The sequence below is a fragment of the Falco cherrug genome, chromosome 19 (genome assembly GCF_023634085.1).
Source record: "Falco cherrug isolate bFalChe1 chromosome 19, bFalChe1.pri, whole genome shotgun sequence".
Classification (NCBI taxonomy): Eukaryota; Metazoa; Chordata; class Aves; order Falconiformes; family Falconidae; genus Falco; species Falco cherrug.
In genome coordinates this window covers 603,154-675,003 of record NC_073715.1, presented here as the reverse complement: position 1 = coordinate 675,003, position 71,850 = coordinate 603,154, and the positions used below count along the sequence as shown (strand labels likewise).

General features: G+C 49.7%; 1 protein-coding gene and 1 pseudogene across 1 annotated transcript; one reads left to right on the top strand and one right to left on the bottom strand.

Annotated features, from left to right (window-relative positions):
• Positions 1 to 23,489: 23,489 nt before the first annotated feature.
• LOC129734346 (olfactory receptor 14C36-like) lies at positions 23,490 to 24,224 on the bottom strand (the record flags this gene model as incomplete). Its single annotated transcript, XM_055697273.1, has 1 exon — positions 23,490 to 24,224. A coding segment is annotated over exon 1 (735 nt), but the record flags the coding sequence as incomplete, so codon positions are not given.
• A 39,709-nt stretch (positions 24,225 to 63,933) lies between these two features.
• On the top strand, positions 63,934 to 64,867 carry LOC129734304 (olfactory receptor 14C36-like; annotated as a pseudogene).
• Positions 64,868 to 71,850: the final 6,983 nt, after the last annotated feature.

The window sequence follows — 71,850 nt, the reverse complement described above, 5'->3', positions numbered from 1 at the left end:
CTCCTGGAGGAAGTTTAAAACCCCCTGTGGTGCTTACATGTAACCTTCCGGCTCTCAAGTCACTCCAAAGAGAATGCCCTGTGACATTTAGATAACGTACATACCGGCCCTGCTCCCCTTGCCTTGTAAACCAACTATGCCGCGGTTTATCAAACCAGATCACTCCTGTACCATTCACTGGTTGGAGCTGTGGTGACATGCTTTTACAACCTGGCATTGCGGTTGCAGTAACATTATCATATTGGACAGGCACAATGCTAGCCAATAAGTCTAACTCCTGTAAAGGTAACTGATGTAATTGATTTAAATTTTCAATGACCGCTTTCTGCCAAGCTGCGCCACGCATAGAGGGCCAAACATATCTGCTGTTGGGGCTTAAACAAGAACCGCTTTCTCTGTTAGCCAGGTTTACGCTCCGTGGATTCCAATACCCATCAAAGTCGGTTTCATTCTCCTGCAAAGGCATACCAATCACACAGGTTCAAAAAGGGTTATCTGCTTGTTGCAAGCTCAGACAAAAATCTGTTACCCCAGCTGAATTTGCCCATGTTACCCAAACATTCGTTCTGGGTAAAATGTCAAAAATCCCCTCACTACCTGGTGGAAAACAAATCAACATAGCTGTGCTCTACGTCTGGGGTGTTGCCATCATTTTACCTCCTTTTCCCAGCTGCTCCAATGCACCTGCAAGCTTCGAGGAACGTTTATTCTAATTCTACAAATCCTGTCAACTATCTTATTATTCTGATTAATACACTGCAAAGCTAAGCGTCTTAAAAGCCTGAAACTAATTTCTGCTAAAAACCCTTCACCCAAGGTCCTTAATGTAGCTTAAAACCTCAAGAAAACTACTGTTATTCTCAAAGTATTCACGCTTGTCTTTCCATATTAACAGCACATTACCAATATGCTAACACACCTAGAAAGTCAGACAACTTGCTCGCTTCAGAACAAAACACAACCCGATCATTACATGAGTGACATTTAAACAGACTATCTCGATCACATGCACGTGCGACTCTCCAAGTCTTCTTGTCACACCACGTGCAATGTATGAAAACCCAAGGCTGACAGTTCAGACCACGCTCTCTACAAGCTGTGTCGATTTTCTTGATCTGTTCTGAGCTGGGCAGCTGCGTTCACATGGGGTCAAGACCAAGTTCAGTCGATGCTGGTGTCGTTGAAGTGCCTCAGGACATAAGGCTACCAGTGATATTGACCCATGCCCTGTAAAACATAAGAAATCAAACCTGATCCTCTACTTTAACCTGATCCTCTACTTCAACCGGATCCTGTACTTCTTTATTCTTAAGATCCCCTTGCCAGGGCCTCACCCAGCGACTCGGAATCCATCTAACACGGGTATCTGTAAAAACGCAAGCATGTCCTTGCCCCGTCATTTTTAGTTCCGCAGGTCCCTTCCATTCTCCTGTAGCGACATCTCTGTATTGACCAAAAACACTATTTCCACACTGGTTTACCCCAGATCTCAAACACAAACTATGCATTATTACTGGCGGTTCATTTCTATCACCTGTAAACCATAAATAGTTCAATACGTATATCGCTTTTACAAGATGCTCTGCCGGACCCAGTACCTCTCCCCTTTTTGTTTTTGCAATAGCGCTTTCAGTGTTTGATGTACTCATTCCACAATGGCCTGTCCCGTGGGAAAGTGTGGTATGCCTGCGATAGGACATATACCCCAAAGCTGACAAAAAAGAGTAAAGTTCCAAGAAGTGTAGGCCGGGCCATTATCAGGTTTGATTTGTGCAGGCACTCCAAGTGCCATAATGGCAGCATGCATATGTTTAATTACATGCCGTGCTGTTTCACCAGCTTGCGCCGTTGCTCAGGGCGCTAGGGAAAAGGTATCAACTGAAACATGCACATATTTAAGCCTGCCAAATTCTGGGATATGAGTTACATCCATCTGCCAAAATTGTAGGGGTCGGAGTCCCCGAGGGTTCACCCCCAAACCAAGGCCAGCTCCTGCCTTCTGACAATCAGGACAGGACTGTACAATTTCCCTAGCATCAGCCACAGGAATGTGAAATTGCCTGGCCAACACTTTTGCTGACTGGTGAAAAAACTCATGTGATAACCTAGCTTGTTCAAAGGTTTTAACAACAGGACCTGTCCAGGCTGGAGCGACAAGCTGCTCAGCCCGAGCGTTACCTAACGCGAGACCTCCGTATTTCTGATGACTGCGAATACGCACAATAAAATATTCATCCCGATGCTGGTTCAAAAGCGTTAACAATTGTAACAACAGAGTAAACAATACAGGATTTCTCACAGGTTTCACCATACTATGTTCCAAACGCTGCACCGTGCCCACAACATATAATGAGTCTGATACTACATTAACGGGTTCTCGAAACCAGTGCTGAAATGCCCAAGTAACAGCTCGGAGTTCTAAAGTCTGTAAAGAGTCTCCGGTCACCCCAGGGAGCAGTTTATGTTCCCAGGTTTCTCCTGCTTTCCAGGTGACTGCAGCTTTCTGAGATTTTCACCCAGCATCAGTAAAAACAGTTATCCCTTTTAAAGGAACCTCCGATCGCAAAGGCAAATGTTCAATGCGCTGATGAGATAACAATGGCAAAAGTTTGTCCGAAGGGTAAGTGTTAGTGAGAGTTCCCAAAAAATCAGCAGCTGCTATTTGAAATTCTGTTGAAGCAGACAACGGCCAGTCCAAATAAAGTTGAGACACAGGTACATATGTAATAGTCGGCTCGAGGCCTGAGATATCTGCAATTCGCTGCCTCCCTTTGATAATAAGCTGTGAAAACAATTCAGGGTGTGTAACCACTGTCTTCCTGGGCTGGAAAGGGAGAAAAACCCATTTCAAAATTCGTAAATGCAGTTTCCCTTCTCCCAGCTGGATAATAATAATCCCTAATGGGTGTTCTCTCTCACCTCCTGAGTTAATTATCATCAACGAAAGAGCTTGCTTGTCTAGTCGACTGTGAGCATAAGTTGTTACTATCTTATTAGTGATCACCTGCAACGCCTGTTGCTGATCCTCATTCAATTGACGGCGCTCCTGAGCCTGTGCAGATGTTCCCAGGAGCGGCATCAATGGTTTCAGATCATCGTTCGTAGTTCCGCAGATATTACGAACCCACTGGATATCTCCCATTCATTTTTGCACATCAGACAATGTTTCTATTGCTGTGTTAATTTTCCCTTTCTGAGGTCGAATCATTCCATTTGTAATGATCCAGCCCAGGTACAACCATCTCCCTTTCTTCTGAATTTTCTCTGGGGCTATCTTCAACCCCCTTTTTCCAAGACTATGCGTGAGCTGACATAAAATTCAGCTGAGAAAACAGCTCAGAATCCAGCTGTTTTCCTGCAACCGAAATATCATCCATGTAATGCTAGATAAGTAAATGAGGATACTGCTCACAAATGGGTTCTAAAGCCCAGGCAACAAACAATTGACACGTCGTAGGTGAGTTTTTCATTCCCTGCGGCAACACCACCCAGTGATATCTTTTCGCTGGCTCTGCTTTATTTATCGATGGCACTGTAAAAGCAAACCTTTCAGCATCCTGTGGATGTAAAGGAATTGTAAAGAAACAGTCTTTTGAATCGATAATCACCAAATCCCAATCCTCCGGTAGCATAACCGGAGAGGGTAGCCCGCGTTGTAAGGCGCCCATATCACACATAACGGCACTGGTTGCTCGTAGTCATGTAACAGCTGCCATTTCCCAGACTTCTATGGGACTGTAAAAACTGGGGTGTTCCATGGACTAGTTGAAGGCACGATGTGCCCAGCATCTAATTGTTCCTGCACCAAATTATTGACAATCTGCAGCCGGTCTTGCTTTAGCGGCCACTGATCAATCCAAATTGGATCATCAGTTTTTCAGCTGATCTCTTCCAATTAGTGCCACAGGCAGGTGCATTATGTAGGGACATGTAGTTACTACCCTACCATCAGAGAACATAAATGCAATTACGTCTCTACTGATAAAGGTAGCTTGAGTCCCACCAACCCCTACAATGCCGGTACCCGCAGGCATTAGAGGCCACCGCCTAGACCACTTAAGAAAAGGTACAATCGTTACATCACCTCCACTGTCTATAATCATCTGCAATTTGCACACTTGTCCACTAGGGTGTCTCAGTTATGTTTCTTCCTCCGGTTTTCCCCGACTGATGTCCATGGCTAGCAAAACACCAGGCTGACCGGTGGATCCGATACCTTCTACAGCCCTTGTCTTTTGTTCTGCGTTAGGCACTTCTGCTTCAAAAGGAATTAATTGAGCAATTTTTGATCGCTCCTTAATAGTTATAGGGGGAGTTAGTGTGTAAACCATTATTTTAATCCGTCCTTCAATAGGTCCTGGGACTACAAAAATACCTTTCCTAGATACTGAAGAACATCCGATTAATAAGGCACTCACACCATGTCCCAAAGGTCCCACAAGATTTGAATCAACCAATTGAACTGTGGTGTCGGTAAGAGTAATAGCTACTGCTCTTGTCAGGTCCACTCTGGTGCTTCCGGAGGTGGCGGTGGAGCAGCGGTCCAAGCACCCTGGACTTGTGTCGTACCACAAGGGCGAGACGTGCTCCATGTCTCGTTCCCCTTTTTTCCGACAATCACTGGTGTTATGATTATCTTCCCAACACTGCACACACCATTTCTTTTGCTGTGAGCCTGGAACATGACATTGTGATTTAATATGTCCCATCCTGCCACAATTAAAACATCTCCTAGCTTGCCTCCCGTTATTATTTTTACCTTGCACAAGCGGCTTCACTGCAGCTCCTACCGCGGCAGCCATAAAGGCAGTTTTTTCCTGATCAATCATTCTTTCTGCCACCTCCAACAGCTGGACAGCTGATGACCCACACGGCAGGAGGCTTAAAGCTTTCTTAGTTTTCTCATTAGCATTATCATAAGCAAGCATATCAAGAAACTTTGCTTTCATATCCTCATTCAGATCAGGATTAATCATGAGAGCGGCATGCAGTCTGTCTATAAATTTTGGGTAAGATTCTATAGGTCCCTGTTCTATCCCCATAAATGCTGGTGCTATTTTGTCATCATGGAGGGCAAAAATCGTTTTCAGAGCTAGTTCCTGCATTAATCGTAACACCTTGGGTTGGAATCCCACTTGCCACTCAGGGTTAGCGAAGGGGCTGGCACCTGTAAAGCATTTGGGCATTCACTCCAAACAGCGGATCCCCCTGCTGACGTGGCGTGGCCGCAGCAGCATGACTCGCTGCCTGCCAGCGTTGAAAAAACTGTATCTGCTGAGAAGCCGTTAACAAAGCTTGTGCAACCATACGCACATCATATGGAGTTAATAAATTTGCTGTGAAAATATGCTGAATTATTGAGTTAGTATATGGAGATTTAAACCCATATTGTGTTACTGCTAATTCCGCTTCTTTGATTACTTTCCAGTCTAAAGGTTCCCACTCGTTACCCTGTGGTGTTACTATCACAGGAAAGGCCATCGGCCCAAATTGCCCCTCTATAATTGCATCCCAAATGACTCCCCACCATCGACGTGTTGGATTACAGTTACCCCCCATGCCTCCCATTGGAACCAGCGGTGGTAACGGTCCCGCTGCTAATGTCTCCCCAGAGCCACTCTCCCCTCCTCCACCCTGTGAAAAAGGATTAATAGAGAAGGGAGATAGTGGCAGTGCTATAGGAGCAGGCTGTGCCAATTCTAGCATCCATGTCTCAAGTTGCTCCAATTTTTTCATGAGATCTTGCAGCTGTACATTCTCCAAACCACAGTGACGTTCTGCAGATGCCGATTGGGGTGATGGAGGCGTGGACAGAGGCAGAGGTGGATAGAAGCTGTCCTCTGTCGAGACGTTATGCACGCGTTCCGGGTATTTCTCTCTCCAACATGGACCGGGAGATTCAAGCGGTGGCAGATTCATTTCCTTTGGCTCTTGGCGCTTTAGCCGCACTGCTGCTACACACCATGCATCCCTGTCCTGTCTTTTGGCTTTTGGGAACGAGGCTCCCGAGAATGTCATAGCAGTAGCAGAGTCTTTTGCTCTAGCGCCTTCAACTTCTGCCGACAGGGCAGCAAAAGCAGATGTGGTAGTTTGTCATTCTGCTTTCATCTCTTTCAGAGTTGCAGGAGCGGTCTGGAAACTAGGACCATGCGTGGCAATCAGTTAGCTGAGGGGAATGTGCTCGAGCTTGTCTAGACAACAATTAACATGATGAGGCATGTTTACAGAGCACAGGGGAGTGGGAGACGGATGGCACCAAGGATGGCGCCAAGGAAAGGTAACACCTTGCTGTTGATTGCTGGTAGTTAACCACCAGTCAGGGATTGCCTAGTATGCAATGCTTAGCTTCAAGAACCAATTAGTTTAAAACGCGCAGCTTCTGAAAGTGTATAAAAACGCGTGCTTCTGTACAATAAATTGACATTTGCTTGCATCAAGCTGCGTCCCGTCTCTTCATTCGCCGCACAGAGTCTCTGGGATCAGCCTCCACACTGTGGAGAGCTTCCCCCTGCCTTTAGAGCCTGAGCTAATGTCCTCCCACAGTGCTGCGCCAACCTTTTCCTAAGTGTCTAGTTCAGAGGCTGCACTCACGGATCGGATTAATCCACGCTGCCGAGCCCACGACAGCAACCTCTTCAGGCTTCCCTCATCACAAGATAACCCTCTCTGAGAGAGGATATGTTGGAGGAGCTTCACCACTGCTGCTTCCTCTTTGCTCAGCGTGGACCCCATCTCCTCCCCGACCGCTCACCTGATCGGGGCAAGATTCCAACGGCTGTGCGCACGCATCTTCCCATGCAATGGGGCAGCACCTGCTACGGCCAGCTTCTTCTGCCCCCTCTTGTCCACCTCTGTGCTCCAGCAAGCATGGACAAGAGGGTCCCTGTTCGGGCGCCACTTGTTGATGCAGAAGGCTCAGACACAACTTATACGACCAATGTGATCAAGTTAGTGCCACGTTATTAATAGACTCACACCAATTTATACTCTACAGCTAAAAATGCACACACTACGCACGCTTTGTTATGTAAAAGGTGATCGGTTAAAACTGCTCGTTCACACGCTCCCACCTCCCAAGTTGTTGGTCCCAGTGCGGTGCCCACACGCTGCTCCCCCCTTGTGCAGGCATCCTGTTTTTATCATCTTTCTGTCCAACTCTCTTACCTCTCTGTGAATACACAGTTTCTTTGTCTCCCTTGGCCTTGCACATGTCCTTCACAACACCTGCAGCTTGTTAGAGCTGCGGCCTGTTATTACAACCAAGTTATTCGGTCTGGGTTGCTCATAATATGCCCGTTTTCTTCCAGCCACTCCACATTTTGGGTCTGACTCGACTTGCGTCGCCACAATTGGTTACCTCAACGTGCTGATGTGACCCCAATAAGGGGTATCATAAGGAGACCGTGAGACTGTGACCAGCGGGTTGGTGGGGAGATGGAGCCTGGTGAAGTGGAATAGCGCAACGGGACGGCTGCAAGGTCCTGGGAGACCGTGACACCAGAAAGGTGAGCCACCAGGGACATCATGGGGACAAATTTAAGGAAGATACCATGGTGCTGTCATGTGGAAGTTAAATGTTACAGCAGCGTGGAACTACTTTAGATGGGCTGTGGTTAAGATGTATGTTATTGTGGGCCAAGAGACAAGGAGTAGAAGCATCCACCATGACTGCTTTTAGTGTGTCGACCTGGGAGAATTTGGGATCGACACTGTTAGAAGCTGCGGCGAAAGGGGACAAAGACGTGTCGTGGCTTTTGGCTACATGGGCACTGCTTAGTGATGCTGTGGGGGGCTTGAAAAGTCAGCAAGACGTCAGTGGGGGTGTATCAGCCAGACCTCCCCTGGATCACCCTTCAGTCAACAGACAAGAGGGTGAGGTCGTGGGGGTGGGGGAGAATCCGTGCCCCTTACCAGTCACCACTCCTCAATGTCCCAAAGCCCCCAGATCTGCCCAATGGCATCGACCTATGTTCGGTAGTGATTCCGAGGATGAGGACGGCAAGCAGAAACCTCGGCGGACTGATCCCTGCCCCCCTGAGTCCCACCGACATTTATGGCAGCCCACACTCCCTCCTCCCACAGCTGCTTCTCCCCTCCCGCCTGCCCCCTCTGCTCCTCCCCTGCCTACGCAGGGTGGAAATGCCAAAAATCGGGAATCATGTCCAGCTACGACAAGGTTATCAGTCAGAGGCAGCGATGAATGTGGTGGTGGTAGAAATCCAGTATCCAACGTAATGGTAATGCCACGTGGCCCTCGGCAATTTTGGCAGGCTGTAAAAGACGGGGTACAGAAAGAGGGAAACTGGAATTTAGTAGGACATACAGGTAGACCGCTCCTTGATGTTACTACTCCTTCCACTGTTGCACTGCATGCATGTCCTGTTATAACAGGAGACGTGGCTGCTGGTAATCCCAAGGTTCATACAGCACCTGCTTGGAAAATAGTGCAGGACTTGCAAAAACCTGTTTCTCAGTACGGGGTGAATTCGTCGGTTACAAAGCAATTGTTACATTTGCTTACCATGGACACTTGGACTCCTTTCGATATTTCTCAGGTGGCGCAGATCATTTTCCAACCTGTGCCACTGTCAGTCTCCCACGGCACATGGCGGGCAGCGGTGGAACAGCAAGGGCTGCAGAATATGAACCTTGCACAGGATGATCCCCGGGTTGCTAATGGGCCTGACGTGTTGATGGGTACTGGGCAGTATGCCAGCCCTCAACATCAGGCTCAGTGGTCCACCCTAGTGTTAGATCAAGTCCAAAATAACCAAGTCCATGTTGGTGTTTGTGATATAGACTTTACGGATCAAATATGTGCCTTAGTGTCTACACCTGTGCCTCCTGTTATGATTCCAAAAAATACACGCCTTGCTCAGCTTGTGCCTTTTGAGAGTTTTGTTCCCCAGACAGAACCTAGACAGCAGGGTGATGAAGGATTCACCTCCACTGGAATACCTCAAGTGTCTTGGACACAAGAACCATCTCCACAAGGACCCAACATGACCTGCACTCTGGCGTTGTCGGGAGGCACTCCGGCACAAGTGAAGTTGAGCGGTCTTCTGGATACCGGAGCAGACGCAACTGTCATATCAAGCAAGGACTGGCCACCTCAATGGCCTTTGGTAAATAACGCAGCGGGAGATGTAGGTCGGGGGGGCGTGACTACAAGCTACTTGTCTGTAAAACCTATACAGATCAAAACACAAGAAGGACAGACTGCCTCCGTCCGGCCATACGTTACTACCACAGCACTCACTCTGTGGGGCCGAGATTGTCTAGGACAGTGGGGAGTTTGGATCACCACGGATTTTTAACTGGGGCCGCTGTACTGCAGGCAGTGAAACAGCCTCCCCTTGGTCTGCTTGGCTGACCGACAGACCAGTATGGGTAGGTCAGTGGCCCCTGCCCCAGGAAAAGCTGTGTGCCCGGCATGAATTACTTAAGGAAAAATTAAACACGGGCCACACTGAAGAGTCACATAGCCCGTGGAACAGCCCTGTATTTGTGATGAAAATGATTTCAGGGAAATGGCGATTGCTGCATGACCTGCGTAAAGTCAATGCAGTGATGGCCCCCGTGGGGGCCTTGCAGCCGGGATTGCCGTCTGCCACCGTGATACCAATGGAGTGGGACATTGTAGTTATTGATCTGTAAGGCTGTATGTTCACCATTCCTTTAGATCCAGAAGACAAAGCAGACAAAGCCAAGTCGGTTGTTGCAGTATGGTTGGATTTGCCTTTGCAGTCTAAGAAAAATTCTGTTGGATGGTCCAATTTTGTCAACTTGATCATAAGAATCTGAAAAAGATGTTTAGAGTTGACTGCAGTGGATCCAACAGCTGTGATTATCCCTGTACAACAATTCAATTTTGAATGGGCGCTGTCAAACGCTACTGCCCTTCAAGTGGCTCTTGCCAGTTTTCAAGGGCAAGTTCAGCACCATCATCCACCTCATCCACTTTTGAAAATGACTGTAGATGTAACTTTGCAGCCACGGCAGCTAAATCAGAGATGCCCAGTCAAAGGTGACACAGTGTTTACGGACAGGTCTGGAAAACCATGAAAAGCCACTGCTGCTTGGAAGCAGGACTGGCAATGGCATTCCCAAATTGTATATTTGGAAGGAACCCTGGAAGTTGAAGAGTTACAAGCTGCGGCCTTGGCATTTCAGTTCTTCCCAGGCACTCTTAATCTTGTTACTGATTCAGCCTATGTGGCAGCCCTCCTTCCCAAGTTGGATATCACTGTCCTTGGCCATGTCAACCATCCCAAACTTTTAGCAGCTTAGACTTTAGGTTGGGAAGGAATTTGGAAACGCCGCTCTCCATTTTATGTTATGCATTTTACAGCTGTTCTTCCCTACCCGTTCTCTAATTGAAGGCAATGCTAGAGGTGATGCTCTAGTTTCTGTGGCTCTGTCACTGCCTGTTCCTGATGCCCACCAGCAGGCCGTGTTAGCCCACCAATTTTATCATCGTATTTGGCAATCCTGGTATCATCAACTTGGCCAAAAGCGTCTCTCTCAGGCTGCTGCATGCAGCATTGTTGCAGCCTGTCCAGACTGTCCAAATGTTACCTCCATACCCAGTCTTGGAGTCAGTCCTAGAGGCCTTCAAGCTTTAAAACTTTGGCAAACAGATGTCAGTCATTACAACGAGTTTGGCAGACAAAAATATGTCCATGTTACAATAGGCACATATTCTGCTGCAATGATTGCTACTGCCCACACAGGTGAGACCAGTCGTGAGGTCATTTGGCACTGGCAACGTGCTTTGTCTGTGCTCGGTGTCCCCCTTGAAATCAGAACGGACAATGGACCTGCCTATAGCTCCAAGTCCATCACTCAGTTCCTTTCCCGGTGGGGGATCTCCCACAAATTTGGTATTCCCCATTCCCCCGCGGGCCAAGCCATCGTTGAACGCATGAACAATACTCTCAAATGCCTGCTTGAAACACAAGAAGGGGGAATGAAGGAAATGACCCCAGAGGCACGTTCAGAGAAAGCATGCTGTGTTTTGAACTTTTTGAAAATCTCTGCCAACCATGCGGTGCCTCCCATTGTGCGGCACTTTGTGTCACTTGGTAATAAGCAGCCAAAGCACAAAGGCGTCTTAGTAGGCACAAAAGACCCTTGTACCGCGCAGTGGTCAGGACCGCATGGATGTTAACTTGGGGGAGAGGTTATGCTTGTGTCTTTACAGATGAAGGTCTGCAATGGATACCAGCTCGCTGTGTGCGGCCTGAGATTAGCGTGCTGGATCGTGGGAGCACGGCTGCCACCAGTCAACCCAACAACTGATGTGTGGTCTCCTTAGCACAGCAACTGAACCCATCCCGGTTTGGTGTGTCTCTGGTGCAAGGCAGTCAACCCTCCCACACATGCCTGGTTGGTGTGCCCTTCCTCAAAACTGACTTGCAACGTGTGTTAACAGACATTATTGCACAAAAGCCGAATGTACGATTTCATCAAAGACTTTGAGTAATGAAGGATCTTACTGAAAACCTTGGTATTTGGGATAATAGGTTAACTCTGTATAATGGTAACCCACAAGAAATTGATGTTGTTGGCACATTGAATGCTGATAGTTGTTTTTATGTAGATGCTAATGTACCGGGAGGCCATGATGGCACCATGGCACCCACATAAATCAATATGTGCTCATGCTGATAAGCATAATGTGTTTAAACACAGTATAGCTTTGGATGAAACATGCAATGGTGTAGTTGAGTCATGGAACTGATGGGAACGTATTGCAGCAGCTCTTCTCTTACCCGGAGCAGCAGCAGGGAAAGCATTAAAAGAGTTAAATCACCTTATTTGTTAGGTAGTTAAGAATGCAAATCAAACCTCTAGTGTTTTGGGATTGTTAGCTGATGATTTGCCACCACATGCGATTTTACAAAACAGAGCAGCTATTGAGTTTTTGTTGTTGACTCAGGACATGGCTGTGAGGATCTTGATGGCGTGTACTGCATGGATTTAGGTGCCACATTGCAGCAACATGTTACCAAAACCTGAGAAACTGTCAGGGGTTTTTTGGCATCAATTCACTCAGTTGGCGGTATTGTTTGTTTGCTATTGCCTAGTTTGTGTCGTATTTGCCAAGGGCCCTGCAGCGCACAGCACACCTGCCGCAAACAGCACACAGCTGTTCAAAAACAAAATAGGGGAATTGTTGGGGTCTGCAGTCGGTCTGCTAATGAGTTAGTTGACTTTGAAGGCTTAGTCGCGTACCTTTAAGACATCTACAAAAATGTCAGGCATGTAAACAGGATGTGAAAAAACCAGAACTTAAAACCGCAGCATACGGGCACCTACAGCAACAGCAAACAGCAAGCAAGGAGAAGACATAAAGCCTATCAGCATCTGACACATGTACTGTCTAAGATATATAAGCAATATGTTAAAACAATAAATGCCATTTTAGCCATATTGCCTGAACTCACCCACGCATATACAGTGGTTTTGAGTCTGTCTCGACTTGCGTCACCACACCAACTGTGACAAGAGCTATGGGACTTGTGTGTAACAAGTGTCAGTGCGAACAAGGCTGCCTTTATATTGAAAGTGGCTGCCTTTACATTTAAAATAGGAATGGATCTGGGTCTCACTGAGCCCTGGAGTAGGACAGAGGTGACCATGAAACAGATGTTCCTGATGGGGGCTGGGGTGTAAGACAAAGAAGGGAAAGGAGTGGTGTTAGGGACCTCTTGGGGAATCTGGGGCAGCTTGTGTGGTGTGTCCAGGGGATATGGCACAGAGCAGGCCCCTCAGTGCTTCTCCTTAATTGCCTTGGTTCCTTCACCATGACCCCTAGATCTGCACACCTGCTGTGTGCCCCGACCTGCTGTGTGCCCACACCATGCAGACTCACCCAGCTTAAATCTACACTGGTATTTTCCTCTACCAGGCACTTCCCAGATATCAGTACTGGGAAAAAACTCTTTTATTACATAGATGTGACACAGGAGTCTAGCTGCACCATCCCCCAAAGCACACGGATAAAGGCCTCTGGGTCAAACAGGCTAGGTTCCTGCCTTGAGGAAGTGGACTCCATGCAGGCATTGCAAAACAAACAGGATTGTCACAGATTAAATGCTAAATGCACAGGAAGTTCCAGAGATGACCTGCAAATGCCTTGTGAGGAGATACAGGCAGTTCAGTGCTGCTGAGATACACCTGACTGCATCAGCTTCTTCAGTGCGTCCTTCAGCTCCTGGTTCCTCATGCTGTAGATGAGGGGGTTCACTGCTGGAGGCACCACCAAGTACAGAACTGCCACCACTAGGTCCAGGGATGGGGAGGAGATGGAGGGGGGCTTCAGGTGGGCAAACATGCCAGTGCTGAGAAAGAGGGAGACCACGGCCAGGTGAGGGAGGCACGTGGAACAGCCTGCAGTTGTGCGTGAGGAGCTCCACAGTGGATGTCATTTCCCTCAGCTTTACAAAACTCTGGCCATGGTCTTCATCAGTGTTCTTCTGCCCAAGTGAGGCCATGACACTCTGGGTGCAAACAGAAAGAGATGAGTAAAACACCAGCTGGATGGTCAGGCTGAGAGAGCAGTGGGGAAGGGCTCACACCCCACCTGGAGGCCACTGGGACATACTGGGGCAGTGTGGGCACCACAGGGGACTCTCCTGCTTACAGTTTAAGAGCTGGAAAGATAATCCAGTGGAGGCAACTCTCACAGTGTCTGTCGGTGGCACCAAACTGAGAGGACCATCCCTGTGCCCTAGGGATGCCATGGAGGGGAACCCTGGCAGGTGGGGTGGCCGCCCTGTCAGGAGCTGCACAGATGCAGGAAGGACCAAGGGCAGAGCCTGCACCTCCCTCGGGTGGACTAACACCCTGCAGCTGCAGGGCCTGGGACCTGCCTGGCTGGGCAGTGTCTGTGCAGAAAAGGCCCTGGTGGTGCTGGGGGACAGAAGGCAAAACACAATCCCAGCCCGTGACCTGGTAGCAGAGGCAGCCAGCCGTGCCCTGGAGCAAATGAAGAGGTGCCTTGACAATACAGTGAGGGAAATTATTTTTTTTCCACATTATCATCACTCATAACACCACATGTAGACCGCTGTGTTAATATTTTGGACTTGACTGTGGAGGGAAGGGGGGAGGGAGCGGCTGGGTGGCTGCTGGGCTTTTGGCCAGAGACAAGCCATTACAACAAGGAAGGTGTGCATAATTCGGAGGGAGTTAGAGGAAAGAAGGAAGGCAGCAGAATGTCCCCAGGACTTGGGGGTAATGGAGTCATTTCATTGGCCACCCCATTCAGAATGAAGCTGGGAAGTGAGCCTGAAATTCAGAACCAACAAGGTCCATAGACAGGCCAGGCTGTTCCTGTGGTTGTGCCTGGAGACCCGCACACCTACAGCACAGGTTGTGCTGGGGCTGAATCTCCTGCCTGGCTTCAATGGGCTCCTGGAGCCATGGACAAAGCTTTGGGTGGAGGCCCCAGGTGAGGCTGGTCAGGGCCAGGAAGGCCTAGGGATGCTCTCAGGGCCCTGCCCCCATGGGATCCCACCTGCCAGTGTCCTCAGCAGGCCAGGTTCTCCTTCCCTCCTGTCCTGGGCTGTGCTCTGCTGCTCTCCATCCACACATGCCTGGGCATCAGGGACACCACAACTGCACACTACTAGAAGCAAGGTGGCCCTGGTCTTCAAATCCCTGAGCAGATTGTCCTCTTTGTGGAGTCCCAGGTGCAGATGAGCATCAGAGTGGGTGGCCTGGTTGGTCTGGGGAACTCTCCCACAAAGACCTGGGCTCCTGGCATCCTTGCTTACCTGTGCAGTGATCACCAAGGAGACTGATTCCCCCAGAAGAGACAGGCTCTGTGATCCACAGGTTTCCTCAGGTCATTTCAAGAAGACATTGTTCATGCCTCACCCTGACTGTATGACCTGTCGCTCTGTCCTGGCTCGGGCTGGCATGGAGTGCATTTTCTTCACAGCAGCCCTTCTGGTGCTGTGCTTTGCATCTCTTCCCAAGGCAGCGCTGACCACACACCAGTGTTTTGGTCACCGCTGCAGAGTAATCACCAAGGCTTCTCTTTCTCACACTCTGCCTGCGCTACAAGGAGACTGGGGGGATGCAAGGAGCTTGGGCGGCTGACCCCCAGTGACCACAGGGATATTGCATATCCCAGGACGTTGTGCTCATCAATAACAGCTCGGGGAAAGGAGGATGAAAAGAGGACATTTGTGGTCATGGCATTTGTCTTCCCGTGTCACTGACAGATGTGCTGAAGAGCAGCTTTTCTGGGGATGGCTGAACCCCTGCTGCCCATGGCAAGGAGTGAGCGAATTGCTCATGTTGCTCTCCTTGCACACAAAGCTTTTGCTTCTCCTGTTGAACTGTTATTTTCCTGACCTGTGAGTTTTCCTCTGATCCTCTCCCCCATCACGCTGGGCATGTAAGGGGTCAGTGAACAACAGATGCTGGGCATTTGCGTGCTGGCCAGTGTCAAACCACAACTAATTCCTCCCTCAGTGCCACCCTGGCTGCTCTCCCCTTTGATCCACACTCAAGCTCTCACCCAACCTCATTGCCTGTCCAATACAAGAGCTCCATGTATCTGAGCTGCCCTGAAATCGCACAGAGCGTCCCCCTCCCCTCATGTTTCCCGTAGGTCTCCCCTACAGACCTTGTGTCTCCATCCCCTACCAAAGGCGTGGGAGCTGCCCTGCCCCTCCTCAGCGCTTACGCCACTGATGTCACAGCTCTGTGGTGGCACAGGGGGCTCCTGCTGCCCACGCCCCAGGCGGTGGGCTCTGGGGCCCATGTGGGCTGCAGCACCTCAGGGGTGGCACCAGGGCCAAGGGCAGGCTTGTCACACGGACACCGGTACCCAGGGATGGGAGCCCTTGTGTGGGAGGGGTTTGCTGCCCAGCAGAGGATGCTGGAGCGGGTGGCAGGGGGCAGCAGAAGGATGAAGGACGTTCCCACCATGAGAGCAAGGGCTGCAGTCCCCGAGGCCAGAGGGCAACAGGCCTGGGCTGCGCAGCCCTGGCAGGAGAGGGCTTTGCTCTCCCAGGTGACTCTGTAGCACCCTGCGGCCTGTGCCAGAGCTGAAGCTCATCTCCAGGATGGGCAAGATGCTGCTGCTGGTGCTGAGCAAGCCCCTGGAGGAGGCCAGCCCGTGATCCAGCCCTCCTGGGGCTATCCTGCTGGTGGCAGGCTGGCCAGAGAGCAGCTCTGCAGAGAAGGACCTTTGGGTGCCAGAGGACAAGCAGCTGAGCAGGAGCCATCGATGCACCCTCATGGCAAAGGCCAACGGCCCCCTGGGCTGCATTAGGAAAAGCATCGCTGGCTGATGGGGGGAGGTGACCCTTCCCCTCCTCTCAGCACTGCTGAGGCCACATCTGGAGCCATGTCCAGGGCTGGGCTTCCCAGAGCAAGGGAGTTGTTGACCTACTAAAGTCCTGCAAAAGGCCACCAAGCTTCTTGAAGGGACTGGAACATGGCTCCCAGGAAGACAGGGTGAGAGATCTAACTCTGGTCAGTCTGGAGAAGAAAAGGCTCTGAGAGCTCCACGTGAGCCAAGGTAACACTTTTTGAACTGAGGATGTTCAACCACTGCAGGTAGTTGCCAAGAGTGGTTATGGAATGTCCACCCCTTGACATATTCCAAAGCTACCGAGCCAAGGCCCTGTACCACCGGCTTGAGCTGGCCGTGCCTCTCCTAGGGGGTTTCACTGGATGATCTCCAGAGGTCCCTTCCAATGTCAACGTTCTCTGTCATTCTCTGAGTTTCAAGGACACAAGCAAGACAGAATGAAATGAACAATGCATACCCTTGACCGCAAAGATGGCAGGGTCTATGGAGAGGACCCACGCTGGAGCAGGGCAGAAGTGTGATGAGGAAGGAGCAGCAGAGGTTTCCTGTGCCATCAACCCTCTTCAACATCCCCCCTACACCTCTCAGGGTGTGCTTGTGTAGGTGAATTGGGATCAATGGAGTAATTTGGCCCTGGGAGAAACTTGGGAATGGTCTTCAATGTTTTGGTCATTGTTTCTCACAATCAACATCTGTTTTAATTGGCAATGAATGAAATTGATCTTTGGCAAGACAACACATGTTTGGCTATGACAGGGATTGGTAAGTAGTCTCTCTGCCTGTACCTTGACCTAGGAGCATTGCTGGTTTTTTTTCTCCCTTTGTCCTGCTGAGTCGGGGAGCAGATGAAGAGCTGGGTGGCTGGCTGGGTGCTGGCCGTGGTTAACCCACCACAGGACCATATCAGGACTGCTGAGCCAACAATGGAGCGCCCCAGCACAAGAAAACCCTGCCAGACTGGAGCAACAGAGATGTTCTGTGCCATCACCCCCTCTTCACTATCGCCTCTGTGTAGGAGGGGCCCTTCGAAATCTGGACCATAAGTAACAATCAGTTAGCTGAAAGGAACGTGCTGGAGCTTGTAGGCCACGAACCTTGGGGGGATGGCTACAAACCCTGGGAGGATAAGGAGGGTGAATAGATAACAACCAACAGGATGAGTCTGGCCGAGAAAAGGTAAGAAGATGAGGAACAGATGGTGCCAAGTGGAAGTAACAGTTTGCTGTTAATTGATGAGTGTAAAACTTACTTAAAGTGTCCTTTGTTTGTAGTTAACCAAATAGGGATTGCATGGTATGTAATGCTTATCTTAAGGAACTAAACTGTTTAAAGCACGCGACCTCTGATAACATAAATAAACTCGTGCTTCTGTACAATAAGTCGGCATTTGCTAGCATCAAACAGCATCCCGTCTATCCATTGCAGCAACCCGGTGACCCCGACGTGATGGGTTTATGAACCGCCAGGCTGAGCGGCAGGCTGCAAGTCCCACAGAATGTTGAATGAGCTGCTGAAAGGAAGCAGGAACCGGCAACTGAAGTCCCTCTGGAACTGAGAGGTGAGCTGTGGGAAACATGGGAATCAAGTGTCTTCCCCTATGAGGGATGTATATGGACTCATAAAGGGTCTTCTAGTCAGATCCGGGAGTCCGTGCCTCAGTCTCCTCAAATGGTGACCCCTATGGTGGTGTTCCCAAGCCTTGGAAGAATAAGGACGGAACTGGTCGATAAAAAAGACAGCTTGTGGAAGAGGGCTGCGTTCTGGAGGAGACGTCTTGGCTGAACGATCGTCTTGCTGGCTGGACCAGGCAGACAACCTAAACCCTGAGGATAACACCTGTATGCATCGAGACAGGTGAGCAGCCAAAAAACTTTAGAGACTTTCAAAGAAATGAAAGTGTTCAGCAGAAAATTGTATGATGCTGCCGCAGAGGGGGACTCTGCATCGGGAATGCATTTAGCACCTTGGTGGCAAATTCCAACTACTCTTTGCCAAGTATGGACTAATTCTACTAACGGAGCCAGACCACAGGAAGCTGTAAATTCCACCGACAGCAAGACTCTTCTCAACACACCGTCAGCGATGGCGATTCTGTCCACACCTCCTCTGCCCCCAAAGCTCCTGTCACTGATTGCAGCGACCCTCACAACACAGGACCAAGCGCAGGAACAGGACAACTCGGACAATGATGCCATTGACACTGATAAAGCTTTTGATCCAGGTCCTATAGATCTGGACAAGGAATTAGACCTTCCCCCCTCCACCCCCCACCGCCTCTCCCGATTTATTGGCTGGACTTTCGGGGAGGGTGAAAGGGGGTCTGAGGGATTGGTGGCAGGAATGCAAGTGGGAAGTGCTTAAGCGAGGGGTTTTGGAAGTCGCTAGGGCATGTTCAGTATTTTGTCAGATAAAGCAACCTCGAGAGTGGCAGCCTGTGCAATACGAGGCTGTTAAAGAGTTAAAGCAGTGGGGGAAGGGAGGATTCATAATACCTTTGCTATGTCCCTTCTTGAAGTGATGGCAGAGCCTTATACACTCACACTGCATGACTGGAAGTCATTGCTTTGTATGGTACTAACTCTGACACAGTTTATGATGGGGTTATCTGATTTTTGTGAGCTACCTGTAGTGGCCTTGATTGAAAACCTTAATTGGGGAATTGCTGTTAACTGTGAGCAGTTGGCTGGAGAAAATAGTTGTGCTGATTCTGTGACCCAGGCAAGGTATCCCAGGGACAACTATTTGCAGATGAAGGAGATGGCTATTAAGGCAGTCAGGATGGGGGAGTCTGGGCGAGCCTCTAGCGAGTCACTCGCCACAGTCTTGCAGGGTCCTAAAGAGTCATGTACTAACTTTATTGATCAGCTTCAGAATATTTTGCAACAAGTCGAGCATGAGGAAGCTCAAGGGTTGCTTTTTTAAACAACCAGCTATGATAATGCCAATGAAAACTGTAAATGGCAACTTTCACAATCACAATGCCAACATGTGTCAAAATGATTATAACGCAGAGCTCACAGCTGACTGTAACTCTCAGGTTGTGCTCTGCAATGCAGCATAACACATTTTTTTGCTTCTCTAATCTCTTCTGTAGAATAGTACACACTCTTAACTTGCTTAGTAAATTAGGCTGCTAGCTTGCTAAAAAAAGTAATACCACCAATACTATTCTTTTTTTTTCTTTTTTTTTTTTTTCTGGCTTCTTAACAGATGTTGATTCTGTCCGTCATATCTTGCTACAGAACCGAGTTGCTATTAACTTTTAGTATTAAAACAGGGACACGAGTGTGAAGACTTTGATAGGATGTGCTATGTGAATCTGAGTGACCACTCTGAATCAATCCACAAAAGCATACAAAACTCAAAAGCCTTAAACAAAAATCTGCAGCAGAGCCAGGGGCGGGATGCCATTGGTCTCTTCTCGTGGCTGGGAAACTTTGGGCCATGGATCAAAAGTATTACAGGATTTATTATAATTATCTTTAACCACCTTATTGATGTTTGCCTTATATCTCCCATGCCTTTTTTCCTGTATTCAGTGTTTAATTGATTATAACATAAATCAGGTCATGGTCACCCAGCTACACACAACCTTTGCCTCTTTGGAATTAACAAGCAAAAAAGAGGAGGATAGAGAATGTCTGGAGAGAGATATAGGAGAGGAAAATGAGAATGTTTGACCTAACAAGAGATGAGAGAACAGCTGGGCATTGTGAAGGAGAATAGGAAAGATAAACACGGTTATCTAGTGATAAATAGGTGTCTGCATGCGTGTAGTGATATACAGCTATGTAACTGCTGAATGATTTCTGCCCTGAGCCTGGTGGTGCATGCAGCTGCGGTTTGTGTCCAGGCTCAGAGATGTAAATAAGGGCTTCTCTGTTATGGGAAAGTCTCTCTGGTTGCATAAAAAAAGAGAGGGAATGAAGGGAATGACCCCAGAGGCACGTTCAGAGAAAGCATGCTATGTTTTGAACGTTTTGACTGAACCAGTCCTTCTTTGGTGTGCCCTTCCTTGAAACTGACTTGCAGACATTGTTGCAAAAAAGTGAATGTATGTGGGGAATGAAGAATCTTACTGAAAGCCTTGATATTTGGGACAATTGATTACCTTTGTGTAATGTTAATCCAAAAGAAGTTGATATTGTTTGCACTTGGAATGTCGATAGTTGTCTTTATGTAGATGCTAATGTAGTAGGAGGCTATGATGGGAATGTATTGCAGCGGTTCTTCTCTTATCCAGAGTAACAGCAGGGAAAGCATTAAAGAGTTAAATCACCTTGTTTGGTAGGCAGTTAAGAATGTGAGTCAAATTTGCCACTATGACATACAAAACAGAGCAACTATTGGCTTTTGTTGTTGGCTCAAGGACATGGCTGTGAGGATTTTGATGGTACGTGCTGTGTGGATTTTAGGCGCCCCACTGCAGCAACATGTTATCAAAATCTGAGGAAATGTCAGCCTTTTTGGCATCCATTCACTCAATGTGCAGTACTGTTTGTTTGCTATTGCCTTGGTTGCTGTCATGTTTGCAAGGGCCCCGCAGAACACGGCAAACCTGGTACTAGCTGTTCAAAAACAAAAAGGGGGAATTGTAGAATTGTACAGAACAGAGACAGTGGTTTGTTTTGACATAGATAAAGTGCAGCTTTGGCCTTGCTTTGACGATGTGCAGCTTTGATCCTGCAGCAAAGAGTTAAATAACTTTGAGGGAGTATGAGAAGAAACTAGGATGAGACAGAACAAGGGATGGATGTGATGCCACCTGTAGAAGATAAGGAAACAGCACGAACAGTAGAGAGTAGCCTGTAGTGAACATCGTTAAGGAATGTGTTGTATGAATTTGTCTGATCACTCAAAAAGCATAGCTCAGAAATTAGCAGCACTGCGCAAGAATATGAAGCATGTTACTGAAGGACATGATCCTTTTTCTGACTGGCTTTCAAGCCTTGGGTTAGGGGGCTGGTTACAAACCATAATCAAAGGAGCATTGATGGTATTGACAGTATTGTTGGTTGTAGTATTATGTGTTCCTTGTTTGTTTCAACGCTTACAAGGAGTGATGAGTAACTTGATCGAATGCATGTTTAAAACAAACGGGATTTGGATTGCTCAAAAACAAGAAGGGGGAGGTGTAGGAGGGGGCCTGGAAATCAGGACCATAAGTAACAATCAGTTAGCTGAAAGGAACGTGCTCCAGCTTGTAGGCCACAAACGTTGGGAGGATAAGGAGGGTGAATAGATGACAACCAACAAGATGAGTCAGGCCGAGAAAAGGTAAGGAGATGAGGAACAGATGGAGCCAGGGAGAAGTAACACTTTGCTGTTAATTGATGACTGTAAAAACTTACTTAAAGTGTCCTTTGTTTGTAGTTAACCAAACAGGGATTGCCTAGTATGTAATGCTTAGCTTAAGGAACCAATCTGTTTAAAGCACGCGGCCTCTGGTAACATATATAAACTCATGATTGTATACAATAAATCAACATTTGCTTGCATCAAGCAGTGTCCTGTCTCTCCATCGCAGCACCCTTACACCTCTCAGGGTGTTGGTGTGTAGATGAATTGGGAACAATGGAGTAATTTGGCCCTTGGAGAAACTGTCAAGGGAATGGTCTTTATGTTTCAGTCCTGGTTTCTCACAGTCCATGTATTTTTTAATTGGCAATAAATTAAATTGAATTTTAATATGACACATTTTGGCCATGACCCATGAACATTGCTGGTATAATTTCTGCTTTTTTCCTGTTGAGTCAGGGGAGCAGATGAGCAGCTGGGTGGCTGGCTGGGTGCTGTGGTTAACCCTCCACAGGACCACATCAGGACTGCTGAGCCCACAGTGGGGCTCCCCCGCACAAGAAAGACCCTGACCGACTGGAGCAAGTCCTGCAGGAGCCATAAGGATGGTTGGGACCTGGATCATGTTATGGACAAGGAGAGGCTGAGAAACTGGGGTTTATTTGAGATAACATCGAGAGTGAAAGACTGGACCCAGGCCAGTTGGTGGGATTACTACAGTCAGTGGTTTACTTCACTATTTGTCAAAGCAAAGCCGTGAGGACATGATCTGGCTGGAGGTGTCTGACCACAGCCTTGGCTGAGCGGCCAACTGTGGCAAGAGCTATGGGACTTGTGTGTAACCAGTGACAGGAGGAAAGTGGCTCCATTTACATTTAGAGTTGCAATGGAGTTGGGTATCACTGAGCCACTAAGGATGACAGAGCTGACCATGCAGCAAATGTTCCTCGTAGCGACTGGGGTGTACAACAAGCAAAGGAAACGACTGATGCTTAGGACATCTTGGGGCACCTGGGGCAGCTTCCCCTGGGTATCCAGGGAACATGGCACTGAGCAGAGCCCTGTGTCCTGTGGATAACTGGCTAGCTGAAAAGGGTCACATAGACATAGTCCAGCTGGCTGGACAAAAATGCACATCGCTCTCAGCTTATCTGAAGTAAAGCAAAATACACTGTCTTTGGCTGTCCTTGTTACACAATAACAGGAAGATTTCGGTGGGAAAAGAATGTTGCAGGTGGGAACAGATAACTGCAGAAGAGAAACTAGGGGCGGACTTGGTATTTAGGCAACTAACCAATAATGAGCTTAACTTTTGTAATATGTATGAGCTAATTATAAGAAGGCATAAAAGGTGACTGTAAGAGACAATAAACGAAGTCTGCTGATCACTCATATTGAGTGACTGTGTCTTCCCTCCGTTGTGACAGTGTCCCACCCGATCACTGCCTTGCTTCCTTCACCGTGACCCAAGGATTTGCACCAGGACACCCTGCCGCGTGCCCCCACCCTGTTATTTGCCCCAACTTTGCACACTCACACAGCTGAGCTCTACACTGGTGCTTTACTCTCCTGGGAAGTTGATAGATGTCTCCACTACACAAGCCCCTTAAATTACAGAGATGTGACACAGGAGTCCAGCTGCACCATCCTGGATGCAAACGTACAAAAGCCAGGCTGGTCAGGCAGGCTGGGTTCATGCTATTGAGAAAGTGGAGTGCATGCAAACATTCTAGGAGAAACACAATTGTGACATTAAAAGCGCTAAATGCACAGGAAGTTCCAGAGATGACCTGCAAATGCCTTGTGAGGAGATTCAGGCAGTTCAGTGCTGCTGAGATACACCTGACTGCATCAGCTTCTTCAGTGCGTCCTTCAGCTCCTGGTTCCTCATGCTGTAGATGAGGGGGTTCACTGCTGGAGGCACCACCGAGTACAGGACTGCCACCACCAGGTCCAGGGATGGGGAGGAGATGGAGGGGGGCTTCAGGTGGGCAAACATGGCAGTGCTGAGAAAGAGGGAGACCACGGCCAGGTGAGGGAGGCACGTGGAAAAGGCTTTGTGCCGTCCCTGCTCAGAGGGGATCCTCAGCACAGCCCTGAAGATCTGCACATAGGACAGAACAATGAAAACAAAACACCCAAAGAATAAAGAGGCACCAGACACAATAAGCCCCACTTCCCTGAGGTAGGTGTGTGAGCAGGAGAGCTTGAGGATCTGTGGGATTTCACAGAAGAACTGTCCCAGGGCATTGCCTTGGCAGAGCGGCAGTGACAGTGTATTGGCCGTGTGCAGCGCAGCATAGAGAAACCCACTGGCCCAGGCAGCTGCTGCCATGTGGACACAAGCTCTGCTGCCCAGCAGGGTCCCGTAGTGCAGGGGCTGGCAGATGGCCACGTAGCGGTCATAGGCCATGACGGGGTGGAGAGAACACTCCGCTGAAAGGAAAAAGACAATCAGGAAGAGCTGTGCAGCACATCCTGGGTAGGAGATGTCCCTGGTGTCCCAGAGGGAGTTGGCCATGGCTTTGGGGAGAGTGGTGGAGATGGAGCCCAGGTTGATGAGGGAGAGTTTGAGGAGGAAGAAGTACATGGGGTGTGCAGGTGGTGGTCACATACAGTGATGATGAGTCCGTTGGCCATGAGGGCAGCCAGGTAGATGCCCAGGGAGAGCCAGAAGTGCAAGAGCTGCAGCTCCCGCGTGTCTGCCAATGCCAGGAGGAGGAACTGGGTGATGGAGCTGCTGTTGGACATGTGCTGCCTCTGGGCATATGGTCCTGTCACAGGAGAAAAAGACAGTGATAATTTAGGGGAGACTTCTGCAAGCAAAATCAAAGCCATTTCCCACAGACCATCCCCCCGTCACACACAGACATCCCTCTCTTTTCTCGGAGACCTTCCTGCAGCTGTGTGGCTGCAGCCCTGCTTGGTGCTGGCCGTGTGGGTGATGAAGAGCAGGGCATCTGCCCACGGGCTCTTGACCAGCCAGTCCCACTCTGCAGCAGTGGGTGGGGGCAGGGACCAGTCCTGGTGTTTAACTTTGTCCTCTGAAACCAGTGCCAACGCAGAAGGGCTGGTCAGCGTCTGCAGCGCCAGTGCTAAGGAACGGGAAGGGTGAAGGCATTGTAAGAGAGCTTGAGTTTTTTTCACAGCTCCCCCCCATCTCTCCTGTTGAGTATTTTCAGATGTCAGAAAAGCAGAGCATTTTTGCTGCCCTCCGGTGGAACAGAGTGAGGTCTGTGAGGCAAGAGGATTGCCTGTGGGTGAGTGCCCAGTGAGGGGAGGTGGTCTGTCCTTCTGGTTCCCAGTTTCTATGGGCTTGCACCTTCCTGAGATGAATGGTGGCCACACTCCCATGTTACCCTGAAACACCACAAGGCACTGCTGAGAACGGACTGACCCACCACAGACCAGTAAAGGTTGTAGGCTTTCATCAGAACTCAGCATCCCACCCACAGCAAAGGATACACAGCTCATTTCACCCACCCCAAGTGTTTTCTCCATCACAGAAACTCTACGCTTCTATGTGGGGCTTTCAGATCACTATTGGGTGTGAAGGGACAGGTTTCCATTCTGGAGGGCAACTCGCTGCTTGGAAGGGAACTTCAAGGAGGTAGCCAAGTGCCCTAACAAGAGCATCAGGTTCAGGGAGAACCAGCCCCTTGCCCAGCCCCACATAGGGCATTGCCCACAGCCCCACAGCTGAGAGGAAAGCTGGGACACTTGTTCCCATGGACACACCTGCAGGAGAGGACCCACAAGGTCAGAGTGTGACTCTGCAGCTGAAACACCCATCCCCAGAGAGCCTGACAGCAAGAGCTAGAGAATAAAACTAACCCAAAACGGCAGAGAAAGAAGTAAAATTGCACTGATGGTCTAGGTAAGAGTGTCCAGGGCGAGCGAGCCAGGCACTGAGGGCAGCGTTGCCCTTGCCCAGCTCTGCTCGCCACCTCCCACACACCAACACTGCCGGGCAGCTGCTCTCAGCCCCTGTGCTCTGCAGAGGGACCGGGGCACGTGGCTGCAGAGCTGCACCGCGGCTCTGCTGGAGCTCTGGCTGCAGAGGGGGTGGCTCACGCCTCGGGACCCCCAGCCCTGAGGGCAGAGGCTTTGCTGGGGGGAGAGCAGGCCAGGGGGATGCCTCAGAGAAAGGGGTCTGCACTGCACATGGCCAGAGAGAGCTTTCTGATTCTCCCTTCAACAACAATTCTGTCTGAATTTTCCTATCAGTCCTTGCAATATCCTGGATGTCAGGAGACTTTCCTTGTGGGAGGTATCTCCCTGTGCCAGGTCTTTCCCTGTCAGTGCTCACAGACCACATCTCTGCCTCTGTGCACTGGCCCCACACAAACGTGCCTCTCTGAAGGGCACTGGCTGGGCACAGGGTCCTGTCCGCAGGGGGAAAAGGGCAGCTCAGAACGACCCTGATGGCTCCAGCAAAGGTGCTGCTGCTGCTGTTCATAGGCGGAGGAGTGGCTGAGGGCACTTCAGGAGGCTCCTGGCAGACCTCCTCATCACTCAGAGTTACAGCTGGCAGTCTCAGGGACATCTTCAAACTCGAGATCTCCATTAACATTTCTGCCTCCCCTCTCCTGCCCCCAACAACAGAAAACTGAAAACAAAGATTGAGGAGAGCCCTGGATTTATCATAGCAATCCCTGCGCTGACCTTCGATACGAAAAGTCTCATCCAGACATATTCTGAGGGTAACCTATACTTCTAAGCAGCGCTCACCCTTGCGGCACACTCTCAACAGCAGAGAGATCCTTCCCTATCAGGGGTCGGTTCATACGCCCCCAGAGCTGTCGGGAGCCCCCAGCAGGCTGAGAGCTGCCCCTGGCAGGCGGCAGAGCCCCTGCCCCAGCACACAGCCCCCTGGGCTGCAGGGACCCTGCTGGCAAGGACAGCCCTGGGCACCCCTGCCTGCACAGCCACCTTCACAGCCCTGCAGCCGGCCCTGGCACAAGGCAGCCCACATGCCCTGGCCCTCCCACGCTGCAGCAGGGAAGCCCTGCTCTGCAGCACACTGGCCTCCTCCACAGCAAAAGGCTCCCACACGGTCCCACAGGCTGGGGGGGGCCCAGCTGCTGCAGACCCGGCTAGGAACTGCAGAGGCATTGCCCTGCAGCCACACACTTACCGGCTCCAGGGCTCTGCAGATTTCTCCAGCAGGGAGCTCTCAGCAGCCCCCCACCAAGGGCTGCTTTTGAGCTCTCCCTGCCTCCCTCCTCTGCCCCTCTGGGCTCCCTCCAGCTGTCCCTGGGGCTGCAGGGGAACCTGCTGGGCAGCAGGATGAGGCAATCCCTCACGGGCCTTGCCTCTCCTGGGGACACACACTTATTTCCAGCAGTGGCAATTCTCCTACTAGAAAAAGTTTTCTGCAGGAGTATCAACTTTTGTTAACCCATTACTAGAGAGGACACCAGGAAAACTGCAGCAAAGGATCCAAGTACTCCTAAAGGAGCGTGTGTGCATGTGTGTGTCTGGTGGTTCTGCAGGCAGGGGCAGGGAGGATGTCTTCAGTGCTTCAGTAAGCCCTGCAGAGCCCATTTCAGCACTTCATTGCACAGTCCGAGGGCTCAAGACCCAGCTCTCCTTTGCCCAGGCCATGTCTCTGCTCTGAAGCAAAGCCTTTGCACCCCCGGGCTCGGGGACACTTGGTACCAGGTTGCCTTATGGCCAGGCAGAGCTGGGCTGGTGCCACAGCTGGGGGGCTTCAGCCCAGATGTGCAGCAGTGCCCTCAGCCAGGGGCCCACGCAGAGGCAGCTGCAGCCCGTCCTGTTGCAGACAGAGCTGTGACACTGAGGGAACCAAGTGCCAAGGCAGGTGGCAGAGCTCAGCACAGCTGCTCGGCAAGGACAGCAGCCTCCAACAGCCCAGGCATCCACCACGCGGTTTAGACCGGTGAGGCAATTCCAGGGCACCCGAAGGAGTGTTCCCTCCTTCTGCACAGGCCACAGCCTGCCAGTGTATGACCTGGGGCCTGCACTCTGCTGCTCTCCTGCCTCACTGCCCCTGGGAGACGAGACTCCACCATTGCTTTGCTCCTAGTACCAAGGTGGACACGAATGATGCAGGGTTTCAGATCCAGGGGAGCATCACAGCTGTTGGCCCATCTGGCAGCTGTGCTAGAATACTGATGTAAACAACCTACAGACACATAAAGGAGCATTGTCACTGTGCTGCCCTGTGACTGTCAGTAGGTGGTTACTTGACCACTGGCTTGCAGGATCCCACCAAGCCTCTGTCTCGCTGCTCCCCTCCTTCTTCACTCACCTTGATGTCTGTAGGGTTGTTCTCTCACATCATTCTCACTCCTCTCCCTTTCTGCTTTGTCCTTTCTGCCATAGGGTATCACAGAGGTGCCACTGCGATTGCTTATTAGCTCAGGTTTGGGCAGGGGCTGGTCCATTTTGGAGTCAAATGAAAGTCGCTGTTATGGTCATGGAGTCAGCTCTTGATCTCTTCTCACCTCTGCCAGCCCTACAAACACCTCCAAACCACTCCCAAACCCTTGCCATGTAAACCCACAGGATCTCTAAATTCCCCAAGAAGATGTGAGGTTATTGATCCTAAGGCTTCCTCATGCTGCTTAAATAAGACTTTTCCCCTTCCTCTCCCTGATTTAGGTTATTTCAGAGCAGTTACCCTGAACCACACCTGTGTCACCTGGGCCAAGCTCAGACATGTAACTACAAAAATAATAATGGGTACCAAGTGTCCAAGGTCACACGCAAGCAAAATATTTTGCTGCAGAGCATGCTGGGGTGGTGGGCAGAGGTCACTGTGACGGTGAAATGAGATGTCCCTAAGGAGAGCAATCCATGCTGTCCTTGGGACCAGAGACACGCAGGGCTGGACTGTGCAGTGCTGCAGGAGAAGGCATTGCTGCCAGTGATGCCTCTGCAGCCCCAGTGGACATGTGGTTCCGGTGAACCTTATACCCAGAAAGGACAAGGTGCTTTTGAATGTGTCCTTGACAATGGACATCCCGTGATGCAGGAACACTTTGAAAATCATTGGTCTATTTCTCTATTGCCTCACCACAGGGGTGACTTTCCACAGTGCTGGCTAACTGGGGAGGCCCAAGAAGGCTGAATGCTAGTCAAGTGCTGCCCACCTACAAGAAGGGTAGGAGGGAGGATCGGGATAACTACAGGCCTGTCAAACTGATCTTAGTGCCAGGGAAGGTTGTAGAGCAGATCGTCCTGAGCATCATCACACAGGAGCCACAGGAAAACCAGGAGGTCAGGACCAGCCAGTATGGGTTTATGAAAGGCAGGTCCTGCCTGATGAATCTGATCTCCTGCTGGGACAAGGTGACCTGCCGAGTGGATGAGGGAAAGGCTGTGGATGCTGTCTACCTGGACCTTAGGAAAGCCTTTTGGCTCCATCTCCCACTGCATTCTCCTGGAGAAACTGGCTGCTCATGGCTTTGGTGGGTGTTCTCCATGCTGGGTTAAAGCTGGCTGGACAGCCAAGCCCCAAGAGGGGTAGTAAATGGAGTGACATCCAGGTGACGGCCCATAAGGAGTGGTGTTCCCCAGGGCTCAGTGCTGGGGCCAGTCCTGCTTCAGAACTTCATCAATGGTCTGGATTGAGTGCACCCTCAGTGAGTTTGTGTACAACATCAAGTGGGGTAGCAGTGCTGATGTCCTTGAAGGCAGGAAGGCTCTGCAGAGGGATCTGCACTGGTTGGACCATTTGGATGTGTCCAATTGTATGAAGTTCAACCAGGAGAAGTGCCAGTTCTGTACGTGGGTCACAACAGCCCCCCACAACGCTACAGGCTTGGGCCAGAGTAGCTGGAAGGCAGGCTGGTGGGGAAGTACCCTGAGGGTGCAGGTTGGCAGATGGTTGAGCAAGAGCCAGCAGTGTGCCCGGGTGGCCAAGAAGGCCCATATCATCGTGTCTGCTATCAGAAACAGTGTGGCCAGCAGGACCAGGGCAGTGATGGACCCCCTGTACTCAGCACTGCTGAAGCCACACCTTGAACACTGTGTTTCCATTTTGGGCCCCTCACTGCAAGAGAAACGCTGAGGATCATGTCCAAGAAGGGCAACAAAGCTGGTGAAGGGTTTGGAGCCCTGGTCTGTTGAAGAGTGTCTGAAAAGACGGTTTTCTTTTGAAAAGTGGTTTTACTCTGGAGAAGAGGAGACTCAGGAGGGATCTTACTGCTCTCTAGAGTTACCTGAAAGGAGGTTGTAGATGAGCGGGGGTAGGTCTCTTCTGCCACATAACAAGTCACAGAACAAGAGGAAATAGCCTCTAGTTAGAGAGGAGAGCTTTAGATTGGATATGAGGAAAAACATCTTCACTGCAAGGATGGTCAAGCATTGGAACAGGCTGCCCAGGGAGCTGGTGGAATCACCAGCCCTGGAGATGTTTCAGAAATACATAGACACAGTGCTTCGGGATATGATTCAGTGACGGAATTGGCTGTCCTGAGGTAATGGTTGAATTTGATGGCCTTTAAGGTCTTTTCCAACCTAAATGATTCTCTGTTCTTATGCTTCCGTGATTTATTGCAAGCCTACCTAGACACGTTGCTGAGCAAGCTGGTCTAGGTCACCCTGCTTCAGTTGGAGGGCTGGATACAACGATCTCCAGAGGTCAGTCCAACCTGGAAAAAGAAGCCATAGAGCTATAAGAGCATATATAAAAAATGTCAACACAACTAGGGAAGTTCATGTGAAGAATATTTCTCCATAGAAATGGCCTGTGGGAAATGCATTTGAGAAATCTGAAAGAAACAAGGCTGCTTTTCTGTGGCCAGGTCATGGGTTAGAATGAGGGTGACAGAGGGGTGTGTTATGAGGAGGACAGCTGATTCTCAGGAACTCCTCATGCAGGAGGACATGCCTGGCTGTGAAGGGGCCTGTGAGGTCAGTTCTGTCTCTGGAGGTGGCAGGCTGGCAACAGGAACATGGCTGGGAAAGTCCTTCTGCCAAGCTACAGCATAGGACCTCTCCAGGAAAAGGGCTGGGGTACAGGCTGTCGTCCATTTTGCCTGTGGACATGAGAGGACAGCAGCAGGCATGTGGCTTGGTCACGTCTCTGGGAGAAGCTGAAAGGCCAGCAGCAGCCATGTGGTTTAGAAGACCATGTGGAGGTGACTTCACTTTTTTGAGGGGAAAGACCACCAAAAATAGCTTTTGAGTTAGGTTCCCTGCTTGGAGGGCAGTTCCTGAGGTGGTAAAGCTTTCCTGGGTAGTGGGAAAAAAGAGGAGAGGGGAAAAGATTTCACAAAGTGTAATGTTGCAAATGGAGAGTGGCTATCGGGAGGAAGAACTTTCACTCTAGGGGTCCTGCTGCGGTGCAAGAGCTCAGCCAGAGGGAGCCTGGATCAGCCCATGGCTTTGTGTTTCAAGGAACAGCCGGTGAGAGTGGAGGTACCTCAGCGAAGGTATGGCAATGTTGGGGTGAGAGCAAGGCAGGGTAGCGAGATGGTGCCTACAGCCTGCAGGGAAACAGGGGCAGGGCTCCAACCATGTAGGACAGCCTGTGGTGAAGAGGGCAGAGGGCACTGTCAAGGCTGGAAGGCACCAGTAGAACCCAGGTCTGTGTCCCCTTGGCTGTGGCAGCTGTCTCTGTCTCTGAGGGTCATGTCAAGACATGATGTCCTCAAGGCACGGGACATCGTTGCCTCCTTGCGGCCCCATGGGGAAGCTGGAAGTTGCTGTGCCATTGCTGTCCTTCACTGGGCATTGGATGCCCACCTTCCATGGTCCCCAGAAGAGCCCTGAGCCCTCTGTGAGGGACAGCACCCACCTCCCCACAGGCTGCAGGTCACGGCTTGGCCTTTCTGCTTCATCAAGCAAGCCAAGGCTTTGCTCAGCAGCAGAGCTGCCTGCACAGCGCCTTTGCCTTCCTGCACTCACAGCCCCCAAGGACGGGCTCTAACAAGGCCATGGGGAGGCTTTCTCAGGCATGGCCCTCAGTGGGGCCCATTAACGCTTCCAGGGACTGTGGGCTTTGCTCTGGACTTGGTGTTCTTGAGAGGTTTCTTCAGGCTCCTCTGAACACCTGAAGTCCACAGCAGCAAAGACACCCTGGGCTCATGACGAGGGAGCACGCCCTGACGAGCCCTGTCTCCTCCATCAGGGACATCTGGTCTTCAAGGCTTGAACACTTAATAAGTTTCAGAAGTATAGTTAAAGAGGAAGGCAGGTAATGACCACTATGGAGAAGTGATAGAAGACTTTTCTAATGGCAACTGATGCAGCATGCCTCCTGAGGAGTTGTGCAGAGGTTGGAAAAGCAGTCCCTGGAGCTAAACACTGCGTGGACAGCCTGACTTCTCACCTCCCCAGCCCCACTGTTTATCTCCTCAGCCCCATGGCACTTCCATCACTTGACATCTGACTTCTCCAACCAGCTCTGCAGGTGAATATAGGAAGTGCTTGGCAGTAAATATTGGCTGCTTTCCTTTAGAGAAGAGGGTGTAAACAGGAATAAAAGAGGGATTGCTTATCAGGGTGTGTGTTGGGGGAGTGGGTTAGAAATTAATAAATAAAAATAAATTTCTCAGCTGTCGTATTGTAAGTTCAAGCAAATCCCCATGAGGTCTATTGCGACAACTGAAGAGTTGCCCATAGGGAATATTAGAGACACTACTGAAAGACAGTCCAATTTTTCCACTCTGAACCTTAAAGCAGAAGCTACATAGGTAGAATGGGTTGGAGTGATCAAAGAGAAAGAGGAGAAAGGCATCTGGAGATGAACTTTTTAACCAATAGCTGTAAATCAGGAAACCAGGACATCAGCATATTTTCTTCAATTTCATAGAAGGTGTGAACTTCCTGGGACTCATGACAAATATTAGGATGCTTCCAAATTTTTTTTGTATCTCTAGAATTTCTCCCACTTTGATCTACGTATACGCAACAACTGGTATTCTCTGAGGTTTGCCCTCTGATGCCAGAGTTCACCCAGAGGGAGCCTGGATCGTCCCACGGCTTTGAGTTTCAAGGAACAAGCAGGGATGAGGGGAGAAACTCCAGAAAAGGCAGAGAAATGTGGATGTGAATGCTGGGTAGGAAAGCAAGGAAGAGTCAACCCCCAGAGTGGAAAGAGGTGCCACATGGACAGTGTAGGGCAACTTGCAGTGGAGACGGCCCAGGGCTGCAGCGAGGCTGAATGGCCCCACAGCGGGCTGAGGCCTCTGTCCCCCTGGCAATGGCAGCTGCCTCTCCCACCAAGGCCTGTGACATAGAACTTGATTTGGAGGGTCTTATGTTCTGCCCTCCAAGAGCCTGGGGGTCAGGGCTTGGTCTTTCTGCTTCATAAAAAAATCCAAATGTGTTTTGCAGCATTACAGCCACTGACACAGTACCTTTGCCTGCCTGCAGGTCTGGCCTCTAATTAGCTACTCTAACGAGTCCATGGGGACGCTTTGTCAGCAATGGCCCTCAGCGGGACCCATCAATGTTTGAAGGTATTTTCAGTGTTGCTTCTGACTTACATTCCTTCAGTGGTTGGTTCAGTCTGCTCTCAGTAGCTCAGGTTCATGGCAGGAGCCCCCAAGGCCCTAATGAGGTATTTGCCTTTTCTCATTTCCTTCAAGTCTTGAAGACCTGTGCAGCTAATTGAATCTGTTCCATTCATGTAGATAAGAGAGAGGATTTCAAAGTGCACTTCAAAATAATTATTTTTCATTTCATAGGTTGTATTTTGCTACTTTTTAGGCTAGAGGGGAGGTTCTAGCAGCAATCTCCAAGTGATAATGATGCAGAGGGTCTCCTCATCAGGTCTGGACTGGTAGGAAATGCAGTCGCTTGAGGTCTAACACCAGATGGACAACCTTGCTCTGAATGTCCCCAAGACCACCCTTTTTCTCATTGTCCCCTGGGACTCACATCCCTTCTCCTTACGTCAGACTTCTCCCCTCAATTCTGCAGGTGGGTGCTGCAGCTCCTTTGCACCATCCCCACCTGTTTGCCTTAGAGGACTGGCTGCACACTGGTGAAGAAAATTGTTTTCTATCTGCAAGCACTGTGAAAAATGATCAAGTGTCATCAATAGGAAAACACACTCCACAAGAATAGGTCAAGTCCAAGCTGTCTCTGATGAGGTGCCTTTCTGCAAGGGACACTCTTATGAGAAATCTTTTAGGGTAGCAGATACGGAAAGATAGATCTAATCACAAGGAAATATCTGGTTATAGGGGACAGATGGGCTGTGGGAAGACATATACTTTTTCTCCTGGAAGCTGAAACGAGCTGCAGAGGTGAGAGGTACCTGTAGGACCAAAGAAAAAAAGGAGGAGAAACCTGAAGGATAATGGAAAAAGACATTGTCGAGACAGTCTGCTGAAAAGACATCCTCTAGAAGTGGTTATTGTCTCCTAGTCAGGTGCAAATATGTAGAAGATGAGAGAAATTAAGGACAGATGGTATAAAGGATTAGTGGTAGTGACATTCTGGAGGAAAATTGGTATTTCTTAGGAATATCCCTTTGGAAACCTCCTTTTATAGGCAGAGGTCTCCTGTGAGAGAGGATGGATGAGCAGGTGTTACAAACATTTATGAAGAGTCCAGAAAAGCCACTCAAATAACCACAGGCTGCACGGACCGCCAGTGGTGAGGGGTGTGCCATCAGTTAGAGTCCCCTTGGCTGACATCGCTGGCACCTGAGCGGGTAACTGTCCAGGTGGATTTTCCAAGGGTAAATCCTGCCTCGCCAACCTGACAGCCTGCAGTTGTGCGTGAGGAGCTCCACAGTGGATGTCATTTCCCTCAGCTTTACAAATGTCTTCCCATGGTCTTCATCAGTGTTCTTCTGCCCAAGTGAGGCCATGACACTCTGGGTGCAAACAGAAAGAGATGAGTAAAACACCAGCTGGATGGTCAGGCTGAGAGAGCAGTGGGGAAGGGCTCACACCCCACCTAGAGGCCACTGGGACATACTGGGGCAGTGTGGGCACCACAGGGGACTCTCCTGCTTACAATTTAAGAGCTGTAAAGATAATCCAGTGGAGGCAACTCTCACAGTGTCTGTCGGTGGCACCAAACTGAGAGGACCATCCCTGTGCCCTTGGGATGCCATGGAGGGGAACCCTGGCAGGTGGGGTGGCCACCCTGTCAGGAGCTGCACAGATGCAGGAAGGACCAAGGGCAGAGCCTGCACCTCCCTCGGGTGGACTAACACCCTGCAGCTGCAGGGCCTGGGACCTGCCTGGCTGGGCAGTGTCTGTGCAGAAAAGGCCCTGGTGGTGCTGGGGGACAGAAGGCAAAACACAATCCCAGCCCGTGACCTGGTAGCAGAGGCAGCCAGCCGTGCCCTGGAGCATATGAAGAGGTGCCTTGCCAAGACAGTGAGGGAAATTATTTTTTCCACATTATCATCACTCATAACACCACATGTAGACCGCTGTGTTAATATTTTGGCCTTGACTGGGGAGGGAAGGAGAGAAGAAGTTTCTCAATGGCCCCAGAGAGAACCCATTACAGCAAGGAAGGTGTGTATGACTGGGAGTGAGTTCAGTGAAGAGTCACTGAGAGGCTCAGGGGTGGAACACTTTCCCAGGAGGGGAAACGGAGGGCAAGAGCCTTGTTCAGCCTGCACAAGGGGAGGACTCGGGAGCACCTGCCGGTCACAGTGAGGACATTGCCAGGAAGATGAATCCAGTATTGGAACTATGTTGTGTGGCAGGAGTGTGATAGGCAGTCATCAGATGTGGAAACAAGGACGTTCTTGGCCAGAGGTGATGCAATGATTTATCTCCAGAGCATGGGGTGCTTGAAGCTGTAAACAAAATGGAAAAAAAGCTCTGCTTGGAAGCTCTCTACTTCTTTGCTAGAAATGGGGGAGGTAGAGGAATCTCAGTGCTTTCTGGTTGCTGTGGAAGAATGAAGACCTTTAAGAAAAGAGGCGAAGGTAACAGTTTTGCTTCCCACTTTCAGTTCTTGACACCCAGCAATCTCATGTGCTTTTCCTACCTCTCCTCCAAACAACTGACCAATTGATGTGAATAAAGGAAGCAGAGAAGCCTGGGACTTGGAGGGTCATAGTGTCATTTCACTGGACAGCCCATTCGGAATAAACCTGGGAAGTGAGCCTGCAAGGCCAAAGGAACAGGGTCCATGGACAGGCCAGGCTGTGCCTATGGTTATGCCTGGAGACCCGCACACCTACAGCACAGGTTGTGCTGGGGCTGAATCTCCTGCCTGGCTTCAATGGCCTCCCGAAGCCATGGACAAAGCTTTGGGTGGAGGCCCCAGGTGAGGCTGGTCAGGGCCAGGAAGGCCTAGGGATGCTCTCAGGGCCCTGCCCCCATGGGATCCCACCTGCCAGTGCCCTCAGCAGGCCAGGTTCTCCTTCCCTCCTGTCCTGGGCTGTGCTCTGCTGCTCTCCATCCACACATGCCTGGGCATCAGGGACACCACAACTGCACACTACTAGAAGCAAGGTGGCACTGGTCTTCAAATCCCTGAGCAGCTTGTCGTCTTTGTGGAGTCCCAGGTGCAGGTGAGCATCAGAGTAGGTGGCCTGGTTGGTCTGGGGGACTCTCCCACAAAGACCTGGGCTCCTGGCATCCTTGCTTACCTGTGCAGTGATCACCAAGGAGACTGATTCCCCCAGAAGAGACAGGCTCTGTGATCCACAGCTTTCCTCAGGTCATTTCAAGAAGACATTGTTCCTGCCTCACCCTGACTGTATGACCTGTCGCTCTGTCCTGGCTCGGGCTGGCATGGAGTGCATTTTCTTCACAGCAGCCCTTCTGGTGCTGTGCTTTGCATCTCTTCCCAAGGCAGCGCTGACCACACACCAGTGTTTTGGTCACCGCTGCAGAGTAATCACCAAGGCTTCTCTTTCTCACATTCTGCCTGCGCTACAAGGAGACTGGGGGGATGCAAGGAGCTTGGGCAGCTGACCCCCAGTGACCACAGGGATATTGCATATCCCAGGGCGTTGTGCTCATCAATAACAGCTCAGGGAAAGGAGGATGAAAAGAGGACATTTGTGGTCATGGCATTTGTCTTCCCGTGTCACTGATAGATGTGCTGAAGAGCAGCTTTTCTGGAGATGGCTGAACCCCTGCTGCCCATGGCAAGGAGTGAGTGAATTGCTCATGTTGCTCTCCTTGCAGACAAAGCTTTTGCTTCTCCTGTTGAACCGTTATTTTCCTGACCTGTGAGTTTTCTTCTGATCCTCTCCCCCATCACGCTGGGCATGGAAGGGGTCAGTGAGCAACAGATGCTGGGCATTTGCGTGCTGGCCAGTGTCAAACCACAACTAATTCCTCCCTCAGTGCCACCCTGGCTGCTCTCCCCTTTGATCCACACTCAAGCTCTCACCCAACCTCATTGCCTGTCCAATACAAGAGCTCCATGTATCTGAGCTGCCCTGAAATCGCACAGAGCGCCCCCCTCCCCTCATCTTTCCCGTAGGTCTCCCCTACAGACCTTGTGTCTCCATCCCCTACCAAAGGCGTGGGAGCTGCCCTGCCCCTCCTCAGCGCTTACGCCACTGATGTCACAGCTCTGTGGTGGCACAGGGGGCTCCTGTTGCCCACGCCCCAGGCGGTGGGCTCTGGGGCCCATGTGGGCTGCAGCACCTCAGGGGTGGCACCAGGGCCAAGGGCAGGCTTGTCACACGGACACCGGTACCCAGGGATGGGAGCCCTTGTGTGGGAGGGGTTTGCTGCCCAGCAGAGGATGCTGGAGCGGGTGGCAGGGGGCAGCAGAAGGATGAAGGACGTTCCCACCACGAGAGCAAGGGCTGCAGTCCCCGAGGCCAGAGGGCAACAGGCCTGGGCTGCGCACCCGTGGCAGGAGAGGGCTTTGCTCTCCCAGGTGACTCTGTAGCACCCTGCGGCCTGTGCCAGAGCTGAAGCTCATCTTCAGGATGGGCAAGATGCTGCTGCTGGTGCTGAGCAAGCCCCTGGAGGAGGCCAGCCCGTGATCCAGCCCTCCTGGGGCTATCCTGCTGGTGGCAGGCTGGCCAGAGAGCAGCTCTGCAGAGAAGGACCTTTGGGTGCCAGAGGACAAGCAGCTGAGCAGGAGCCATTGATGCACCCTCATGGCAAAGGCCAACGGCCCCCTGGGCTGCATTAGGAAAAGCATCGCTGGCTGATGGGGGGAGGTGACCCTTCCCCTCCTCTCAGCACTGCTGAGGCCACATCTGGAGCCATGTCCAGGGCTGGGCTTCCCAGAGCAAGGGAGTTGTTGACCTACTAAAGCAAGTTCTGCAAATGGCCAACAAGCTGGTGAAGTGACTGGGGCATCTGTCAAAGGAAGAAGGCGTGAGAGACATAGACAGTTCCATTTGCAGAAGAAGAGCCTTTTGAAAGTCACATTAATATAGATAAAACTCCATCTGAACCCAAGGAAATTATTTTGGACTCTGAGGGTGATCAATCACTGGAAATGATTGCCAGGAGCAGCTGTGGAATGTCCATCCCCGGAGATATTCCAAACGCACCTAGACAAGGTCTTGAACAACCTGCTCAAGCTGAGCTTGCCTCATCTGAGGATTGCACTGGATGATCTCCAGAGGTCTCTTCCAAACTCGATTCTCTGTCATTCTGGTATCATCAAAGAGTAAAGTAAAGACAGAAAGAAATGTAACACATACACCTTTGACCACAAAGATGGTGGGGTCCATAGAGAGAAACCAAGCTGGAGCAGAGGAAATGTGTGAGGAGCAAGGAGCAACAGAGATGTTCTGTGCCATCACCCCCTCTTCACTATCGCCCCTCTGTAGGAGGGGGCCTGGAAATCAGGACCATAAGTAACAACCAGTTAGCTGAAAGGAACATGCTGGAGCTTGTAGGCCACAAACCTTGGGGGGATGGCTACAAACCCTGGGAGGATAAGGAGGGTGAATAGATAACAACCAACAGGATGAGTCTGGCCGAGAAAAGATAAGAAGATGAAGAACAGATGGTGCCAAGGGGAAGCATCAAACAGCGTCCTGTCTATCCATCGCAGCAAACTGGTGACCCCGACGTGATGGGTTTATGAACCGCCAGGCTGAGCGGCAGGCTGCAAGTCCCACAGAACGTTGAATGAGCTGCTGAAAGGAAGCAGGAACCGGCAACTGAAGTCCCTCTGGAACTGAGAGGTGAGCTGTGGGAAACATGGGAATCAAGTGTCTTCCCCTATGAGGGATGTATATGGACTCATAAAGGGTCTTCTAGTCAGATCCGGGAGTCCGTGCCTCAGTCTCCTCAAATGGTGACCCCTATGGTGGTGTTCCCAAGCCTTGGAAGAATAAGGAAGGAACTGGTCGATAAAAAAGACAGCTTGTGGAAGAGGGCTGCGTTCTGGAGGAGACGTCTTGGCTGAACGATCGTCTTGCTGGCTGGACCAGGCAGACAACCTAAACCCCGAGGATAACACCTGTATGCATCGAGACAGGTGAGCAGCCAAAAAACTTTAGAGACTTTCAAAGAAATGAAAGTGTTCAGCAGAAAATTGTATGATGCTGCCGCAGAGGGGGACTCTGCATCGGGAATGCATTTAGCACCTTGGTGGCAAATTCCAACTACTCTTTGCCAAGTATGGACTAATTCTACTAACGGAGCCAGACCACAGGAAGCTGTAAATTCCACCGACAGCAAGACTCTTCTCAACACACCGTCAGCGATGGCGATTCTGTCCACACCTCCTCTGCCCCCAAAGCTCCTGTCACTGATTGCAGCGACCCTCACAACACAGGACCAAGCGCAGGAACAGGACAACTCGGACAATGATGCCATTGACACTGATAAAGCTTTTGATCCAGGTCCTATAGATCTGGACAAGGAATTAGACCTTCCCCCCGCCCCCCCCGCCTCTCCCGATTTATTGACTGTACTTTCGGGGAGGGTGAAAGGGGGTCTGAGGGATTGGTGGCAGGAATGCAAGTGGGAAGTGCTTAAGCGAGGGGTTTTGGAAGTCGCTATGGCATGTTCAGTATTTTGTCAGATAAAGCAACCTCGAGAGTGGCAGCCTGTGCAATACGAGGTTGTTAAAGAGTTAAAGCAGTGGGGGAAGGGAGGATTCATAATACCTTTGCCATGTCCCTTCTTGAAGTGACGGCAGAGCCTTATACACTCACACTGCATGACTGGAAGTCATTGCTTTGTATGGTACTAACTCTGACACAGTTTATGATGGGGTTATCTGATTTTTGTGAGCTACCTGTAGTGGCCTTGATTGAAAACCTTAATTGGGGAATTGCTGTTAACTGTGAGCAGTTGGCTGGAGAAAATAGTTGTGCTGATTCTGTGACCCAGGCAAGGTATCCCAGGGACAACTATTTGCAGATGAAGGAGATGGCTATTAAGGCAGTCAGGATGGGGGAGTCTGGGCGAGCCTCTAGCGAGTCACTCGCCACAGTCTTGCAGGGTCCTAAAGAGTCATGTACTAACTTTATTGATCGGCTTCAGAATATTTTGCAACAAGTCGAGCATGAGGAAGCTCAAGGGTTGCTTTTTTAAACAACCAGCTATGATAATGCCAATGAAAACTGTAAATGGCAACTTTCACAATCACAATGCCAACGTGTCAAAATGATTATAACGCAGAACTCACAGCTGACTGTAACTCTCAGGTTGTGCTCTGCAATGCAGCATAACACATTTTTTTGCTTCTCTAATCTCTTCTGTAGAATAGTACACACTCTTAACTTGCTTAGTAAATTAGGCTGCTAGCTTGCTAAAAAAAGTAATACCACAAATACTATTCTTTTTTATTCTTTTTTTTTTTTCTGGCTTCTTAACAGATGTTGATTCTGTCCATCATATCTTGCTACAGAACCGAGTTGCTATTAACTTTTAGTATTAAAACAGGGACACGAGTGTGAAGACTTTGATAGGATGTGCTATGTGAATCTGAGTGACCACTCTGAATCAATCCACAAAAGCATACAAAACTTAAAAGCCTTAAACAAAAATCTGCAGCAGAGCCAGGGGCGGGATGCCGTTGGTCTCTTCTCACGGCTGGGAAACTTTGGGCCATGGATCAAAAGTATTACAGGATTTATTATAATTATCTTTAACCACCTTATTGATGTTTGCCTTACAACTCCCATACCTTTTTTTCCTGTATTCAGTGTTTAGTTGATTGTAACATAAATCAGGTCATGGTCACCCAGCTACACACAACCTTTGCCTCTTTGGAATTAACAAGCAAAAAAGAGGAGGATAGAGAATGTCTGGAGAGAGATGTAGGAGAGGAAGCTGGAGAATATTTGACCTAACAAGAGATGAGAGAACAGCTGGGCATTGTGAAGGAGAGTAGGAAAGATAAACACGGTTATCTAGTGATAAATAGGTGTCTGCATGCATGTAGTGATATACAGCTATGTAACTGCTGAATGATTTCTGCCCTGAGCCTGGTGGTGCATGCAGCTGCGGTTTGTGTCCAGGCTCAGAGATGTAAATAAGGGCTTCTCTGTTATGGGAAAGTCTCTCTGGTTGCATAAAAAAAAGAGGGAATGAAGGGAGTGACCCCAGAGGCACGTTCAGAGAAAGCATGCTACGTTTTGAACATTTTGACTGAACCAGTCCTTCTTTGGTGTGCCCTTCCTTGAAACTGACTTGCAGACATTGTTGCAAAAAAGTGAATGTATGTGGGGAATGAAGAATCTTACTGAAAGCCTTGATATTTGGGACAATTGATTACCTCTGTGTAATGTTAATCCAAAAGAAGTTGATATTGTTTGCACTTGGAATGTCGATAGTTGTCTTTATGTAGATGCTAATGCAGTAGGAGGCTATGATGGGAATGTATTGCAGCGGTTCTTCTCTTATCCAGAGTAACAGCAGGGAAAGCATTAAAGAGTTAAATCACCTTGTTTGGCAAGCAGTTAAGAATGTGAGTCAAATTTGCCACTATGACATACAAAACAGAGCAACTATTGGCTTTTGTTGTTGGCTCAAGGACATGGCTGTGAGGATTTTGATGGTACGTGCTGTGTGGATTTTAGGCGCCCCACTGCAGCAACATGTTATCAAAATCTGAGGAAATGTCAGCCTTTTTGGCATCCATTCACTCAATGTGCAGTACTGTTTGTTTGCTATTGCCTTGGTTGCTGTCATGTTATCCAGCGCCCCGCAGAACACGGCAAACCTGGTACTAGCTGTTCAAAAACAAAAAGGGGGAATTGTAGAATTGTACAGAACAGAGACAGTGGTTTGTTTTGACATAGATAAAGTGCAGCTTTGGCCTTGCTTTGACGATGTGCAGCTTTGATCCTGCAGCAAAGAGTTAAATAACTTTGAGGGAGTATGAGAAGAAACTAGGATGAGACAGAACAAAGGAGGAATGTGATGTCACCTGTAGAAGATAAGGAAACAGCACGAACAGTAGAGAGTAGCCTGTAGTGAACATCGTTAAGGAATGTGTTGTATGAATTTGTCTGATCACTCAAAAAGCATAGCTCAGAAATTAGCAGCACTGCGCAAGAATATGAAGCATGTTACTGAAGGACATGATCCTTTTTCTGACTGGCTTTCAAGCCTTGGGTTAGGGGGCTGGTTACAAACCATAATCAAAGGAGCATTGATGGTATTGACAGTATTGTTGGTTGTAGTATTATGTGTTCCTTGTTTGTTTCAACGCTTACAAGGAGTGATGAGTAACTTGATCGAATGCATGTTTAAAACAAACGGGATTTGGATTGCTCAAAAACAAGAAGGGGGAGATGTAGGAGGGGGCCTGGAAATCAGGACCATAAGTAACAATCAGTTAGCTGAAAGGAACGTGCTCCAGCTTGTAGGCCACAAACGTTGGGAGGATAAGGAGGGTGAATAGATGACAACCAACAAGATGAGTCAGGCCGAGAAAAGGTAAGGAGATGAGGAACAGATGGAGCCAGGGAGAAGTAACACTTTGCTGTTAATTGATGACTGTAAAAACTTACTTAAAGTGTCCTTTGTTTGTAGTTAACCAAACAGGGATTGCCTAGTATGTAATGCTTAGCTTAAGGAACCAATCTGTTTAAAGCATGCGGCCTCTGGTAACATATATAAACTCATGATTGTATACAATAAATCAACATTTGCTTGCATCAAGCAGTGTCCTGTCTCTCCATCGCAGCACCCTTGCACCTCTCAGGGTGTTGGTGTGTAGATGAATTGGGAACAATGGAGTAATTTGGCCCTTGGAGAAACTGTCAAGGGAATGGTCTTTATGTTTCAGTCCTGGTTTCTCAAAATCCATGTATTTTTTAATTGGCAATAAATTAGATTGAATTTTGACATGGTGACTCATCTTTGGCCATGACCCATGAACATTGCTGGTATAATTTCTTCTTTTGTCCTGTTGAGTCAGGCAAGTGGATGAGCAGCGTGGGGCTGGTTGGGAGTGGCCAAGGTTAACGGACCACAGGACCACATCAGGACTGCTGAGCCCACAATGGGGCTTCCCAGCACAAGAGAGACCCTGCCAGATTGGAGCAATTCCTGCACAGTCCAGAATGATGGCTGGAACCTGGAGGACATTATGGACAATGAAAGGCTGAGAGAGATTTGGGAGTTTTTGAGAAGCTGTTTAGAGTTCAAGACTAATGTTCTAGACCCAGGCCAGTTGGTGGGATCTCCTTCAAAGCCTGCCTCAATATTTGTCAAAATGAGGTCATGAGCACCTGATCTGGCTGAAGGTGTCTGACCACCACCTTGGGGGAGTGACCAACTGTGGCAAGAGCTATGGGACTTGTGTGTAACAAGGAACAGTAGGAAACTGATTCTCTTTTTCTTGAAAATGGTGATGAGGTTGGGTATCACTGAAGCACAGAGGAGGACAGAGGTGACCATGCAGCAAACGACCCTCATAGAGGCTGAGTTCTATAACCAGACATGGAAATGAGCAGTGTTTGGGACTTGTGGGGGGAAAATTTCCCTGGGGCAGACTCCTTAGGTTCCAAAGAACATGGCACAGAGCAGGAACCTCAGTCTTGCTCTCCTGGTGCCTTGCTTCCTTTGTCATTGACTCCCAGATCTGCACCAGGACCACCCTGCTGTGTGCCCCCACCCTGCACACCCACACAGCTGAGCTCTCACTGGTGTTTCCCTCTCCCTGGCCCTTCCCAGCCCAGCCCCCCCTCCCCAGCTCTGCCCACCTCCCCTGCCCTCTCCCCAGCCCAGGCAGACACAGCAGCCCACGCGGGGCTGGCCCCATGCAATTGCCCACCCAAAGGGGGCTGCAGAGCTCTGGGCACTCACCCCATGGCCATAGACCATCACAAGGGCACAGGAGATGCTGGTGGGCAGAGAGAGGTCTCCTCCTGCCAGTCAGCCCCAGGGCTGGCACCAGCCATGGCATGAGGACACAGAGGCCATTGCCTCCCTCTGTCTGCTGCTCCTCTCTCACAGGGACCCTGATTGCCCACTCCTGGCAGCCCCTCGGGGCCAGTCCCTGTCCCCAGCACCAGGCTGCTGGCCTGGGGGCTCCCCAGGCACCTCCTGCTGCACCAGGGACACAGCAGCCTGCCCCAGCTGGGGCATCCACAGAGACACCTGCTCTTGCCCAGGGATGTGGTCTCAGGCATGGCCCTGAGCAGGCGGTGCTGCTGTGCAGGGCAGCGGTGCCTGAAAGCCCAGGGAGATGGTCCCAGGCACATCCCTCTTGGTCACCCACCATTCCCATGGGCACTGGGCCCCCACACGCCAAGGCTCAACACAGGCCCATGCCCTAACGTGTTGCCCCATGCCCTCCTCCCCTGAGCCATGGGGAACCCAAGCCCAGCAGCATGGTCTTCTGGGGGCAATTCCTGCAGCCTGTTCCTGAGCTTTGCTTTGGAAGGAGAGACCAACCTGCAGGCATGGGGGCTGAGAAAAAACCCTTTTGTTTTTCTTAGACTGCAAAGGCAAAACCAACCATTCAAGTACATGCAGTGGATCTTCCCAAGCCTGGTTCCACTGGGCCAACACAGCATAAGGAGAAGATTGTTCCTTTAAAAGAAAACCACTTAAAGGAAACGTGATATCTATACAGGTCGTGCAGAGATCAGCTGTTTGACTTCTTTCACAAGTGCCAAGGCTGCAGGCGTTAAAGGCCTTGGGGCTAAAAGATCTGTGTCTCCTTTTCAAAGTTCCAACAGAGGTGGCATTTGTTCATTACTAAGGCCTAAATAAGGCTGTAGCCAATTCAGCATTCCTGAAAGCTTTTGGACATCATTCAAGGTCTTTACATCCAGTTTCAGTCTGATAGCTTGTGGAGACATGGTTCTCTTCAGCACATTCATGCGCAGATATTTCCAGGGCTCTTTTCTCTGAACTTTTTCAAGAGCTACAATCAACCCAAACTCTGCTAAACTGTGCCTGGCATCCTTCTCAACTGTCTCCAGCAGCTCTTTTGATGGTGCTGCTAGCAAAATGTCATCCATGCCATGATAACCATAAACATCTTGGTATTTGTCTGTCACTGAGCTCAGGGCTTGGGCTACAAACCACTGACAAATGCTTGGTGAGTTTCTCGTGCCTTGAGGCAGCACAGTCCAGTGGTAGCTTTTTGTGGGCTCAGAGTTATTTCTAGTTGCTACTGTAAAGGCAAACTTGGCTTTGTCTTCTGGATCTAAAGGAATGGTAAAAAAAACAGTCTTTCAGATCAATAACTACAATGTCCCACTCCATTGGTATCATGGTGGCAGACGGCAATCCCGGCTGCAAGGCCCCCACGGGGGCCATCACTGCATTGACTTTACGCAGGTCATGCAGCAATCGCCATTTCCCTGAAATCATTTTCATCACAAATACAGGGCTGTTCCACGGGCTATGTGACTCTTCAGTGTGGCCCGTGTTTAATTTTTCCTTAAGTAATTCATGCCGGGCACACAGCTTTTCCTGGGGCAGGGGCCACTGACCTACCCATACTGGTCTGTCGGTCAGCCAAGCAGACCAAGGGGAGGCTGTTTCACTGCCTGCAGTACAGCGGCCCCAGTTAAAAATCCGTGGTGATCCAAACTCCCCACTGTCCTAGACAATCTCGGCCCCACAGAGTGAGTGCTGTGGTAGTAACGTATGGCCGGACGGAGGCAGTCTGTCCTTCTTGTGTTTTGATCTGTATAGGTTTTACAGACAAGTAGCTTGTAGTCACGCCCCCCCGACCTACATCTCCCGCTGCGTTATTTACCAAAGGCCATTGAGGTGGCCAGTCCTTGCTTGATATGACAGTTGCGTCTGCTCCGGTATCCAGAAGACCGCTCAACTTCACTTGTGCCGGAGTGCCTCCCGACAACGCCAGAGTGCAGGTCATGTTGGGTCCTTGTGGAGATGGTTCTTGTGTCCAAGACACTTGAGGTATTCCAGTGGAGGTGAATCCTTCATCACCCTGCTGTCTAGGTTCTGTCTGGGGAACAAAACTCTCAAAAGGCACAAGCTGAGCAAGGCGTGTATTTTTTGGAATCATAACAGGAGGCACAGGTGTAGACACTAAGGCACATATTTGATCCGTAAAGTCTATATCACAAACACCAACATGGACTTGGTTATTTTGGACTTGATCTAACACTAGGGTGGACCACTGAGCCTGATGTTGAGGGCTGGCATACTGCCCAGTACCCATCAACACGTCAGGCCCATTAGCAACCCGGGGATCATCCTGTGGAAGGTTCATATTCTGCAGCCCTTGCTGTTCCACCGCTGCCCGCCATGTGCCGTGGGAGACTGACAGTGGCACAGGTTGGAAAATGATCTGCGCCACCTGAGAAATATCGAAAGGAGTCCAAGTGTCCATGGTAAGCAAATGTAACAATTGCTTTGTAACCGACGAATTCACCCCGTACTGAGAAACAGGTTTTTGCAAGTCCTGCACTATTTTCCAAGCAGGTGCTGTATGAACCTTGGGATTACCAGCAGCCACGTCTCCTGTTATAACAGGACATGCATGCAGTGCAACAGTGGAAGGAGTAGTAACATCAAGGAGCGGTCTACCTGTATGTCCTACTAAATTCCAGTTTCCCTCTTTCTGTACCCCGTCTTTTACAGCCTGCCAAAATTGCCGAGGGCCACGTGGCATTACCATTACGTTGGATACTGGATTTCTACCACCACCACATTCATCGCTGCCTCTGACTGATAACCTTGTCGTAGCTGGACATGATTCCCGATTTTTGGCATTTCCACCCTGCGTAGGCAGGGGAGGAGCAGAGGGGGCAGGCGGGAGGGGAGAAGCAGCTGTGGGAGGAGGGAGTGTGGGCTGCCATAAATGTCGGTGGGACTCAGGGGGGCAGGGATCAGTCCGCCGAGGTTTCTGCTTGCCGTCCTCATCCTCGGAATCACTACCGAACATAGGTCGATGCCATTGGGCAGATCTGGGGGCTTTGGGACACTGAGGAGTGGTGACTGGTAAGGGGCACGGATTCTCCCCCTCCCCCACGACCTCACCCTCTTGTCTGTTGACTGAAGGGTGATCCAGGGGAGGTCTGGCTGATACACCCCCACTGACGTCTTGCTGACTTTTCAAGCCCCCGTCCCAGCATCACTAAGCAGTGCCCATGTAGCCAAAAGCCACGACACCTCTTTGTCCCCTTTCGCCGCAGCTTCTAACAGTGTCGATCCCAAATTCTCCCAGGTCGACACACTAAGAGGAGTCACAGTGGACGCTTCTACTCCTTGTCTCTTGGCCCACAATAACATACATCTTAACCACAGCCCATCTAAAGTAGTTCCACGCTGCTGTAACACTAACTTCAACACTGACAGCACCATGGTATCTTCCTTAAATTAGTCCCCATGCTGTCCCTGTTGGCTCACATTTCTGGTGTCACGTTCTCCTGGGATCTTGCAGCCGCTCCACTGCGCTATTCTGCTTCACCAGGCTCCATCTTCCCAGCAACCCGCTGGTCACAATCTCAGGATCTGCTCCTGACACCCCTTACTGGGGTCATGTCGGCACCGTCTCAGGGTCTCCTTATGATACCCCTTATTGGGTCACATCAGCACGTTGGGGTCACCAGTTGTGGTGATGCAAGTCAAAACAGACTCAAAAATGTGGAGTGGCTGGAAGAAAACGGGCATATTATGAGCAATCCAGACCAAGTAACTTGATTGTAATAACAGGCCGCAGCTCTAACAAGCTGCAGGTGTTGTGAAGGACATGTGCAAGGCCAAGGGAGACAAAGAAACTGTGTATTCACAGAGAGGTAAGAGAGTTGGACAGATAAAAACAGGATGCCTGCACAAGGGGGGAGCAGTGTGTTGGCACCGCACTGGGACCAACAACTTGGGAGGTGGGAGCGTGTGAACGAGCAGTTTTAACCGATCACCTTTTACATAACAAAGCGTGCGTAGTGTGTGCATTTTTAGCTGTAGAGTATAAATTGGTGTGAGTCTATTAATAACGTGGCACTAACTTGATCACATTGGTCGTATAAGTTGTGTCTGAGCCTACTGCATCAACAAGTGGCACCCGAACAGGGACCCTCTTGTCCATGCTTCCAGGAGTGCAGAGGCGGCTCAGAGGGGGCAGAAGAAGCTGGCCGTAGCAGGTGCTGCCTCGGTGCCTGGGAAGATGCGTGCGCAGCCGTTGGAATCTTGCCCCGATCAGGTGAGCGGTCGGGGAGGAGATGGGGGCCATGCTGAGCAAAGAAGAAGCGGCAGTGGTGAAGCTCCTCCAACATATCCTCTCTCAGAGAGGGTTATCTTGTGATGAGGGAAGCCTGAGGAAGTTGCTGTCATGGGCTCGGCAGCGAGGGCTGATCCCCTCAGTGAGCGCGGCTTTTGCGTTAACAGCTTGGTATAAGACCAGCGCGGCACTGTGGGAGGACATTAGGTCAGGCTCTGAAGAAAGTGCAATATTCTCCACAATGTGGAGGTTGATTTTAGAGACTTTAAAAGAAATGAAAGTGGTCAGCAGACGATTGTATGATGCTGCCACGGAAGGGGACTCCGAGACAGGAATCCATTTAGCACCTTGGTGGCAAATTCTGACTACTCTTCACCAAGTGTGGACTAATTCTACTAACGGTGCCAAACCAGAGGAAGCTGTAAATTCCACCAACAGCACGAGTGCTAAACCAGAGGAGGCTGTAAATTCCACCAACAGCGAGACTCTTCTCAACACACCACCAACGATGGCGATTCCGTCCACACCTCCTCTGCCCCGAAAGCTCCTGTCACTGATTGCTAGCTTGCTAAAGAAAGTAATACTACAAGTATATTATTTTTTCTGGCTTATTAACAGATGTCAGTTCTGCCCGTCATATCTTGCTACAGAACCGAGTTGCTATTGATTTTTATTATTAGCATGGGGACAAGAGTGTGAAGACTTTGATAGGATGTGCTATGTGAATCTGAGCGACCACTCTGAATCAATCCACAAAAGCAAACAAAACTAAAAAGCCTTAAACAAATATCTGCAGCAGAGCCAGTGGTGGGATGCCTTTGGTGTCTTCTCACGGCTGGGAAACTTTAGGCCATGGATCAAAAGTATTACAGGATTTATTATAATTATCTTTAATCACCTTATTGATGTTTGCCTTATAACTCCCGTGCCTTTTTTCCTGTATTCAGTGTTTAGTTGATTGTAACATAAATCAGGTCATGGTCACCCAGCTACACACAACCTTTGCCTCTTTGGAATTAACAAGCAAAAAAGAGGAGGATAGAGAATGTCTGGAGAGAGATATAGGAGAGGAAAATGAGAATGTTTGACCTAACAAGAGATGAGAGAACAGCTAGGTATTGTGAAGGAGAGTAGTTAAGATGAACATGGTTATCTAGTGATAAATATGTGTCTGCATGCGTGTAGTGATATACAGCTATGTAACTGCTGAATGATTTCTGCCCTGAGCCTGGTGGTGCATGCAGCTGCGGTTTGTGTCCAGGCTCAGAGATGTAAATAAGGGCTTCTCTGTTATGGGAAAGTCTCTCTGGTTACATAAAAAAAAAGAGGGAATGAAGGGAATGACCCCAGAGGCACGTTCAGAGAAAGCATGCTGATGTTTTGAACTTTTTGAAAATCTCTGCCGACCATGCGGTGTCTCCCATTTTGACTTTGTGTCAGTTGGTAATAAGCAGCCAAAGCACAAAGGCGTCTTAGTAGGCACAAAAGACCCTTGTACCGCGCAGTGGTCAGGACCGCATGGATGTTAACTTGGGGGAGAGGTTATGCTTGTGTCTCTACAGATGAAGGTCCGCCATGGATACCTGCTCGCTGTGTGCGGCCTGAGATTAGCGTGCCGGATCGTGGGAGCACTGCTGCCGCCAGTCAACCCAACAACTGATGTGTGGGTCTCCTTACAGAACCAGTCCTTGTTTGGTGTGCCCTTCCTTGAAACTGACTTGCAGACATTGTTGCAAAAAAGTGAATGTATGTGGGGAATGAAGAATCTTACTGAAAGCCTTGATATTTGGGATAATTGATTACCTCTGTATAAAGTTAATCCAAAAGAAGTTGATATTGTTTGCACTTGGAATGTCGATAGTTGTCTTTATGTAGATGCTAGTTCAGTAGGAGGCTATGACGGGACCATGACACCCACATAAATCAACACGTGAACATGTTGATAAGCATAATGCACTCAAACACAATATAACTTTGGATGAATCATGTAATGATGCAGTTGATTATTGGAATTGATGGGAATGTATTGCAGCGGTTCTTCTCTTACCCGAAGTAACAGCAGGGAAAGCATTAAAGAGTTAAATCACCTTGTTTGGTAGGCAGTTAAGAATCTGAGTCAAATTTGCCGCTATGACATACAAAACAGAGCAACTACTGGCTTTTTCTTGTTGGCTCAAGGGCATGGCTCTAAGGATTTTGATGGTATGTGCTGAATGGATTTTAGGTGCCCCACTGCAGCAACATGCTATCAAAATCTGAGAAAACGTCAGCCTTTTTGGCATCCATTCACACAGTTGGCAGTATTGTTTGTTTGCTGTTGCCTTGGTTGCCGTCCTGTTTGCAAGGGCCCTGCAGAGCATGACAAACCTGGTACTAGCTGTTCAAAAACAGAAAGGGGGAATTGTAGAATTGTACAGAACAGAGACAGTGGGTTGCTTTAACGTAGATAAAGTGCAGCTTTGGCCTTGCTTTGACGATGTGCAGCTTTGATCCTGCAGCAAAGAGTTAAATAACTTTGAGGGAGTATGAGAAGAAACTAGGATGAGACAGAACAAAGGAGGAATGTGATGTCACCTGTAGAAGATAAGGAAACAGCATGAACAGTAGACAATAGCCTATAGTGGACAGCGCTAAGGGAAGTGTTGTATGAATTTGACTGATCACTCGAACTCTATTCATAAGCAGCTTGCTGAGTTAAAAAAAAAGTACAAGCCATAAAGATTGAGAACAGGTTAACGGACTGGCTACAGAGTTTAGGAATTACTGGAGGGTTAAAAGATTTGTTTCTGCACGGGATAACGGTATTAATTGCCATTGTAATCTTTTTAATGATATTGGGTTGTGTGTGGAATTGCTTTATGAGAATGATGGACTGAATGATAAAAGGGGTCTGGATCACTCAAAAACAAAAAGGGGATTTGTGGAGTGGCTGGAAGACAACAGACATATAATGAGCAATCCAGACCAAGTAACTGTTGTAATAGCAGGCCGAGCAGGCCGAAGCCGTAACAAGCTGCAGGTGTTGTGAAAGACATACGCAAGGCCAAGAGAGATAAAGAACTGTATTCACAGAGAGATAAGAGAGTTGGACAGAAAGATGAGAGAAAGCAGGATGCCCGCGCAAGGGGGGAGCAGTGTGTGGGCGCCACTCTGGGACCAATCAAATGGAGTGTGATGCCACATGGACAACAGCTAAGTGACATGAAAGACGCCAGAAAAGACTGATGTAACCAAGCGATTAAACAAGGTGTTGTTTACATTGAATTATTTGTCCCTGACAGAAGGAAGAGAAGGGCCCCCGTTGTTATACATCATCAGGCTATTCAGGGAAGTCAAACACAGGCCATGCCTGGGTTACAGGTTCATTATAAGAACATGACTACAGGCAACTGGGAAGGACCCAGTCCAGTGTTGTTCATCGGTAGAGGGTGTTTTTGTGTTTCCACAGATAAAGGACCTCTATGGGTGCCTAGCAGATTTGTCCGCCCTGCATGTCAACTCCAGAAGAACGGAGAAAATATAGATGACAGCTTTATCTCCAACCAGTATTTAACAAACTCTGTGCAGAACTTGGGCCAGTCCCATCCACCATAGAAGACGTGCTGTTGACAGCAGCGAGAAGACAATCATGTGGGTCACGAGCTTGTAATGCTGCGTTGAAAAAAACTTGTAATACGAAGAATGCTGTTTGTGAAAACTATAGGGAACGAGCAGCAACAATATTAAGTTGTGGTAACTGTAGACAGAATTTTGTTATAGGTTGTAGCCGCTTGCGAAATGATTATGCTTTGTACTTAGATTGTCAAAAGAGCTTTGCTAATATTACTTTTGAAAATACTTGTAGGGAATTTTTGAACCCTAAGCCAAGTCAACATTTTCCAGAAATATGGATGCCAGAAAGTATTGACAGCAGAATAGAAGCTATCTCTTGGTGGGCCTTGACAAAAAGCTTAACTGTTGTTTTAGCTACAAAGAAAACACAAGCTCTTGGCTTGTGGTGCTTGTTTTGTCAGTTGGGAACAAGATTGCGAGATAATGGAATTGTTTGACCTGATTGTAGGGCTGATAGGAGTCATCAGCATGCCCTCACAAGGAACAGCATGGGTTCCTGTCCAACCACAAATGAACATGTGGGTTACCTGGGCCAACAAGACAGGGCAAGATTCATTTTACTTACCGTTAGCTACCCCATCTGACCCATTTCATACCTGTTTGATTGGGGTCCCTTTAAACCATATGAAGGAGTTTGGGCACTGGACAACAGGTAAAATATACTCCGACTACCTCGACCAAGCAGCAAATGACTTTTGCACCATCAACAGTGGGTCTGTGCAAGCCGATTGGTGCAAATCACTTGGTATTCCAAGAAACCCCTCGGGGGCTCAAGCGTTCCAAATTGCACAGGGCCTGAATGTTACCGGCATGGAACCTCAGGAGCTTGACATCTTAGGATCTATGCTGGGAAACTACTGTTTATTTTGGGGGTTTTACAAGAAAGACATTGACTCAGGTAATTTTAGGATCCACAAAACAAGAAATGATAATCCTTGGATTGCCCCTGGGTCCCCCTGGCATTATAACATCACCGGTTACTGTAACGATTGGACTTGGCCTGTTTCATGGTCTGGTGAGACAAATGAAAAAGCAAAGATGTTGCCTCGGGGAGTATTCCTCGTTTGTGGAGATGGTGCCTGGCCCGCCGTACCTGCAAGGGCACAGGGAGGAACATGCTACTTTGGCAAACTAACATTATTTGCCCCTGGTATCCATCAAATGCTTAACATAAGTAACAAGTTTAAACGCATCAGACGTAGTGTATACCAATTGGGACCTGAATGTACAGATGATGTTGAGTTGTGGGAACGTCCATCTGTCATTTTAGCATCACTCTTTACACCACAAGTTGCTTCTGCCAAGGCTCTCACTCAGTTGAGACAGTTGGCTTGTTGGACAGAGAACAAGTTAACATTACCTCCAGAGTATTAGATGACTCACCACTGATGTCGACAGTATACGACATGCTTTAATACAAAATCGAGCTGCCATTGATTTTCTGTTATTAGCACAAGGACACGGCTGTGAGGGTTTTGAGGGAAAGTGCTGTATGAATCTTGCTGATCATTCTGAGTCCATTCACAGAAAGCTTTCCCAACTACAAGATAATATGAAGAAACTCAGTTTTACTGAAAATCCTTATGACGATTGGCTTACGGGATGGGGAATCACTGGCTGGTCGAAAACCTTATTGATGGAAGGGATTAAATTTTTGTTATTATCTTTGCTGTGCTTGTTATCTTTTGTTGTATTTTCTCCTGTTTGAAGAAAGATTTAGAATCAATCGTTGATAGAGCCTGGGTTATCCAGAAAGAAAAAGGGGGATGTGTAGGGGAATTCTTGGCAGAACAAGGGCATACTGTCCCCTTGCAGGAGTTGGACAACCCTGGCCTGCAGATTACAAAGTTCCTTTGAAGATCTTGTACTGTCCTTGAATAGGCAGAATAAAGAATAATGAGCATTGTACAAGAACAAGGCCGGGTGCCAAGCAAGATATGAAAACCGCTAAGTTAGCACATCCTTCTTAGGCGCTTGCAGCATGACAACCAATCAACAAGTAACATGAATACGTAACCGACAACCAATGACTGTCAGGCAGCTGCCGCGTGAACAGTGTATTAGAAGTATAAATATGACAAAGTTGCTAAATAAAGTAGGACGATATGTAGCCACATTGGTGTGATTGTCGTTACTTGGCTGACTTTCTGATTGAGACCCTCTTCAGCCCACACTGCCCCAGTATGTCCCAGTGGCCTCCAGGTGGGGTGTGAGCCCTTCCCCACTGCTCTCTCAGCCTGACCATCCCGCTGGTGTTTTACTCATCTCTTTCTGTTCGCACCCAGAGTGTCATGGCCTCGCTTGGGCAGAAGAACGCTGATGAAGACCATGACAAGAGTTTTGCTGAAGCTGAGGGAAATGACATCCACTGTGGAGCTCCTCACGCACAACTGCAGGCTGTCAGGTTGGCGAGTCAGGATTTACCCTTGGAAAATCCACCTGGACAGTTACCCGCTCAGGTGCCAGAAATGTCACCCAAGGCGACTCTAACTGGTGGCACACCCCTCACCACTGGGGGTCCGTGCAGCCTGTGGTTCCCCGAGCTGCACTTACGGACTCCTTCCAAGACAGTTGCAACACTTACTTGTCCTTTCTCACAAGTGACCTCTGCCAATTCAAGGAGCTTTCAAAAGCGATACTTCAAGGAAATACTGATTTTATACCAGAACTTCACCATTGGTATTAGTTATACCACGCCCCTATTTTCTCTCATCTTTAACATATTTGTACCTGAGCAGGAGACAGTGACGACTTCTGAAGTCATCTTTTCAGCAGACTGTCTCAGCAAAGGCTCTTTCAGTTATTCACCTGTTTTCTCCTCCCTTTATTCTTTGGTCTTTTAGGTACGTCTCACCTGTGCTGCTGTTTTTACTTCAGGAAGGAAAAGCTTGCATGTCTCCCCACAGCCAAACTGTCTCCTTACCCAACTCTTCCCTTGTCTTTAGATCTATATTTCTGTATCTAGCACCTAAAAGATTTCTCATGAGAGTGTCCCTTGCAGAAAGGCACCTCATCAGAGACAGCTTGGACATGGCACCTGCTTGTGGAGGGTGTTGGCTTATTTATGACATTTGATCATTCTTCACAGTGCTTGCAGATTTGAATAATTCTTCTGCACCTGTGTGCAGCCTGTCCTCTAAGGCAAATTGGTGGGGATGGTGCAAAGGAGCTGCAGCACCCACCTGCAGAATTGAGGGGAGAAGTCTGACGTAAGGAGAAGGGATGTGAGTCCCAGGGGACAATGAGAAAAAGGGTGGTCTTGGGGACATTCAGAGCAAGGTTGTCCATCTGGTGTTAGACCTCAAGCGACTGCATTTCCTACCAGTCCAGACCTGATGAGGAGACCCTCTGCATCATTATCACTTGGAGATTGCTGCTAGAACCTCCCCTCTAGCCTAAAAAGTAGCAAAATACAACCTATGAAATGAAAAATAATTATTTTGAAGTGCACTTTGAAATCCTCTCTCTTATCTACATGAATGGAACAGATTCAATTAGCTGCACAGGTCTTCAAGACTTGAAGGAAATGAGAAAAGGCAAATACCTCATTAGGGCCTTGGGGGCTCCTGCCATGAACCTGAGCTACTGAGAGCAGACTGAACCAACCACTGAAGGAATGTAAGTCAGAAGCAACACTGAAAATACCTTCAAACATTGATGGGTCCCGCTGAGGGCCATTGCTGACAAAGCGTCCCCATGGACTCGTTAGAGTAGCTAATTAGAGGCCAGAACTGCAGGCAGGCAAAGGTACTGTGTCAGTGGCTGTAATGCTGCAAAACACATTTGGATTTTTTTATGAAGCAGAAAGACCAAGCCCTGACCCCCAGGCTCTTGGAGGGCAGAACATAAGACCCTCCAAATCAAGTTCTATGTCACAGGCCTTGGTGGGAGAGGCAGCTGCCATTGCCAGGGGGACAGAGGCCTCAGCCCCCTGTGGGGCCATTCAGCCTCGCTGCAGCCCTGGGCCATCTCCACTGCAAGTTGCCCTACACTGTCCATGTGGCACCTCTTTCCACTCTGGCGGCTGGCATCTTCCTTGCTTTCCCACCCAGCCCTCACACCTGCATTTCTCTGCCTTTTCTGGAGTTTCTCCCCTCATCCCTGCTTGCTCCTTGAAACTCAAAGCCATGGGACGATCCAGGCTCCCTCTGAGTGAACTCTGGCATCAGAGGGCAACCCTCAGAGGGACATTTCTTTTTCCTCACATCCAATCTTACCCTTCCAAGCAGCACTTTGCGGAGGTTTTCTCTTCCTGTCGCTATCAGGAATCACTCCCTTATCTCTGACACCCCCCTTCAAGCAGGTGCATGCTGTTACTGTGGTGCCCTGAGGCTCCACTTTGCCAGTATCAAGAAGCCCAGGACCTTCAGTCTCTCTCCACAGGCACCAAACTCAATCCAGGCAGGTATCCTCCACAGCCTCTCCACTTTTCCCCCATTCCTCCAGAATGAGAAACCTCAAAGCCCAGGCACAGATAACCTGGATGTGGCCACAACAGTGCTGTGTCAAGGGGGATGATGCTGAGTCAAGGGGGATGATGAATCCCTTGTCTGGGTGGCCACCTATGGTGAAAACCTCCAAGAATCACCAAAGGAGGACAGCCAATGGCCAGGGAGGAAAGGGAAAGGAGAGGTGAGCTGCTTGCATGGGAGGATACAGGGGTGGTCAAGGAGAAGCAATTGTGCGTGGGAAAGGAGGGAAAAGTTAGGAAAGGGTGAAGAATAGGAATCCATAGGAACCAGCCAAGCAGCCCTGCATCTGAGCAGCAAAGCTTGGAGTGGGAAAAGAACATCGCAGGTCATCTGACCAACTTTCTGATTGGCTTCAACAGCCGCTGGAAACCTGAGTGATTTCCCTGCCATCACGAAGGCAAGATCCGTGGTGGATGGAGATCCAGAATCATTCATGCTGGAAGGGACCTCAGGAGGTGTCCAGGCCTACATGCTGCTTAGAGAACGATCAGTTATGGGGTTGAAGCAAGTAGCTCACGCTTTCCTTCAAGTGGGGCTTGAAAAGCTCCAAGGATGGACATGGCACAAGCTCTGTGGGACATCTGCTCCACTGCTTGACTGTCTTCATGGGGAAGGACATTGTCTTCCCTTGCTTCAGCTGATGCCCATTGGCTCTCATCCTCCCATCACGCACAACAGGCAAGAACCTGGCTGCCTTTTCTTGCTGATATGGCCCAAGAAGATATGGGAAGGCTGTTATTAGGTGTCCCCAAAGCCTCCTCTTCTCCTGGCTTTGCACCTTTCAAATAAGGCCCATGGCATCTGGGGCTGCATTAGGAAGAGCACTGCCCAAGGGTTGGTGGAGGTGATCTCTCCTCTCTACTCAGCCCTGCTACAGTTTGTCTTGTTGACTTGCCCTTGATTTCTACTTTACCAGCGTCACCCATACTTGACAGAAAGGTGCTGTCCACATTTTTCACCATTCCTGCCTTGTCTTTCTGTTCAAAACAAGTCCAGCAAAGCATTTGTGCCATGTTGGTCAGGGATCATTGCTGCGATGGAGAGACGGGACGCAGGGTGATACAAGCAAATGTCAATTTATTGTACAGAAGCACGAGTTTATATACACTTTCAGAAGCTGCGCATTTTAAAAAGATTGGTTCTTGAAGCTGCACGTTTTAAACAGTTGGTTCCTGAAGCTGCGCGTTTTAAACAGATTGGTTCCTGAAGCTAAGCCTTGCATACTAGGCAGTCCCCGATTGATGGTTAACTACCAGCAATTAACAGCAGGGTGTTACCCTTCCTTCACGGCATCCGTCCCCCACTCCCCTATGCTCTCTCAGCATGGCTCATCATGTTAATTGTTGTGTCTATTCACACTCCTTGTCTTCCCAGGGTTAGTGACCTACAAGCTCTAGCACATTCCCTTCAGCTAACTGATTGCCATGCATGGTCCTAATTTCCAGCCCGCTCCTGCAGATCATCTGCCACTTTCCCTTCAACCAAGGCCTTCAAGTAAAGTTCCCTTTCTCTAGCGGTCTAAAGGAGATGTCGTTCTCCTTCTAACCTTCATCAGGAGGTTGAGAGAATCTGAGCAGAAGCCCTTTGCACATGGAGAAGTTAGTGATGAGTGTCACAGAAAACCTGAGCAGGCCTGTGCTGTGCTCCATGTACCTCTTGGCCTTCAGGCTGAGCTGTGCTGAGTGTTCCCCTGGGTTGCAGAATAAGCCATATTGGAAGAAGAAATCTGCAGGAAGCTGCTGGTGAATGGCCAACCGCACGCCCTTACCTCTGTCTGAGGCTGCAATTACCAACTCCCAAGTGAACATCTCCTCTTAGAACACGAGAAGTGATGACTAGAATGGGTTTCCCTGGCAGAAAACACTTCAAGAGCTGACAGGAGCAGTGTGGGATAACCCTTCTGCAGGCAGGATCTGCACAACTTGCTGCACCACTCTCCCAATGCTGGAAACTCCGTGTTCCCGGCCTCGGAAGGGACGGCATACAGCTGACACGATTGTCCCTGTGTGTAGAGAGTTGGCTCTAGCCAAGGCCAATTGAAATGACACTTTGTCTCAGAGTCCAAGTGCCTTTCTTACTGCAGCCATAACCAGCTGGGCTGCTGATGGCCAATCCCCCAAGGGAACTGGACACTCCAGGGACCTCAAGCTCGCCTTCATGGCCACGTGCCTCCTAGTGGCCTATGAGCTTCTCAGATGTAATGGGTGTCATAATGATAGCCCAGATCATTAGCCTGCTTGTGGCCTTGGTTACTCCTTGGTTAGCGGTTCCTGAATTGGAGAAGGCAGTGATAAAGAGATGCACAGCAATGGAAGAGATGGCCAAGGACCCTGCAGGTGCCATGAAGGCTTTGCAGGAAGAAGTGTGAGAAATAGCCCCTAGAGCTGTGCAAAATGGAATGGCGTTAGATATGAAGGTGGCGTCTGAAGGCAGAGTCTGTGCTGTTCTTAATACCAGTTGTTGCATCTACGTAGATCAAAGTTGGAGAAATTCTACAGATATACGTGTAAAAAAAATTTGAACACATCCTATTATTTGTCGTGAGTTCCAAAACATTTGCACCTTCTATGAAATTGAAGACATTTGGAATAGCCTGGCGTCCTGGTTTCCTGATTTACAGCTATGGATTAAGAAGTTCATCTCCAGATGCCTTTCTCCTCTTTCTCTTTGATCGCTCCAATCCATTTTACCTATGTAGCTTGTGCTTTAAGGTTCAGAGAGGAAAATTTGGACTGTCTTTCAGTAGTGTCTCTAATATTCCCTATGGGCAACTCTTCAGTAGTGGCAATAGACTTCATGGGGATTTGCTTGAACTTACAATTATACAGCTGAGAAATGTATTTTTTATTTATTAATTTCTATCCCACTCCCCCCCCACACACACACACGATAATTAATCCCTCTTTTATTCCTGCTTACACCCTGTTCTCTAAGGAAAGCAGGCAATAATTATAGCCAAGAATTTGCTATATTCAGCTGCAGAGTTGGTTGAAGATCTGATGTAAAGTGATGTAAGTCTCATGGGGCTGAAGACAAAAATATTGAGGCTGGAGAGCTGGGGAGCAAGGCTGTCCACGCAGTTATTAGCTCCAGGGACTGCTTTTCCTACTTGTCCGCACCTCCTCAGGAGACACTGTGCATCAATAGTAATTGGAAAAGCCTTCTATCATTTCCCCAAAGTGCTCATTACCTGCCTTTCTCTTTCACTGTACGGCTGAAACTTATCTCATTAAGCGTAGGAGCCAAACTTGAAGACCAGATGTCCCTGATGGAAGAGACAGGGCTCGTCAGGGCGTTCTCCCTCGTCATGAGCCCAGGGTGTCTGTGGTGCTCTGGACTTCAGGTGTTCAGAGGAGCCTGAAGAAACCTCTCAAGAACACCAAGTCCGGAGCAAAGCCCACAGTCCCTGGAAGCGTTAATGGGCCCCACTGAGGGCCATGCCTGAGAAAGCCTCCCCATGGCCTTGTTAGAGCCCGTCCTTGGGGGCTGTGAGTGCAGGAAGGCAAAGGCGCTGTGCAGGCAGCTCTGCTGCTGAGCAAAGCCTTGGCTTGCTTGATGAAGCAGAAAGGCCAAGGCGTGACCTGCAGCCTGTGGGGAGGTGGGTGCTGTCCCTCACAGAGGGCTCAGGGCTCTTCCTGGGGACCATGGAAGGTGGGCATCCAATGCCCAGTGAAGGACAGCAATGGCACAGCAACTTCCAGCTTCCCCATGGGGCTGCAAGGAGGCAACGATGCCCCCGTGCCGTGAGGACATCATGTCTTGACATGACCCTCAGAGGCAGAGACAGCTGCCACAGCCAAGGGGACACAGACCTGGGTTCTACTGGTGCCTTCCAGCCTTGACAGTGCCCTCTGCCCTCTTCACCACAGGCTGTCCTACATGGTTGGAGCCCTGCCCCTGTTTCCCTGCAGGCTGTAGGCACCATCTCGCTGCCCTGCCTTGCTCTCACCCCAACACTGCCATACCTTCGCTGAGGTACCTCCACTCTCACCGGCTGTTCCTTGAAACACAAAGCCATGGGCTGATCCAGGCTCCCTCTGGCTGAGCTCTTGCACCGCAGCAGGACCCCTAGAGTGAAAGTTCTTCCTCCCGATAGCCACTCTCCATTTGCAACATTACACTTTGTGAAATCTTTTCCCCTCTCCTCTTTTTTCCCACTATCCAGAAAAGCTTTACCACCTCAGGAACTGCCCTCCAAGCAGGGAACCTAACTCAAAAGCTATTTTTGGTGGTCTTTCCCCTCAAAAAAGTGAAGTCACCTCCACATGGTCTTCTAAACCACATGGCTGCTGCTGGCCTTTCAGCTTCTCCCAGAGACGTGACCAAGCCACATGCCTGCTGCTGTCCTCTCATGTCCACAGGCAAAATGGACATGACAGCCTGTACCCCAGCCCTTTTCCTGGAGAGGTCCTATGCTGTAGCTTGGCAGAAGGACTTTCCCAGCCATGTTCCTGTTGCCGGCCTGCCACCTCCAGAGACAGAACTGACCTCACAGGCCCCTTCACAGCCAGGCATGTCCTCCTGCATGAGGAGTTCCTGAGAATCAGCTGTCCTCCTCATAACACACCCCTCTGTCACCCTCATTCTAACCCATGACCTGGCCACAGAAAAGCAGCCTTGTTTCTTTCAGATTTCTCAAATGCATTTCCCACAGGCCATTTCTATGGAGAAATATTCTTCACATGAACTTCCCTAGTTGTGTTGACATTTTTTATATATGCTCTTATAGCTCTATGGCTTCTTTTTCCAGGTTGGACTGGCCTCTGGAGACCATTGTATCCAGCCCTCCAACTGAAGCAGGGTGACCTAGACCAGCTTGCTCAGCAACGTGTCTAGGTAGGCTTGCAATAAATCACGGAAGCATAAGAACAGAGAATCATTTATGTTGGAAAAGACCTTAAAGGCCATCAAATTCAACCATTACCTCAGGACAGCCAATTCCGTCACTGAACCATGTCCCGAAGCACTGTGTCTATGTATTTCTGAAACATCTCCAGGGCTGGTGATTCCACCAGCTCCCTGGGCAGCCTGTTCCAATGCCTGACCATCCTTGCAGTGAAGATGTTTTTCCTCATATCCAATCTAAAGCTCTCTTGGTGTAAATTGAGGCATATTCCTCTTGTTCTGTCACTTCTTACCTGGGAGAAGAGACCTACCCCACCTTTCAGGTCTACAACCCAACCTTTCAAGTCTACAACATCCTTTCAAGCAGAAAGATCCCCCCTGTGGTTCCTCTTCTCCACACTGTACAACCTAGTCCCCTCAGGTGCTCTTCAACAGTGCAGGGCTCCAGACCCTTCACCACCTTTGTTGCCCTTCTCTGGACATACTAAACCACCTCAACATTACTGTTGAAGTGAGCGGCCCAAAATGGAAACACAGTGTTCAAGGTGTGGCTTCAGCAGTGCCGAGTACAGGGGGTCCATCACTGCCCTGGTCCTGCTGGCCACACTGTTTCTGATAGCAGACACGATGATATGGGCCTTCTTGGCCACCCGGGCACACTGCTGGCTCATGCTCAACCATCTGTCAACCTGCACCCTCAGGGTACTTCCCCACCAGGCTGCCTTCCAGCCACTCTGGCCCAAGCCTGTAGCGTTGTGGGGGGCTGTTGTGACCCACGTACAGAACTGGCACTTCTCCTGGTTGAACTTCATACAACTGGACTCATCCAAATGATCCAACCAGTGCAGATCCCTCTGCAGAGGTTTACTGCCCTCATGGAGATCAACACTGCCACTCAATTTGGTGTTGTATGCAAACTCACTGAGGGTGCACTCAACCCAGATCATTGATGAAGTTCTGAAGCAGGACTGGCCCCAGCACTGAGCCCTGGGGAACACCACTCCTTATGGGCTGTTGTCACCTGAATTCACTCCATTTACTCCCCCTCTTGGGGCCTGGCTGTCCAGCCAGCTCAAAACCAGCATGGAGAACACCCACCGAAGCCATGAGCAGCCAGTTTCTCCAGGAGAATGCAGTGGGAGATGCAGCCAAAAGGCTTTCCTAAGGTCCAGGTAGACAGCATCCACAGCCTTTCCCTCATCCACTCGGCAGGTCATTTTGTCCCAGCAGGAGATCAGATTCCTCACGCAGGACCTGCCTTTCATACATCCATGCTGGCTGGTCCTGACCTCCTGGTTATCCCGAACCTCCCTCCTACCCTTCTTGTAGGTGGGCAGCACTTGACTAACATTCAGCCTTCTTGGACCTCCCCAGTTAGCCAGCACTGTGGAAAGTCACCCCTGTGGTGAGGCAATAGAGAAACAGACCAATGATTTTCAAAGTGTCCCTGCATCACGGGATGTCCATTGTCAAGGACACAATCAAAAGCACAGAGGGGCTGAGCTGGGCTCTGTGAGCGCTGGCAGGGAAGAGCCCTGGGGCCAGAGAAAGAGCTGCTGGCAGGGACAGCTGCAGGCAGCAGAGCCCTGGGCAGGGAGGGGGGGAGATGCTGAGGGGGACCCTGATGCAGGGCAGATAGGGGCACCTCCTGGCCATGGTCTGCCGTGCAGGTGCCTTCCCTGAGCAACACACCTCTGCTCTCCTCTCCCACCCAGCACAGCCTTTAGACCATTGGTTCCATGTGTTTCAACAGCTCCTGGTCCAGCAGAGCAGCAGAAGGGATGAAGTGCATCTCTCCTGCTGCCACGGTGCCATTTCTCGCTGAGCACAGCCTGAGGGTGACTGCCCTGCACTGCTGCTGTGTGGGAGGTGGTGTGCCGGGCTGGGAAAGGGGAAGGAGTTCCCGAGTGTCCCTTTGTCTCTCTCCTGGCCTTGCTCAGATGCTATTGGCATTGCAGACAGGCTCTCTGGCAAGAGGGGTTTCAGCTGCTGGCTCAGGCGCAGACCTTGTGGGTCCTCCTGTGCAGACATGTCCTCAGCAAGGAGGTGTCCCAGCTTTCCCCAAACCTGTGATGCTGTGGGCAATGCAGTCTGTGAGGCCGGGGAAGGAGCTGACTCTCCTGCAAGAACTTGCCATGGTCAAGACACTTGACCACCTACTTCGGGTGTCCACCCAAGATGTATGTGCCTGCCAGGGCACACAGTGAGCCCTGGGTGTCCTTGGATAGCAGTGTGGTGCTGAGCCTTCGGTAAGGGATGAGGCATTCTGTTCTCTGCAGTGGATCCCTCTGCTCTCAGCAGTGCCTGGCTGCTTGTCAGGGTAACATGGCAGTGTGATCACTCTCCATCTAAGAAAGGAGCAATTGCCGGGCAGCTGGGAAGGAGAGGGATGGAGAGAGCAGAGTCCCTGCCTCTGCCCTAAGGCACAGACAGTGGCCTTGCCTCTCAGCACTCACTCTGCTCTCCCTGAGCACAGCACAAACCCCTCCTGACCTGACTCTGGCCATGGCCGTTGCTCTGCACGGGCAGAGCCGATGCTGACAGGCCCTTCTGCGCTGGGAGCAGTTTGGGCTGAGCCAGTGCAAGGCCAGGACTGGCCCCTGCCCCCACGGTTCCCATGAAGCCCCTGCTGCAGAGCAGGGCTCACTGCTGGGCAGCCAGCGGGCACAGCCCCTGCTCCTCACAGCACACTCGGCCAGCACTCAGCACAGCTCCAGCCACGGCTCGGAAGGGAGCTCTCCTAGGAACGGCAGAGGGGGACATGGGGCACCGGGGGCGCATCTAGGAGAAACGGCTTTCACTTGCCTTAACAGAAGAATTGCCTGACTTGTCACTACTTTTCCTCCTTGAGCAGGTTCCCATGCCCAGAGGCAGCAGATGTCCAACAGCAGCTCCATCACCCAGTTCCTCCTCCTGGCATTGGCAGACACGCGGGAGCTGCAGCTCTTGCACTTCTGGCTCTCCCTGGGCATCTACCTGGCTGCCCTCATGGCCAATGGCCTCATCATCACTGCCATAGTCTGCGACCACCACCTGCAAACCCCCATGTACTTCTTCCTCCTCAACCTCTCTCTCATCGACCTGGGCTCCATCTCCACCACTCTCCCCAAAGCCATGGCCAACTCCCTCTGGGACACCAGGGACATCTCCTACTCAGGATGTGCTGCAAAGCTCTTCCTGATTGTCTTTTTCCTTTCAGCAGAGTGTTCTCTCCTCACCGTCATGGCCTATGACCGCTACGTGGCCATCTGCCAGCCCCTGCACTACGGGACCCTGCTGGGCAGCAGAGCTTGTGTCCACATGGCAGCAGCTGCCTGGGCCAGTGGGTTTCTCTGTGCTGCGCTGCACACGGCCAATACACTGTCACTGCCGCTCTGCCAAGGCAATGCCCTGGGACAGGTCTTCTGTGAAATCCCACAGATCCTCAAGCTCTCCTGCTCACACACCTACCTCAGGGAAGTGGGGCTTATTGTGTCTGGTGCCTCTTTATTCTTTGGGTGTTTCGTTTTCATTGTGCTGTCCTATGTGCAGATCTTCAGGGCTGTGCTGAGGATCCCCTCTGAGCAGGGACGGCACAAAGCCTTTTCCACGTGCCTCCCTCACCTGGCCGTGATCTCCCTTTCTCAGCACTGGCATGTTTGCCCACCTGAAGCCCCCCTCCATCTCCTCCCCATCCCTGGACCTGGTGGTGGCAGTTCTCTACTTGGTGGTGCCTCCAGCAGTGAACCCCCTCATCTACAGCATGAGGAACCAGGAGCTGAAGGACGCACTGAAGAAGCTGATGCAGTCAGGTGTCTCTCAGCAGCACTGAACTGCCTGAATCTCCTCACAAGGCATTTCCTGGTCATCTCTGGAACATCCTGTGCATTTAGCACTTTTAATGTCACAATTGTGTTTCTCCTAGAATGTTTGCATGCACTCCACTTCCTCAAAGGAATGAACCCAGCCTGCCTGACCCAGAGGCTTTTGTACGTTTGCATCCAGGATGGTGCAGCTGGACTCCTGTGTCACATCTCTGTAATTTAAGGGGCTTGTGTAGTGAAGATATCTATCAAGTTCCCCAGAGAGTAAAGCACCAGTGTAGAGCTCAGCTGTGTGAGTGTGCAAAGTTGGGGCAAATAACAGGGTGGGGGCACACGGCAGGGTGTCCTGGTGCAAATCCTTGGGTCACGGTGAAGGAAGCAAGGCAGTAATCGGGTGGGACACAGGGCTCTGCTCAGTGCCATGTTCCCTGGATACCCAGGGGAAGCTGCCCCAGGTGCCCCAAGATGTCCTAAGCATCAGTCGTTTCCTTTGCTTGTTGTACACCCCAGTCGCTACGAGGAACATTTGCTGCATGGTCAGCTCTGTCATCCTTAGTGGCTCAGTGATACCCAACTCCATTGCAACTCTAAATGTAAATGGAGCCACTTTCCTACTGTCACTGGTTACACACAAGTCCCATAGCTCTTGCCACAGTTGGCCACTCAGCCAAGGCTGTGGTCAGACATCTCCAAATAGATCATGTCCTCACGGCTTTGCTTTGACAAATAGTGAAGCAAACCACTGACGGAGATCCCACCAACTGGCCTGGGTCCAGTCTTTCACTCTCCATGTTATCTCAAATAAACCCCAGTTTCTCAGCCTCTCCTTGTCCATAACATGATCCAGGTCCCAACCATCCTTCTGGCTTCTGCAGGACTTGCTCCAGTCGGTCAGGGTCTTTCTTGTGCGGGGGAGCCCCACTGTGGGCTCAGCAGTCTTGATGTGGTCCTGTGGAGGGTTAACCATGGCCAGCACCCAGCCAGCCACCCAGCTGTTCATCTGCTCCCCTGACTCAACAGGACAAAGGGAAAAAATAAACCAGTGATGCTCCTGGGTCAAGGTACAGGCAGAGAGACTACTTACCGATCCCTGTCATAGCCAAACATGTGTTGTCTTGCCAAAGATCAATTTCATTCATTGCCAATTAAAACAAGATGTTGATTGTGAGAAACAATGACCAAAACATTGAAGACCATTCCCCAGTTTCTCCCAGGGCTAAATTACTCCATTGATCCCAATTCACCTACACAAGCACACCCTGAGAGGTGTAGGGGGGATGTTGAAGAGGGTTGATGGCACAGGAAACCGCTGCTGCTCCTTCCTCGTCACACTTCTGCCCTGCTCCAGCGTGGGTCCTCTCCATAGACCCTGCTATCTTTGCGGTCAAGGGTATGCATTGTTCATTTCATTCTGTCTTGCTTGTGTCCTTGAAACTCAGAGAATGACAGAGAACGTTGACATTGGAAGGGACCTCTGGAGATCACCCAGGGAAACCCGCTAGGAGAGGCACGGCCAGCTGCAGGAGTGGTCTGGAAACTAGGACCATGCGCGGCAATCAGTTAGCTGAGGGGAATGTGCTCGAGCTTGTCTAGACAACAATTAACATGATGAGGCATGTTTGCAGAGCACAGGGGAGTGGGAGACGGATGGCACCAAGCTTGGCGCCAAGGAAAGGTAACACCTTGCGGTTAATTGATGGTAGTTAACCACCAATCAGGGATTGCCTAGTATGCAATGCTTAGCTTCAAGAACCAATTAGTTTAAAACGCGCAGCTTCTGAAAGTGTATAAAAACGCGTGCTTCTGTACAATAAATTGACATTTGCTTGCATCAAGCTGCGTCCCGTCTCTTCATTCGCCGCAAATTGGTGACCCCGACGTGATGCGTTTAAGGATCTGACGTGAAGGGCTCTCGAATCGCCTATCTGAGCGACATGCAGCGAATCCCACAGAACTCTGAATGATCTGCTGAAAGGAAGCAGGAGCCGGCCTGAAATCCCTCCGGAGTTGAGAGGTGAGCTGTGGGAAATCCGTAACGGGGAATCAGGCTTCGTCCCCAGAAAGAGACGTATATGGACTCATAAAGGGTCTTCTAGTCAGATCCGGGAGTCCGTGCCTCAGTCTCCTCAAATGGTGACCCCTATGGTGGTGTTCCCAAGCCTTGGAAGAATAAGGACGGAACTGGTCTGTACAAAAAGCCAGCTCGTGGAAGAGGGCTGCGTTCTGGAGGAGACGTCTTGGCTGAACGATCGTCTTGCTGGCTGGACCAGGCGGACAACCTAAACCCCGAGGATAACACCTGTATTCATCGAGACAGGTGAGCAGCCAAGAAACTTTAGAGACTTTGAAAGAATGAAAGTGTGTACAGACAGCAGCCAATTGTATGATGCTGCCGCGGAGGGGAACTCCGTGTCGGGAATGCATTTAACATCTTGGTGGCAAATTCTGACTACTCTTTGCCAAGTGTGGACTAATTCTACTAGCGGTGCTAAACCAGAGGAAGCTGTAAATTCCACCGACAGCGTGACTCTTCTCAAGACACCGTCAGCGATGGCGATTCTGTCCACACCTCCTCTGCCCCCAAAGCTTCTGTCACTGATTGCAGCGACCCTCACAACACAGGACCAAGCACGGGAACAGGACAACTCGGACAATGATTTTATTGATACTGATAAACCTTTTGATCCAGGTCCTATAGATCTGGAAAAGAGCTAGACCTTTCCCCCATCCCCTTGTCTCTCCCGATGCATTGATTGTATTTTTGGGGAGGGTGAAAGGGAGTGTGAGGGATTGGTGGCAGGAATGCAAGTGGGAATCAGTTCAGTGATGGGTTTGGGGAGTTGCTAGGGCATGTTCAGTATTTTGTCAGACAAATCAACCTGCAGAGTGGCAGCCTGTGCAATACGAGGCTGTTAAAGGGTTAAGCAAAGCAGTGCGGGAAGGGAGGATTTATAATGCATTTGCTATGTCCCTTCTTGAAGTGATGGCAGAGCCTTATACACTCACACTGCATGATTGGAAGTTACTGCTTTGTATGGTACTAACTGATACAGTATATGATGTGGTTATTTGATTTTTGTGAGCTACCTGTAGTGGCCTTGACTGAAAACCTTAATCGGGGAATTGCTGTTAACTATGAGCAGATAGCTGGAGCAATTAACTGTGCCGATTCTGTGACTCAGGCAAGGTATGCCAGGGACAACTGCTTGCAAATGAATGAGATGGCTATTAAAGCAGTCAGGGTGCGGGAGTCTTGCCACAGTCTTGCAGGGTCCTAGAGAGTCACTAACTTTAATACTAACTTGATTGATTGGCTTCAGAATATTTTGCAACAAGTCGAACTTCAGGAAGCTCAAGGGTTGCTTTTAAAACAACTAGCTGTGATAATGTCAATGAAAATTGTAAACGGGCAACTTTCACAATCGCAACCCCAACATGTGTCAAATGATTGTAACGCAGAACTCACAGCAGACTGTAATTCTCAGGCTGAGTTCTGGAATGCAGCATAACACATTTTTGCTTCTCTAATCTCTTCTGTAAGAATAGTACACGCTCTTAACTTGCTTAGTAAATTAGGCTGCTAGCTTGCTAAACAAAGTAATACTAAAAATACTATTTTTTTTTTCTGGCGTATTAACAGATGTTGATTCTGTCCATCATATGTTGCTACAGAACCGAGTTGCTATTGATTTTTATTATTAGCACAGGGACACAAGTGTGAAGACTTTGGTAGGATGTGTTACGTGAATCTGAGTGACCACTGTGAATTAATTTACAAAAGCATACAAAACTCAAAAGCCTTAAAACAAAGATCTGCAGCAGAGCCAGGGGTGGGATGCCGTTGGTCTCTTCTCACGGCTGGGAAACTTTGGGCCATGACTCAAAAGTATTACAGGATTTATTATAATTATCTTTAACCACCTTATTGATGTTTGCCTTACGTCTCCCATACCTTTTTTTCCTGTATTCAGTGTTTAGTTGATTGTAACATAAATCAGGTCATGGTCACCCAGCTACACACAACCTTTGCCTTGTCGCAATTAACAAGCAAAAAAAAGGAGGATAGAGAATGTCTGGAGAGAGATGTAGGAGAGGAAAATGAGAATATTTGACCTAACAAGAGATGAGAGAACAGCTGGGTATTGTGAAGGAGAATAGGAAAGATAAACATGGTTATTTAGTGTTTAATAGGTGTCTGCATACTTGTAGTGATATAGAGCTAAGTAACTACATGAACAATTCCTGCCCTGAGCCTGGTGGAGCATACAGCTGTGGTTTGTGTCCGGGCTCAGAGATGTAAATAGGGGCTTCTCTGTTATGGTAAAAGTGTTTCTCTTTGCATAAAAAAAGAGAGGGAATGAGGGGAATGACCCCAGAGGTATGTTCAGAGAAGGCATGCGATGTTTCGAACTTTTTGACTGAACCAGTTCTTGTATGGTGTGCCCGTCCGTCTATGTATAATGTTAATCCAAAAGAAGCTGATATTGTTTACACTTTGTCGATAATTGTCTTTCTGTAGATGCTAATGCAGTAGGAGGCTATGATGGGAACGTGTCGCAGCGGTTCTTCTCTTATCCAGAGTAACAGCAGGGAAAGCATTAAAGAGTTAAATCACCTTGTTTGGTAGGCAGTTAAGAATGTGAGTCAAAATTGCCACTGCTTTTTGTTGTTTGTTCAGGGACATGGCTGTGAGGATTTTGATGGTATGCGCTGTGTGGATTTTAGGCGCCCCATTGCAGCAACATGTTAACAAAATCTGAGAAAATTTCAGCCTTTTTTTGGCATCCATTCACTCAATTGGCAGTATTGTTTGTTTGCTATTGCCTTGGTTGCTGTCATGTTATCCAGCGCCCCGCAGAACATGGCAAACCTGGTACTAGCTGTTCAAAAACAAAAAGGGGAAAGTGTAAAACTGTACGGAACAAAGACAGTGGGTTATTTTGACATTGATAATATGTCTTAGTTGGTTTTTTATTTGTTCTATTACTTGTGCCTTGTTTTTGCTCCTTTTCAGGGGTTCTTTTGTGCAACAGGAAGGGGGAGATGCAGGAGCGGTCTGGAAACTAGGACCATGCGTGGCAATCAGTTAGCTGAGGGGAATGTGCTCGAGCTTGTCTAGACAACAATTAACATGATGAGGCATGTTTACAGAGCACAGGGGAGTGGGAGACTGATGGCACCAAGCTTGGCGCCAAGGAAAGGTAACACCTTGCGGTTAATTGATGGTAGTTAACCACCAGTCAGGGATTGCCTAGTATGCAAGGCTTAGCTTCAAGAACCAATTAGTTTAAAACGTGCAGCCAGCTCAAGCCGGTTGTACAAGGCCTTGGCTCGGTAGGTTTGGAATATGTCAAGGGGTGGACTTTCCATAACCACTCTTGGCAACTACCTGCAGTGGTTGAACATCCTCAGTTCAAAAAGTGTAACCTTGGCTCACATGGAATGCTGCATACATTAATAAGACTCTCAGAGCCTTTTCTTCTCCAGACTGAACAGTTGTAGATCTCTCACCCTGTCTTCCTGGGAGCCATGTTCCAGTCCCTTCAAGAAGCTTGGTGGCCTTTTGCAGGACTTTAGTAGGTCAACAACTCCCTTGCTCTGGGAAGCCCAGCCCTGGACACGGCTCCAGATGTGGCCTCAGCAGTGCTGAGAGGAGGGGAAGGGTCACCTCCCCCCATCAGCCAGCGATGCTTTTCCTAATGCAGCCCAGGGGGCCGTTGGCCTTTGCCATGAGGGTGCATCGATGGCTCCTGCTCAGCTGCTTGTCCTCTGGCACTCAAAGGTCCTTCTCTGCAGAGCTGCTCTCTGGCCAGCCTGCCACCAGCAGGATAGCCCCAGGAGGGCTGGATCACGGGCTGGCCTCCCCCAGGGGCTCGCTCAGCACCAGCAGCAGCATCTTGCCCATCCTGAAGATGAGCTTCAGCTCTGGCACAGGCCGCAGGGTGCTACAGAGTCACCTGGGAGAGCAAAGCCCTCTCCTGCCAGGGCTGCGCAGCCCAGGCCTGTTGCCCTCTGGCCTCGGGGACTGCAGCCCTTGCTCTCGTGGTGGGAACGTCCTTCATCCTTCTGCTGCCCCCTGCCACCCGCTCCAGCATCCTCTGCTGGGCAGCAAACCCCTCCCACACAAGGGCTCCCATCCCCGGGTACCGGTGTCCGTGTGACAAGCCTGCCCTTGGCCCTGGTGCCACACCTGAGGTGCTGCAGCCCACATGGGCCCCAGAGCCCACCGCCTGGGGCGCGGGCAGCAGGAGCCCCCTGTGCCACCACAGAGCTGTGACATCAGTGGCGTAAGCGCTGAGGAGGGGCAGGGCAGCTCCCACGCCTTTGGTAGGGGATGGAGACACAAGGTCTGTAGGGGAGACCTACGGGAAAGATGAGGGGAGGGGGACGCTCTGTGTGAGGTCAGGGCAGCTCAGATACATGGAGCTCTTGTATTGGACAGGCAATGAGGTTGGGTGAGAGCTTGAGTGTGGATCAAAGGGGAGAGCAGCCAGGGTGGCACTGAGGGAGGAATTAGTTGTGGTTTGACACTGGCCAGCACGCAAATGCCCAGCATCTGTTGCTCACTGACCCCTTCCATGCCCAGCGTGATGGGGGAGAGGATCAGAAGAAAACTCACAGGTCAGGAAAATAACAGTTCAAGAGGAGAAGCAAAAGCTTTGTGTGCAAGGAGAGCAACATGAGCAATTCGCTCACTCCTTGCCATGGGCAGCAGGGGTTCAGCCATCTCCAGAAAAGCTGCTCTTCAGCACATCTATCAGTGACACGGGAAGACAAATGCCATGATCACAAATGTCCTCTTTTCATCCTCCTTTCCCTGAGCTGTTATTGATGAGCACAACGTCCTGGGATATGCAATATCCCTGTGGTCACTGGGGGTCAGCTGCCCAAGCTCCTTGCATCCCCCCAGTCTCCTTGTAGTACAGGCAGAGTGTGAGAAAAAGAAGCCTTGGTGATTACTCTGCAGCGGTGACCAAAACACTGGTGTGTG